The following is a 72,089-nucleotide window of genomic DNA, read 5'->3' on the forward strand; positions in this document are numbered from 1 at the left end:
TCCATGCAAGTATCACAAAGACAACTAACATACATACTACTATACTTAGCTAATGAGCATACAGTGTGCCAGGAGCCACCTCCTGGTCTTTCATACATATTGCCTAGGGCTAACCCCCGGGTCTTCCTGTCATACATAATAACATACAGGGTGCCAGGAGCTACCTCCTGATCTTTCATACATAGTGACTAGGGCTAACCCCCGGGTCTTCCTATCATACATATTAACATACTGGGTGCCAGGAGCTACCTCATGGTCTATCATACATAGTGCCTAGGGCTAACTCCCGGGTCTTCCTACCATACATAAACTAAATGGGCCGGCATTGTGGCCGTAGACCCTTACACACAGTGAGGAGACTCACCTCGCACTGCTGGCGACTAGTTGAACACTTCTGACTGCTAACCGGCAACTCCTGAACTGTTGACCCTTCGTCTCCCCGAACTGTTAACCCTTCGTCTCCCCGAACTATCCATACCCAAAATAACTCATAGGTCACCATTCCCTTAAAGGTCAAACTTGGTCCAAGTCAAAGTCAACGATCAGTGGTCAAAGTCAACGCTCCGAATTGACTCGACTCACCGAGTTGGTCCGCCAACTCGTCGAGTCCCTATCCTTTCAAAATGCTTCAATCCCGATTCTACTCGTCGAGTCTAGCAAGAACTCGACAATTTCTCCTTCAATCATAGCATCAGGACCATCTTCAACTGAATCACCGAGTTCGTTCTTGAACTCGTCGAGTCCATCTTCATCCGTATGAATGTGTCCAATCTACGACTCGCCGAGTTCTCCTTGAACTCGTCGAGTCCGTCTTCATGGGGTTGGGACATTGCCTTGAACTCGACGAGTTTGTTTATACACTAGCCGAGTTCCATGATCTTCAAGTCCATAATGAACCCAAACGGCTGAGTCCTCCTCCAACTCAACTCATACCGCAACATAAGGGTTTTGGGCAAGAAAACGGTCTGACTCGCCGAGTACCTCTAAGCCCAATTCTATTCAGACGATTCCAGTGGGTCTTAAAGCATCCAAAACCTAGATTTGGACCCAATCACCTCATAAACATGCAAAGCTCCTGCCTTTTACCTCCACCCATGGCCGTTTGAGCTAAAAAGGCGAAAAGAACACTTCTTATGCTTGCATGGGGACTCTAATGGCATAAAGCTTTCACCTTTATGCCATAACATCCCTTAATGGTGATAGATCTGAAAACACAAGCCCTTGGGACGTCCATTCCTTGTCATGCTAGGGTTCTTGGACCAAAAACCCCCAAAAGTGTCAAAGAAGAGATCTATATTCCTAGTGATCAAGGTTTAAGCTTTCTTACCAGAAAATGGAGAAGGATGCAAGAGGTTTCTGGATCTATTAGTCTCTTCTTGTATCCCCAAGGCTTCACCTTCTTCTTCAAGCTCCAAACACTCAAGAATGCTCACAAATGGCTCACAAACTCATGGAAGGCGCTAGGGTTTCGTTCTGAACTTGAGAGGGTAGTAAGGAGGCTGAGGGAGTGTTATAATGTTCTTTAAATAGGGTACAAGACCCGAATTTAGGGTTTCCCAAACCCTGACCAACTCGCCGAGTCGGTCTACCGACTCGTCGAGTAGGTCACTAAACCCGCGACCCCAAACGTGCTCCTACTCGTCGAGTTCCTTCCTGGACTCGACGAGTAGACCTCTTGACTTGGGGGTTTTTCCTTCCTTTCTTGTCCTTCTGAATCTGGGGTGTTACATAAAGTTTCTAGTTGTTTAGTTTATTTTAGTTTAATTGGAATTCGTGACAATTTCAAGCATTAGTTTTCCATTTGACTATTCTAACACAATGTTTAACCACGAACACCTCGTGGATTCGACCTTTACTTACCCTAACTATCTAGTGGTTTTTGAGGTTATTTTTTATTGGGACAATGACCTCGATCAAATTAGAAATGTATTTAAGAATATATGACATGCGAACTAGATATGGTTCTATATATGATAAAAAGGTATATGTCTATTTTCGCATGATAACAATAATAGAAATATCATTATGGAAATAGAAAAAAGTATATTAATACTTAAAACACTCTACGCTAAATATATATACACTAAGATAAGTTAGTGTTATCTAGACATAGTTGGTATTAGAGGTTTGGTAGCTATGCCCGTTAATAATATAAGAGTATTAATTCAATTAAGTTTGATATCGGGTAGTCTCATTTAGGACGTGTGTGTTTAAGTTAGGTACGAAGAGTAGAATTATGTTCCTTGACACTTTTAGGTGTTGATGTACGATAGCTTCGTACTAGAGTACAATATAGTGTTCCCCATGGGATGACCAGAGATGGTGGGTCCTGATCATACAACTGTAATAGTATGTCTGCATATTCTTGGATAACCAGAAATGGTAGGTCCTGATTAAAAAACTATAATGGTATGTCTGCATATTCTTGGATAACCAGAAATGGTAGGTCCCGATCAGACAACGGTAATGGTATGTCTGCATATTATAAACGGTTCATCAGACAGGATAATCCCTCCAGATAATCGTAGACTAGGATCTGAGAGGATCGATTGGGTGCGAGTAGGATTAAGTGTGAGGGTATGTAGATATCTAAATCGGATGCACATCTATGTTGTTTGGTAATAATTGGTTTTTACAATATTATTGAAATATATATATATATATATATATATATATATATATATATATATATATATATATATATATATATATAATAACATTGTGGGATTGAAATCCCTATGTATCTTACCAGGTTTCCCAACCTCACTCACTCAACTTCTTTGTATCACATGTAGCGGTATAAATGTGCATGCATGATGAGAGATTCAAGGAAATGTAGACCGTTAATTTAATGAGATATTATAAGTCACATCGATTGATCCCACCGATGGTGAAGTCGAATTTTTAAATGTCATGATTGAGAACTGTTATATGCACCAGAAATCCGAAAATCACAACAGATATCAGAAAAATCACACCAAATATCAGAAATAACACACCATATATTATAAATTCACACCAGATATCAGAAAGTTTTAATTGAAAATTTTGGGTTGAAATTTGGGATTTTACACAATTCATGTTCTATGTTAACATTTTCATATGTAATTTAGATCGATTGCTTCTCTAATATCAACAGGGTAACAAATTAGGGTTTTGCAAATCCGATGGCTTTTTTGGCTGTTATGATTTAGGAAACATAAATTACGGTTCGACTGTGTGGATTATTGTTTTTAGTAAATTTGAGTGACTAGTTTATTGAGTAATTTCTTCCTGGGCAAAAACGATGGATTGTTCTATGCGATTTGCTCATTTCGATTTGATTAATTTGCATTTTAGTAGTAATCTAGAATTATTTATGATTACTAGGAAATGTCTGGGTTGTAATGTTGGTTTTCAGTTTGAAGTAGATTGTGATTGAGGAGTGTTTTGTTGAAGAAAGGTAGAGATAAGCGAATGATTTGAAGGATACGAGTGACAGTACTGTGAGCTTTCGGAAAATTTATCCAAAAATGTAATACAACTAGTTCTATTCTTGATTGAGGTATTTCTTTTTAGCTTTCACTGCATTTAGTTTCCCAATTCAATTTTTTGGGTTGTTATTGTGTTCTATTATGATTATATCAACAAATGATTTGATTTTTTACTTGTGATATCATGATATGAAGAGCAAAAAAGCAAAGAGATCTTTGAATAACTATATTAGCTTAGATGAAGCAGATGTTCTGGTAAACAACTAGCCTTTTATCTTCTTTTTTTTCCTGCAATTCTGATTTGTAACTTACGCATGGAAAACTGTACCAGATAAGAAAAATAGATCTTACAACAAGTACTCAAATGAAATGATATTGGGAAATCTAATCAAACATCTCAGATGAACTTTGTTTTTGGAAAGTGCTTCTTTATGTTAGTGTGAATTTGAAGATTTTTTTTTCCGAAAATGGCTAATCATTTGCTTACTAGTTATGAACTTATTTAGGTTTGGCTCTTGTAACAAGGAATAAGCACTCCTTTGGAAGAATGGAAGATACTTTTTGCAGGCGAAACTGTAACGCCCGTGTTTCTAGACTAGGCATTAATATTGACATAATAGTCTAGGTTAACCTTTGTAACTCATTTTGAAGAAATGAAAAGGAATTATGTGAATATTATGTGAATTATGTGTTTTATGCTTAATTATTACGATTTAATTAATTAAGAATAAAAATGAGCGTCGAAAATAAATATTAGATAAAGCCGATATCTATTAAGAAAGTTGTAGTGGTCGTGACAAGGATTACAGATATATAAAGAAACCGAAATCCGAGTTATAACGAAGAAGTTATGACCTGTCGAAGTTTCGCGACAAAACCGACACGGTGCCGAATGACGTAAAAAGTGATTTTTTGATAAACTACTTTTTAGCCTTAGTGATCTAAACGAAAGTCGTAGTGTTTGTTAAACCGAGAGTATGTATAAAAAGAACGTCCAAATCTGACTTCGTATGAGGAAGTTATGATTTTTCTAAGTTTCAGCTTAGCAGTAGACAGCTAAAAACTCGAATTTTAGATCGAGTGATTTTTAGCCGACACAACCTAAAGGAGAATCGAAGGTCTCGTCAATAGTAGTACAACGGTAAAAAGACAGACGAAAACGGACGTCGGATGAAGAAGTTATGATTTTTTAACGGATTTCCTGTCCCGGTCTGTTAAAAATAATAATATAAAAATTAAATTCAAAATTAGCCGACGAAGTCTAAACGAACGTTGTAGAGCGTAATTTTACCTACGCGTGCATATAAAGAACGTCAAAAACGGAGCCCGTATGCGAAAGATATGGATTTTAGAAGTTTTTGCACAAAAATCGAGAAAATTCGCATAGTCAGGCTTCGGCCACGTCACCTTCGCTCTATGCGCGCCACGTGTCCGAAATTGATGAGTCATCCGAAGCCGTGGCGCATCCGAGGAGCGACGCGTGTGCAGCTTCGTCCGAGCTTAGATCTCCCTGCCGCATATCCAACCTTCGCACCAACTGTCCCCCTTCCCTCTTGCTTCAGATCCGAACCTCGGACCTAGACCTCGGTCCAATCAGAAGCAGCCACATGGACCCGCGCACGTGCGAGCCATCAGCCTTCCCTTCGGATCTGCTGACACCTGGTCGCTTCTTATCCATCCGATCAGAAGCCTCGCCCCTATAAATAGAAGGGTGCGAGACCTCCCGAGTATATTTTAGAAAAGTGTCAATTTTCACCCCTTAAACAATATTTCTTTCATTCCAACTTCCCCCAAAGCCCCGGTATTATACCAAACACCCGAAACACGTCCCGAAGTGCCCGAGAAGCCCGAGAAATTTATCTTTTCGGTTTTGAAGCCCAACCTTCGCAGAGCCTGGTTTCTCAATAAAACTCCCGGTTTTATTAGAAACGATCGTTTTAGGAAACGAAGTGCTGCCCGATTATCATTAAATCAGGTGAGTGTGTAGTCACCTTCATCTTACACCTAGATATGAAGTATTTTTTATAAAATACGTGCTATGTGTAATTATATTAATTGTTTAATTGAGGTGACTGTTGAATAGATGTTTTATACAAGTTTTAAACTGTATATGTATTTTATCTACAAATATGTTGGGTAAAACATGGGTAGACGAAATAGCCGATGTGTGTTAAAATGATGAGAGGCCTCAATGTTATTGTGATCCAGTCATCTAGCGGAGTATGGATGACGACCACAGACTTTCTAGACAGTCCAGTGGAACGCTGGCAGACTCGCAACCTGTAGGTGTTAATGAGCTTGGGTGTTCATTTGTTGTACTCCATCCCCCACATGGTTGCCTTATTTGACATAAATTGTTGGGAAACCCCCAAAGCAGTGTTGTCGCCCCGATGAAAATCCTTAGACTAGGTCCCTTGTGATAGATGTTTTAGGGACGTAAAGTGAGGATAACGGGAATGGGTAATCGGGTTATTGTTGTTTGATGAAATTAATAAATTTATTTATTGTGGGTTGAAAACCCTATATGCTCACCAAGCTCCCAAGCCTGACCCACTCAGCTTTTTATCATACAAGTAGTGGACCCCAAGCATAGTCGGATGATGATGAGAGATTTTTGGATTATAGGCCAGTAGTTGTAAATAACTGTTGTAAGGCTTATAATGTCTTGTTTATGCTTTTGATCTGTATCGGAACATGACATCCCGAGGTTTTGATATAAAAGGAAAATATATACTTTCTTAAAGAAATGTTTTGATAAATTTTTATTATGTTTTGTTTTGGGGACCAATTCCGCAACATCTTTTAAAAGGATTTCCCTGACTTTATTTTAAAAGCATAAATTAAATCGGTCTTTTCTGGCCGAGAAATTAGGGAATGTCACAAAAACAACAACGAAGTAACCAATGGGTGAAGATCCAACTGTAGATTCATGGATATCCACAGTAAGTTCACCTAATTGCCAAACTTTTGTCTTCTAAGAGAGACGAAGAACTCTTCAGATACTTGTTAGGTGGTATTCGACTAGAAGTGTGTAGTGATTCACATGTAAATCACAAGTGAATCGGATATGAATTACATGTGATTCACATGTTATTCACATATGAATCACATGTAATTCACATGTAAATCACACTGAATCACATATGAATTACATGTGATCCACATATAAATCAAAAGTGAATTACATATGGATTACATGTGATTAACATGTAAGTTACATGTAATTCACATATGAATCACATGTGATTCACATATGAATCACATGTGATTCACATGCAAATTAAATTTTGCCAATGGGTTTTGGAATAAGGGGAAACCCCTTGGCAAATTTTAATTTGCATGTGAATCATATGTGATTCATATGTGAATCACATGTGAGTCATATATGATTAATTACATGTGATTCACATGTAAATCACAAGTAAATCACATATGAATTTCCTCTATATGTACACATGCATTTTGTGTGAATGTTCTTCATTATTATTATTTTTTTAATTTTCTTCTGAATTTCACATTTGAATATTAAAAGATACAATCACATGTGAATATCACATTATATAATCACATGTGAATCTTACATGATATAATCACATGTGAATCTTACATGATATATACATATGTATTTTCGTGAGTTTTCTTGCATTAATTAATTTTTTTAATCATCTTGTAGTTTTTTGGAAGAATTTGCGGAAAATATTGAAGATATGAAAAGTGATATATTGAAGAAAATATGGAAATCACGACACGCAGACATGAAAACGCTTTGAAATTTTGTAACATTTTTTGTTTTTTATATTTTATTTTATTTGAATAAAATACCTGTACTATTGTGTTTTTATATTAGTACATAAAAAAATGTGTTTTTTTTAATATTAATTACGAATATTAGTATAATAAATATGAATATACGCACTTGAAAAAATATGCATATATGCATCTAAAACGTTGATTTTTTTGGTTATAAAAAATATATTTTTCTTTTAAATATTCTGATTTGTTTTTTTAATTTACTGATTTTTATAACATTATTGTTTATTAAAAAATTGCAGTTTAAAAAAATATATGTTTTTTTTTCAATTTTTTTTATAAAATTTCATGTTTTCTAAAAAAAAATCAAAAAATCTACAATTTTTTTAAAAAATCAAAAATTATTATTTGTTGAAAAAGAAATATGAAATTTTGATTTATTATGTTAATTTTTATACATTTTTATTAATATTTCCAATAACATAAAAAATTAAACATTAAACGAGATTGATAAGATGACGATCATGTCCTTAAAGAGTTAATTTTTATCTAACATTTCACAATCATTCTCAGGTTCTCGGGAAACTATAAGTTGTCAACGGATTTCAACCTATATATATATATATATATATATATATATATATATATATATATATATATATATATATATATATATATATATATATAGATGAGTTCAATTGAGAAAAAAAAAGTTGAGAATGGGGGAATCATTCTCAGCCACACATTTATTTTGCCGCAAAACATTTAGGCGTACCGTCGGAAATGGATAACGGATAAACATGTGTTTTCCAACCAAATATGCTTCTTTAAACTATGCTAATCATTACCTTAATATACACAAAAACATACTTTTTTTTGTTTTTATTTTATTTTTAGAAAACCATTTTTATCGAAAAATTATTTTAAATATATCAAAATTCATAATTTTTTATTCTTTATAAATAGACATCTATATTGATATAGTTTTAAGATAAAATAATTTTTTTTTTTTTTTAGAGTTTTAGCTCTCGTTATTCATAAGTGAATAAAAATCTATCAGATTTTTATTACAGTACATTCGTTATTCACTTATGAATAAAACGTATGCTTAACTTTTTTTATAATTTAATTATCATTCATATATGAATATGATACGTAATAAAGTTTTCTTATTTAAAATATATTTTTTACATCATCTTTCGTCATATATTATATTTATATATGAATAAAACGTGTATTGGTTGTCTTCATATTTTATATTTATATATTAATAAAACATTTATCAGATTTTTTTGTTACAGTTAATTTGTTATTCATATATGATTAAGTAGTATAAATGATACTTAAATTGTAAAAAAAATTAATTATATATTTTTATTCATAAGTGAATAAAAAAATCTGATAAATTTTTATTTACTTATAAATAACGATAGCTGAAAATATAAAAAAAATAAATTTTTTATTTTATCTTAAAAGTATATCAATATGGATGTCTATTTGTAGAGAATAAAATATCATTAATTTTGGTATATTTAAAATCATTTTTCGATAAAAATAGCTTCTTAAAAATTAAAAAAAAAAGAAAAAAACTATGTTTTTATATATATTAAGGTAATGATTAGCATAATTTAAGGATACATGATTTGTTGTAAACACATATGTATTCCTTATCCATTTCCGCTGGTACAACGGAAGCTTTTGCTGCAAAAATAAATGAGTGACTGAGAATGATTCTCCGATTCTCAACCTTTTTTATTTTCTCAATTGAACTAACATATATATATATATATATATATATATATATATATATATATATATATATATATATATATATATATATTCTAATAAATAAAACCTAAAAATGACACGTGTCAATTTTTTAGTATGTCTATTTGACACGTATCATTTTTCTATGATTCTTATTATTTCCTTTTTTGGGTAACAAATCAAATTCAATTTAAATTTTGAAAATACAAAATCATATCCTAATAACATTATTATGTTTATTTTGCTTAACAAAATAATTCATAATTACTTACAATCGACAATATCTTGGTTTTTTTTATATTTATTATTTTTTTATCTATATAGAAATTTTAAATATACCGACCGTGGTTTCCATGGGTTATAACCTAGTATATATATATATATATATATATATATATATATATATATATATATATATATATATATATATATATATATATATATGAGAAATTAAATTGCCTCCTACTTTTTATGCTACTAATATTATGACATGTGTCATCATTTCAACAATCAATTTAATTTGATTTGCTATATTCCTAATATATTATTAATGAGATAGTTAAAAAAATATGGAATGGTGACACTTGTAATAATATTAGTGGGTAGGAATATTTGTAGGCATAAAAATGTAAGAAGCAATTTAATTTTTTTTTCTCTCTCTCTATATATATATGATCAAGTAATTGTCGAAGAAGGAACATAAGAGACCAACATGTTGGTTATTAAGTCGGCCACAAGTGGTCATTATGTTCATTCTTCGACCGTTACTTGATCATTACATTAAAATACTTTTGTTTACCATTTCAAATTTATAATAAAATTCAAGGTAAAACCCGTTAAATTTTCCTTATGAGGTCAATATTTATATTTTTCGTGGAATATTATATTAGATTGAGACATTATATTTTAATCAAGTTCTATTTAGAAAGCGTTTTAATATATCTTTTAAAATTGATTATATAGTAGTCATTTTCTTGGCATTTAGAAAATAAAGATAACGAATGGACCTTTTTGTGGTTCGAGCTCGATAAACATCTTTTTTTTTTATTATTTTTTTTGTGTGAATTGACGTATGGTGTTCTTTGTGTGTGGAATCCGTCAAAGAAAGTGTTTGGGATTGCTTATTTAAAACAACTTATGTTTATTTGTAAAATTGATTATTAATTTATGCAGAGTCAAAACCGAGTTTTAGAAAAAAAATGTTTGGATTAGTTTATCTGGTATCAAATCGAAATAATTTGATAAGTTATTTTTAGTATTTTATAAACTCTTATTTTAGGGTCAATAATAAAACAACTTATCTGTTTAAATAAGTCAATAAGTGAAAAATGATTTATCATAAACTCCAAATTTAAGTTAATAAATGTTTATGAATTTTTTTTTATCCAAACACTAAAAACTCTTTATTACCTATATCAAAACAAAATAAATCGGTAAACACTTCAAATAAACAACCCCACACACCCCCAAGTTTGTAAAAGAAAAAAAAACACGTTATGTCTTAGTTCTTATGATATTTTTGTGACTATTGTTATGTCTTAATTCTTATGATATTTTTGTGACTATTGATGATGTTTAGGTTCTTTCTAATACCTAATTCATAATCATTATCATTTATGTACTGAAAATATTTAAGAGAACAGAAAAATTCTTTGAAGCCATTTTCTATTTACAAATCAATCATATAAAAAGAGAAAATGATTTAAAAATTATATATTAGTCTTTTTTATAGTGAAAGTGGACTAGAGTCTTGAGAAATGACAAACTCATGAATCATATGCTATAAAAAAAATGGAGCAAGAGTTCAATTTTATGGAGAACTAAATAAACCATTCTGGTAATTTCTTCTTTAGGCAATGATGAAATATTTTTAAGGATAAATTGCAAGAAAGTTATTATATTATTATAAAATTTTGATTTTGATACTGAATTATTTTTTTTATCGATTATGTCATTATATTTACATTTTTATTGCAATATCAACCAAATGACTGATTCCTCTGTTCTCCCGGTAACTATATTTCCTAAATTGCAATAAATTCACTATATTACCATAAAATTTTGATTTTAATACCGGGTTTTTTTCTCAATTATGTCACTGTTTTTACAAATTTTATCAACCAAATGACCGGTTCAATGAAAACCCTATATTTGAAACTTAATCCTGCCACATATGATCCGACCTGGCTTCCGCATCATAATATTGCCATGTAATTTATTTGGTAACTTGCTAGATTGATAGTAATCGATCACTTGGAGAAGCATTAATAATACTTGAAGGTGTAGAGGAACAACAAGTTCAACAACGTTGATGTTAGTATACCCTGGTGATATGAACTCCAGAAAAATGCTAATTATCCTCGGGTGAGTCACATACGTAGGTCTTTTCTTGCCAGGTATGTGGGATACAAATTGATCAAACACGATTTAAGAGAAACCCATAAGTTTATTCTTGACCATAACGTTCAAGATCTTGAGTTCAAACAAATTTAATTGGTCAAGACATCCAGTTTTATTCCATAGGCATCTACCGATACACCAGTGAGAAACTTCGAGCCAGGGGAAGACGTTGTCTGAGAACAAAAGTATAACCATCTCGATTTCCTTGAAGAGAAAGATCATACCCTAACCTGGCAAGCACAAACTTGCACTTCTTTTTAGATGGAGAAGCAGAAAACACAACATAATTTGGAAGACGAGGTATTGCAAGGTTTGGGGGAGAGAGCTCATATTTGACGATGATACTAAACATACTCTTTTGGAACTGTGTCGTACACCTTTCTCCTAACGAACTCTTGGTTGAAACCCCTAAAGTCTGACTTGAGACCTCCCGTAGGGGTGCCCAGGTGTTACCTGGTGAGCCGTGAGCCATAAAAGGTAATATATTTATGACTTATTATATAATTGGAACCACAAAAAGTGATGTCGTGAGTAATAATTATTTTCCCATAGTTACTTTTAAGAATAGATCTTGTGTCAAATAAAAAATTATTTGAAATTATATGTATCATGATTCTTGAACGTTAAAAGTAAATATAAGAATGTAAATGTGTAGGTATTATATGTTAAATTTTAATACATCAAGTCTTGTTAAACATGATAATGTTGTGCATGCCATGGAAGATTGGATGTCCCTACACCACATTGTAAATCTTAAAGCACATAATTTAAGCTGATGTAATCACATTCCTCGTCTTCCAAATTATATAATCGTCAAAGATGAGCTCTCTTCCCCAAACCTTGCAAGAGTTAAAAGGGAAAGATCATACAATCAGTCTGGCAAGTGTCAAATCTGTTCCATTCGTGTTGATGAGGTTGTTGAAAGTAATCACATACCTCATCTTCTAAATTATGCTACATTTTCTGCTTCTTCATCTGAAAAGAAGTGCAAGTGTGTGCTTGCCAGATTAGGGTATGATCTTTCCCTTCAAGGAACTCGAGATGGTTCTACTTTTGTTCTTAGACAAAGTCTTCCCCTGACTGCAAGTGTGTGCTTGCCAGATCAGGTTACAATTTTTTTATTTCATCAATGACTATTCTTTTAGCAAAGGCAAGACTGTAAATTGTTGCATTTGTGGCTTCTTGTAAAAATCTATCATGAGAATGTTGTCCTACAATATGGATTTTTAGTAGATATTGTTTGATTAACTTAGGGTATTGAGTTAAATCATTTATTTTTAAAGATTTGCTTCATAATTGCAGGTGTAGTGATCAAGATAGCAAATATAAAATATAGTGAGATTTGTAAGCCTGGATTTGGCTTCTCCGATATCTCTCTTTTGTTCATTGGCTTTATCTTCTATAAGATCTATACCACGAAACTTCATGTAGATAGCATCAAGCATGTCTTGGAATATTGTCATTAGATCATGACTAATCCAGTTTTGTATTTTTAATAAACTTTTGGACTATTCCTAAAATTTTATGGTAAAAAACAAAAGGATAGAGGTTTTTGTTGCATATTTTTCTTTGTTTGTTTGTATACTTAGACTAATTTCTAAAGCCCATCTATCGATAACTTCTTTTTTGTTTGTCTCAATATTTTCTATGTAGAGATTATTTGTTCCAAGTTGGTTTGGGTTTCTAGTGTGAAGATCAGGAACGGAAAGGGATTTAAAACTGGGTTCTTCAGTTTTAGGTCTCTTTTTTGATCCTTGAAAAGAGGATTATCCATGATGACTATTGTATTGTGTTTCATTACGATTAATTCTGAAGTTAGGTTCTTCATCACATAGAATTAATTCTTCTTCTGAAATAGGTGTAGAAACATCATCATCAAAAGATTCTACTATTATATTAATTGGTTCTTCAACTCTGAAAAGTTGTTTAAGTTCTTCTGACAAAGAAATCTCTAAGTTTGCTATATCATTGCCTTCAGTTTCAACAAGATCTAGTAGTCTAAGAGCTTGATCAAGAATTGAAACATTTGATTCGTTGATTATTAATTCGTCATTCTCATGGTTGTCCCAAAATAATTTTTCTACTTTGGATAAGTAGTCAATCATGTTGATTTAAAATAGTCCTTGGGACATGGCATAGAATTGGGATTCTTTGATGAACCTAGTTCTTCATTTCCTACGTTATAATTAGGTTATGTATTTACCAGTAAATGACCTTATATCTTCAATTTTAGGATTTAAAACTGTAAAGGGTTTATTAGTAATGACTTCTTTTTGAAGCTCTTTTTGAGATTCATTAATAATTTTAGCAGCAATGGTTTCTAATTGGCTCGTAGTAACTAAGCCTTGGTTAATCCTTTGATGAAATTTTTCTGAAAGATTTTCAATTTTTTTACTTAATTGATTAATTGATTCTTTGAGGTCAAATATATATGTTGTCATCCCACAAGTTGCTTCATTTGATTTTGCAATTTTTTTAATCTAACGTTAAAATCCTTGATTATGCATGTAAGAACTGCTTTATCGGCAACTTCTTTTAGCATGTTATTGGATTTTTTAAAATAATTTCTAACTGTTTAGAGTTATTTTCTACCAAGTTATTTATTTTTCAATCAGTTTGTTTTGATTTTCTATTCGAGTAAAGAAAATTTCAAACTGATTGTTATTAACTTCTCCTCCATTTTGAAGGGCAAAACTCAATTCTTTCTTAGATTGATTGAAAGGTTTTTTTATTTTTTGAAATATCTTTAGATATGTCTTTTTGGATCCTAAAATAATGATTTATTTTGAGTGTTTTAGCCAACTTCTTGTGAAAATTTGATTTATGTTGTTACAAAGGTTGGTTAGAGTTTGAATACCTACTTTTTATGAAGAAGAAAAAGTGTATTCTTTTTTCTAGGTAGGATCATTAAGAGTTGGTTCAAGGGAGTTCATGTTTCACCTATATAAATTTAATGCTATACCTTTTTTGTAAATATGAGGAAGATCTATTTTATTCATTTATTACCTCACTTAGTCGATAGTTTGATTTAAATTATCAACCCTCGAAGACATCCTTATTATGTTTTTTAGTATCTCTCTAAGAGTTGGTTCAAGGGAGTTAGATATTTCACATATATAAAGAGAATCTATTGCGATTCTCGGTGGTAGCTTTTCTCCTAAAGCCTTTTTTCTGACGATGTTTAAAGCTCAAGAGCTGTCTTGAGGATCTATGTCTCAAAATTGTTTATCTTTGACATGTCCTATTTCTGAGAATACATCCTCAAGTACGATATATCCTTCTTTCTTGTAGTCTATGCTATGATGACTATTTGTCAAAAAAAATCCTATGAGATAGGTTATTATGAAGGGTTTATCTTCTGGATTCATGAGATCATTTCTTTCAAAGTGATGAATAAAAGATAAAACCTTATTTAAGTTGGCTGATTTTAAGTCTAGGGAAATTTTAGGATAGACTGAAAACATAAATTTTTGGTAAGCTAAATTTCCTTTAGCTGCACCAAGGTTGCAATCTTGTCAGTGATTAATTATATCATTTATTAAAGCCATTTTTATGGGAGAATTAATTCTTTCTTGAAGTTGAGATTTGATCAATGTTTTTACTACTCCAATGTGGATCATTCTAATTTTTGATCTTATTTCTTAGGAATTTCTTTTAGGTTATTGTTTATCTGTTCTTTGGTTAAGAGTGGTAAATAGATAGATCTTATAATATCTTTTATGTCGGCAGACATTTCTTTTGTACTAACGAAGTAAAAGATTTCGTTTTTACTTGTTAATGTGTTTAAAATATTAAATTTTGAGGGAACATTTCTGAAGATGTTTTCTTTCTTTATTTTAAGATTTGTTTTCTTAATTTTTTTATAGAAGTTTTTGATTAATCATTAAACTTCCTTGAAAACCATCTTCATTTTCAATAAAGCTTAACATAGTATCTGAAGTAGTTTCTTCAGTTTCTTGAGATTCATCTCTACCTTTATATTTTTTGTTGCTAAATCCATTAAAAAGGCTCTTATACCAGATGGTTGCGGACAGTTTGTTTTAACAAAGTCAAGTTAAGAGTTTGGTTTTTAGAGTTGTTAAACAACTTTGTCTAGATAAAAGACTCTTTTTAAATGATTTTGTACATGAATATGTGCAAATTTTCTGCTTTTAGCATTTACTTGCCTTCTAAAGTCACCTCGTAAAGGCGTTTTTATAATTAAATCTATCAAAGAAATTTTATCATTAATTAAATTTAAATTTATGCAAATGTGTTCAGTTGCACTTGTAACTCATATGTGATTCACTTGTGATTTACATGTAAATTACATGTGATTTACATGTGAATCACATGTAATTCATATGTGAATCACTTATGATTTACTTGTGAATTACATGTGATTCATATGAAATTACATATGAATCATATGTAACTCATATGTGATTCATTTTTTATTTACATGTGATTTACATGTGAATCACATGTAATTCATGTGTGAATCACTTGTGATGTACTTGTGAATTACATGTGATTCATATGTAAATTACATATGAAGCAACTGTAACTCATATGTGATTCACTTGTGATTTACATGTGAATTTAAGGCGGTAAATAGGTAAACTAAAGATTGGAAAATTGTTATGATTGGAATACTATAAATGTAGATATGGAAATTCAAGATTGGAATTGGAATTGAAATCGGAATGTGAAATTTTGGTTGGGCGGAATATTATTCAATACTAAAAATGAAATCTTTATTTATATTTAAATATTTTTTATTTATTGTAAATGCATAAACAAAGTATTTTTATTTTTATTTATTTCTGTATATGTAATGAGAGCAGAAAAAAGAAAAAATGAAAATATTGTGTACCTTTGATGGAAGCAATCATGGCCATGAAAGTCTATTCCACATTGGTGGAATCTTTTGAACTGGTTTCAGGAAAGGAATTCCAAGTTCAATTCACTGGAAACAAAGAACAAAAAAATTGAATTTAAAAAATTACTTTTTCTTTATGTAATTCAAGTGCTCAAAGGTTGTTATGCTATAAACAAAAAGAATTCAAGTTAATCATTATACGTAATGATGAAGTGGTAAATCTTTATGTTCTAACAAATACCTGAGAAAAGATCATTTGAGATGATAATATGAATATATGATCGTCATCTAAAACATATGATATAAAAATATGGAGTTTTATAATGAAAATGACTGATTCTAAAATCTTGACCTCAAACAAACATGTATATTCTATTTTATGTGGATGAAAAAGGGTTATTTATCCTAAAAAATCATAAAGCACCCAAACATAATGAAGATACTGCCATATATGCCATCTATAGATCTATAAAAACTAATATCTTAATTTCAACAAAGGTATACGCCTTTGAATCCATTCTAAATTTCATTGCAAGGTTACATTTAATTCATATATAAACATTAAAATCGAACATATTTTCTACCAACTTCAAATATTATATTCAAAATTAATGTATGTTTCATTAAATTTTAAGAGAATTGCCAAATGCCAATTTACCACGTTATTTTACTTATCAGAAAAACACGAATGAATTAACTAGATGAAATCATGTTTTCCTAAATAAACAAGCATTAAAGTTTTTACAAAAATAATCAAATAACTGTAGCAATAGAATTCAATTCCGATGACGGATAGTTGAACATGAAATTACAGTGATTATTTGCAATTTATCAATATTCAGTGTCATTTCATTGTATTTTTGAACATTTTATGCTTATTACAGTGATTATTTGCAAGGTTCATCTGTGATGTGGTTTTAATGTGTAAATATTTACCTGATGAACAATACTAGAAAAACATGTTGTCAAAAGCATGTTATCCCCATTTCAGAAAGGAAAAGCGTTCATCATTGTGTTGAAATTCAAGGTACATGTTTGCTTGAACAACATTTGCACTTCGTGAAACATCAACTTGACCTGAATGGTCAATCACAAGGTCTACTGGCACCTGGAAAATATGAAGATTTGAAAGAATTAAAAACTGTTGATGCTTTAAAAAAAATATGTGAAGTGGATAATTAGAATATTACTTACCAATGGGTTGATCTTATTGGAGTCACCATTGAGTCTGTTCATAGCATATCATATACAAGCAAGGTTAACTACAACTAGAACTCCAGTAAAATCCTAAGAAAATATCATGGATTATTATAAATGAACAAAGGAATGCAAAGTTGTATACTTGTATTAAGCCAATATATCTTGATATTAAAGCAAAGCAACTAAATCTGGTTCAGGAATTTCATCGAGCAACTTGCGTGCACTTTAGAAAACCTGACGCTTTGAATACAAATTGACTATATTTTCACCAGATGGGTCTATGTTAAAGAGAACAACAATATTCATAAGGCCACACATGAAGGAAAAGAGCACTAGAATTTTATATTTCTACGAAAATGTTCTTCCTAATAAGAAACCTTCTAAACTCTAAGTAATTTCAATATCACGTACTGTATTGAATCCGATAACTAACTCAGTATACAAACAAGCATATAATAAGCATATAGATTGTCAACTTAATTTTGGTAATGCAAAAAAGAAAAAGTGAAATCTGATCTAAAAAACCGAAGAAATACAGAAAAATAAAAACCTCTGTTTAGGCAACTTCTGGTGGAGGAAAATTGAGACCGAGATCGAGAGTTAGGGATCAAATTTCAAATTTTCCTCCAAAATTTAACATGTGACATGTATTAATTAGGAGACATAATAAATGTCATATGTCACTCTATTATGTCTCCTAATTAATGCATATTTTATTTTTCTTTTGCCATATGTCACTCTATTATGTCTCCTAATTAATACATGCCACATGTTAACCTATTGATTATCCATTTCAAATTTCAAATTTTAAATTTCTCACACTAATTAATGCATATTTTATTTTTCTTTTGCCATATGTCATTCTATTATGTTTCCTAATTAATACATGCCACATGTTAACCTATTGATTATCCATTTCAAATTAATCTCTTAATTAATAATTTATTTAAAATAAGTGATTAATAATTTTGAGTTTTTTTATTATTAAAGTTTAATTAATTTTGTAATCGTGGTTTTTACGGGTTATAAACTAGTATATATATATATATATATATATATATATATATATATATATATATATATATATATATCATACTATACTATAAAGGAATCATTTTTCCTTTCACAACATCAATTTGAAACTCCCAACTCTTCATATATCCATATAATTTACTTATTTTATTAACTTAAATATGTTGTTAGTTAGAAACATTATCATAAATGAAAGACTTCTTCAATTATCAATATGATACACCAAATTTGTTGACTTCAATATAGTGTTAAATACATAACTTAAATTAATATATTAAATAAATTTAAAAATATAGTGTAAAAATTAAAACCTAAACTAAAATATCAAATGAAGTTTTAAAAATTCAATGTACATTTTTTAAAATAGTTAAAAGGAAAATATTAAATACGATAAATATAAAAATCTTAAATCTAAATGTTGAATTAACTAAAAGATATCCAAAAACTATTTTTATAATAACTACAACTAAATTTAGTTTTTTTAGATTAATTTGTAATAATAATTAAAAATAAAATAAAGTTGTAAATTAAATTATGTTACATTACAAACAGTGGTTGATAATTTAAATAATTCAGGAAGCATTTTTCATTTTACCACATCATTTTGAAACTCCTAACTCTTCATATTTTCATATAATATATTTAATTTATTAACTTAAATATGTTGTTAATTCTAAACATTATCCTAAATTAAAGGCTTATTGAATTATCAATATGGTATACTAAATTTGTTTACTTCAATATATTGTTAAATACATAACCTAGATTTAAATAATAAACAAACTTAAAAATATAGTGTAAAGTTTAAAAACTAGAGTAATAAAAATCCGACATATGTTTTTTAAAATAGTTGAAAGGAAATTACTATATACGATAAATATAATAACAAAAATTCAATTAAGTTGTTTTTAAATTAATTTATAATAATAATAATAATAATAATAATAATAATAATAATAGTTAAAAATAACATGAAATTATAATACATCATCAAAAAAATTTAAAATTTAAAAAACTATAACAATAGTTAATTAAAATGGTGAGTTCTATAACTTTTTTTTTGGAAAGAGAACTTCCTTAACTAGGGTTTCATGCCCGAATAATCCCTTGATGCAAATATAAGGTTATACATCATGCCCTGGAGTAGTGCGATAATTTAAATATGGGTAAATAATTTATCTATCATATCTTTCACATGTCTTACTAAGTCACCACAACTAATTTTATACATATGTAAAGCATGAGCAGAAACCATTAAATGATTTGATTTTAATAAGTGTTATATTATTTATTCTGCAAATTAGTTATAACTTTGCATCAACTAAATGTAATTATTATTATTATTTTATAGTTAATAAAAATAACATCAATATTTTCAATAACATATAATTACAAAAAATTTAATCATATAATTTTATTCCGTGCAACGCGCGGATATCCGTCTAGTATATATATATATATATATATATATATATATATATATATATATATATATATATATATATATATATATATATATATATATATATAGGAAAAGTGAATATACCCTTAAGGGTATATAAGCTTAGGTACCCAAACTCACCATAATACGTCGTTTTGTTTGATATATTCATTATAATGTTCTTAAATTTCAATCTCTAACTTGATTTACTTTCAAGATTTTCAAAATTTCACTATTATCTTTCTCTTACATAACATCTTTTTGCCGAACACCTGCTAGGCTATATATATTGTAGTTGAAAATATAAATTATATAAGAGGAAGATAAATGTGAAATTTATAAAAATCTTGGAGTAATCAAGTTAGAAGTTGAATTATAAGAATATTGGACAATTATATGATACAAAACGACATAGCATGTGAGTTTGGGTACCTAAGCTTCAATTTTCCCTATATATCAATGTTCTAAATAACATAAGGCGTGACTTGGCGGCAATGTCAAGCTTCAAGCTTTTACGAGCCTTGGCGAGCCACGTTGTTTGTAAGGCGTGACTTAAGACGGAAATTTTGTATATAATTAATATTTTTATATATATTTTCAACTATTATTCTATTTTATACACATATATGAGTTAAGACGACGTTTTGGTAAAGCATAGCGGCAGACACAAGCCTTGGAGCAATGTCGCGCCATGGCGGAGCCATGACGAGCTTTTTAGAACCTTGATATATATATATATATATATATATATATATATATATATATATATATATATATATATATATATATATATATATATATATATATATATATATATAGGGAAAAGTTCAATAGAGAACCATTATTAATCAAGGAACCAAGGAATCAATCCAAAGTGTCGGAATTTAAAACGATCAACGGCAAAAGGAAGGGTTGTAAACTTTTATAATGGACGCACATGTACTAGATTATAACAAAACCAACTTCCTTTTTTTCATTAAAAATTTTTTAGGCCAAGTTTTTTATCGAAAAATAAAACCGAATATACCGTTGTTCACGATTTTTCGTCCTCTTTCCATAGAGATCCATGATGATATATAAAAAACGATCTTTTTTTTTTCGAAAAAAACCCACTTATACCAAAAATATTAATTTTTTGTACTCTATTAATAAACATCAACACCAATTAAAAAAAAAAAACCTCGAACAGTGTAGATTCACACTGTGAATCTAAACTGTAAATATTTCAATTTTTAACATTCACAATATGAAAAATCTCGAACAGTTCAGATTCACATTGTGAATCTGAATTACTATAATGCACACTGTGAATCTGAAAAGGTTCACAAAAAAAAAAAACCTCGATCAATGTAGATTCACACTGTGAATCTAAACTGTAAATATTTCAAATTTTAACATTCACAATGTGAAAAAGCTCCGATCAGTTCAGATTCACACTGTGAATCTGACTTACTATTATGCACACTGTGAATCTGAACAGGTTCACAATATGAATCTCAACAGGTTTACAGTATGAATCTGAACTGAAATATCGTTTTTTTTAACATGAATATGAATCTATGTTTAAAAAGTACAAAAAATATGAATTTTGATATATTTATTAATTTTTTTCTATAAAAAATAGATCTTAATTTTTTAATCAAAGAAAATGAAGTAAATTTTTTTCGAAAAAAAAAAGTTCGTTTTTTATATATCATCATGGATCTCTATGGAAAGAGGACGAAAAATCGTGAACAACGGTATATTCAGTTTTTTTTTTGATAAAAAACATGGCCTAAAAAAAATTTTAAATGAAAAAAAGTGGTAAGTTTTTTTGTAAGGGTGGATTTTTTTGTATAATCCGGTGTGTGTGCGTCCAATGTAAAAGTGTACATCTATTTCCTTGGCCGTTGATCGTTATTATTGATGGGTTTTAGGTACAACAAATAAACTAGAAAACAATTCCTAAGTTCACATGCAACCTACTTTGGATCTATGTTTTAACTATTGAACATACAACTTTGAATTGCAAAACAAGAACCCTAGAGGAGAGAGGCTAATTTCGAAATTAACAAACTAGGGTTTAGGGTTTACATACCTTTCAATTGTTATAGCAAACAATTGATATTCCCTTGATCTTGATCTTGATCTTCTTGGAAGCTTTAGCACCACAAGTGTAATGCCTCTAATGGAATCACACCCAAACTAGCAAGAAGGAAAGTAGAAGAGAGAGGGGAGAGGGAGTATGCAAAATCTCGGCCTTAGGGTTTCTTCAAAAGAAAGAGAGTGACCAAAAACATGAACCAGGAGGCTCCTTATATAGCTGAGGGATCTAGGGTTTAAGGGAAACCCTAGTTATCCTTTGCTTAGGGCCTAAGCAAACCCAAGGGCCTTATCCAAGCCCCTATGGACGAAATTATTAGGGTTTCCCCTAAAGATTTCGTCCACCCTCTTCCAAGGGGGTTCTAGAGCCTTCCACTCAACTATTAGATAATTACAAACTAGTCCCTGCACCCCAAAATCAATTCTGATTAATTTCTGGCTAACAATTAATTAAACATAATGATTTCTAATTAATATATTAATCCATTAACATATTAATAAATCATATATATATATATATGTTAATTTATTAATCTTATAAATTAATATCTCTCCTTTCATAATTTCCTTGTCCAGTTGCTAGGTTGAGGGCAACCCAAAAGGACTGTGCTGCTATCAATTCAAGTACATACCAATTATAGTTATGGGCTTAGACACCTAATCCAACAGTCTCCCACTTGGATAAGTCTGTAACTATAATTGCTAGTATGCCTTCTAAATTTGACCAGCAAATTATAGCTTCCAAAAGCTGCTGCCGAACTCTGACCCAGTCAGTTACGTGTCCTAAGATAAGTGATCATATAATCCTTCGTTCTGCTGGATATCCCTAGACATAAGACATGGAATGTAATCAATCTCTATGTCCAGAATCTATGTTTCCCGATTCCTGATTTGTGATGATGTAGGACTTCTAATTGAACACATCAATTTAGTCCTGGCTGGGCCCAGCACATAAGTCAACACCAAATCATCGAGGGGCCCACAGATATCGCTTTTCCTGTTAGGGCAAAAGGAACGAATAAACGTTGACTCATATGCTTGTATCTTTTACTCATCAAATTATACATGACAATACGTTTTATAACACCAAGTTACTGATGCGGTTTCGTATCACCAATGTATTACCGACTTTGTAAATTACAACTCATATATCTTCGTTTCAAGATTATAAGATATTATCGTCTCAGTATTACTCGTGATGAATTCCATGAAGTGATACTCTGAGCGAGGGTTTATCCAATACTCAAATCTCAATTTCTGAGTACTCATGAACATTGCAGCAATTCTATTGCCATGTCTATCCTTAGACAATCTGCAATCCAATTCATGACAGTCTTAATTCACTACTTACTTCCAAGAGTACGAGCGACTGTGGAGTTTGAATAATCTCATTATTCAGGAAGTAAAACATGCAAAAATGAAACACAATAATAAACAATTGACAAAAGGTAGTAGCCAAACTTATAAATAATACTTTATTATTTAATCACCAAAAGTCAATTACATTTACTTTGTTACAAGTTTCAAAAACAAATCTAACTACTAAAACTAATATCATCTTTCAGTCCTATGCTCCGAGCATGCTGAATATGCTTAGCCCTACTCAGACCCTTTGTGAGGGGATCTGCTGGGTTATCTTCAGATGACACCCTCTTTACTATAAGATGGCCTTCTTCAACTCTATGTCTAATGAAATGGTACTTTCTGTCGATATGTCTGGTCTTACCATGATCTCTCGGTTCCTTTGTCAAGGCAACCGCTCCTTCATTATCGCAGAAGAGTTCCATAGGCTCCTGGATGGTTGGAACAACTCCGAGATCCCCGATGAAGTTCCTCAACCAAGCTGCTTCTTTCGACGCTTCACTTGCTGCAATGTACTCTGATTCACAAGTAGAATCAGCCACCGTATTTTGCTTGGAACTCTTCCAAGTAACTGCTCCTCCATTCAGTAAAAATACCCAGCCCGACTGAGAACGGAAGTTATCTCTATCCGTCTGAAAGCTGGCATCACTGTAACCATCTACTCTCAAAGTATCACTGCCACCAAGCACAAGAACCCAGTCCTTTGTCCTTTGCAAATACTTGAGTATATTCTTAACTGCTATCCAATGAGCTCTACCTGGGTTTCCCTAATAGCGACTGACCATGCTCAAAGCAAATGCCACATCAGGGCGAGTACATGTCATAGCGTACATGATCGATCCGACAGCGGAAGCATAAGGTACACGACTCATGTCATCTATTTCAACATTTGTACTCGGGCATTGAGTCTTACTCAATTTGATACTACTCTGGATAGGTAGCTCTCCCTTCTTGGAATTTTCCATACTAAACCTCTTTAGTACCTTATCCAAGTATGTGCTCTGACTAAGTCCAATTAGTCTCTTCTTTCTATCTCTCAATATTCTAATCCCAAGAATATAGGCAGCTTCTCCAAGGTCTTTCATGGCAAAACACTTTCCAAGCCAAGACTTAACTTCTTTCAAGGTTGGAACGTCGTTACCAATGAGTAATATGTCATCGACATACAACACCAGAAAAGTTACTATACTCCCACTAGCCTTGATATACACACAAAACTCATCTTCACTTCTAGAGAAACCAAACTCTTTGACTTTCTCATGGAAGCAAAGATTCCAACTGCGAGATGCTTGTTTCAATCCATAAATGGATTTCTCAAGCTTGCACACTCTATTGGGAAACTTTGCATCAACAAAACCCTCTGGCTGACTCATGTAAACATCTTCAGCCAACTTCCTATTAAGGAAAGCAGTTTTGACATCCATCTGCCAGATTTCATAATCATGAAAGGCAGCTATGGCGAGCAATATCCTAATAGATTTAATCTTAGCCACTGGAGAGAAGGTCTCATCATAGTCAACCCCTGGGGTTTGAGTGAAACCTTTTGCAACCAGTCGAGCCTTGAATGTGTGCACATTTCCATCCATGTCTGTCTTCTTCTTGAAGATCCATTTGCACCCAACTGTCTTACGACCTGGTACACTGTCAACCAAATTCCAAACTTGGTTGTCATACATGGACTTAATCTCGCTGTCCATTGCCTCTTTCCACTTGGAAGCCTCTGGGCCTGCCATTGCTTCCTTATAAGTGACTGGTTCATCTAAGTTTACCAGTGTTCTGTCACTTATGAATGTGTCACCATCTGAAGTAATATGAAAACCATATAACTCAGGTGGCACACTCACCCTAGTGGATCTTCTAAGAGGTAATGAGTTATCGATTGGTTCAACAGGAACTGTTTCCTCTGGTTGAGTGCTAGTGTCATCTAAGGTTCCTTCATTGGCTGAATCTCGAATTTCTTCAAGGTCAATAGTGTTCCCACTGTCCTCTTTGAATATGAGCTCTCTTTCAAGAAAGACTCCTCTTCGTGCTACAAAGACCACGTTCTCACTAGGCCTGTAGAACAAATATCCAAAAGACTGCTTTGGGTAACCAATGAAAACACATTTCTCACTTCTAGCTGCTAGCTTGTCGTGAGTCTCTCGTCTTACGAAAGCTTCACAACCCCAGACTTTAATATGTGCTAACGAGGGAACTTTCCCTGTCCACATTTCGTGAGGTGTTTTGGCAACCTTCTTTGTAGGGACAAGATTAAGGATGTGGGCGGCTGTCTCTAAGGCATACCCCCAGAAGTGAATAGGAAGTGAAGCCCGACTCATCATAGAACGAACCATGTCTAACAAGGTTCGATTGCGCCTCTCAGCTACACCATTTAACTGTGGTGTCCTAGGAGGAGTCAATTGTGAGACTATCCCACATTCTTTCAGATAGTCGTTAAACTCGATACTAAGATACTCCCCGCCTCTATCGGATCTAAGTATCTTTATCTTTCTGCCCAATTGATTTTCGACTTCATGCTTAAACTCTTTGAACTTTTCAAAAGTTTCTGACTTATGCTTGATCAATTAGATACATCCATATCTGCTATAATCGTCAGTGAAAGTCACATAGAATCGATTAGCATCTCTTGTAGTTGATCTGAAGGGCCCACACACATCCGTGTGTATGAGATCCAACATACCTTCACCTCTTTCACAAGACCCTGTGAATGGTGATTTTGTCATCTTTCCCAAAAGACAAGATTCACACATGTCATCTGACTTTAGGTCAAATGATTCCAACACTCCATCCTTTTGGAGTTGGGCTATGCGTTTCTTGTTGATGTGTCCAAGACGACAATGCCACAAGCATGCCTTGTCTACACTATTAGACAAGTCAATATTAAGTACACTATTTCCTAGGCTATCAACACAAGTCACTGTTTCATACACACCATTACAAGGTAAAGCTTCAAACATAAAAACACCATTCTTATAAACAGAAATTGAACCATTCAAATCATTAAAAGAATATGTAAAACCTTGTCTGAACAATGCATGAAATGAAATAATGTTTCTCGTCATCTCAGACGAATAGCAACAATTTATTAAATCTAATCTAACATCATTACTAAGCAGAAGCTGATAAACTCCGATCTTGGTTACTGGTGAAGACTTTCTGTTTCCCATGATCATGTTTATCCTTCCTCGCTCTATCTCCTCACTTTCCTTTAGACCCTGCAAATCAGAACAGATATGAAAACCACATCCTGTATCAAGGACCCATGAACGAGAAGATAATGAGTTATTAGCAGAAATAGTGTAAATACCTGCCGAAGATGGCTTCACTTTGCCATCCTTGATATCTTGCAGATATTGTGGGCAAGATCTCTTCCAATGCCCCTTTTGGTTGCAGTAAAAGCAAACTGCCTCTTTTGGATCAGAAACATGGGGAGTGGAACCATTGGGCTTAGCCTTTGGGCCATTACTAGATGACCCAGCTTGAGCCTTGCTCTTCCAGTTTTGTTTGGGAGGACCTTTCCTCTTTTTCCCCTTTCCCTGTCCAATAGCCAAAACAGGGGCACTCATAGGTGTGGAGGGTATACTTTTACCCTTCATCCCTGCCTCAGCTGTCTGCAACAAGTTGTGCAATTGGGCCAAGGTCTGCTCTGTATTGTTCAAATGGTAAGTTAGAATAAACTGACCATAACATTCAGGAAGTGAGTTCAAAACCATGTCAATGGCCAATTCCTCATCAAAGTGAATATTGAGCTTGACCAAACGCTCTATGTAGCGTTGCATTCTTTGCACATGTGACACAACTGACTCCCCATCTTTCATCTTGCAAGCCATGAGTGACTTGACTACTTCGAACTTTTCTTGACGAGCTCGCTTATGGTACTTTTCCATAAGGTCCTTGTTCATCTCGAAAGGCCAGTAGTCCTCATAGTACCTCTGCAGTTCTGGGGACATAGTTGCCACCATGATGCATGCCACTTTGGTAGCATCATCGTAATGTTTCTTGTAGGCAGCAAGATCTTCAGGAGTAGCTTCATTCTCATCAAGCTCTTTGAGCTCCTTTTCAAGAACATATTCTTTGTTCTCGAAACGAAGAGCCATCTTGATGTTGCGCATCCAATCGTTATAGTTTGAGCCATCCATAACGACTTTGGAGCATATATTGAGCAAGGAGAAGTTCTGGTTGGAGGAGGACGAAGTAGAAGTGTTTCCAGGAGTAGACATCTGAAAAGAAAGAAAGTTTTAGTTAGATTTCAAGGTACCTTAATAGAATAACCCAAAGATATAATATCAAGGTTAGGATCCAACTATGAAGATTCACAACTCAGAAATGGGATGCCGAGATCCAAGTGCAAATTTCATAAAGGTAGGCGAATGACGATTCACCAATTCCACCATTAGACGAAACAAACGAAGTGAAATTCCTAATTCTTTTGAGATACATTGAAACTATTCAATGGCATGTTTTATTCTCAGATTATGCTCTTCTATTTGTGACTGGGATGCCGAGGATCACAAACAAGATGTGAATAACCATGCAAATGTGCTTGGTAACCTCATTGTCTTTATCATTAACTATTGATGTGCTGGTAAACCACACACGCTCCATCAAAATGACAATTATGAGATACCCATTGCTACTCTTTATTAGTGCCTTTTAGTGTGCTGGTTAACCACACACGCTCCACTAACGACCAATAAAGCATAATGTGCAATTTCATGGATTAGCATACTTTTCACATTTTTCCTAAAGTAACTAGAGTTGGGATTTTGAAAATAATGTTCTAGTACTTTCTTTAATATCATTATACTTTTAATGAGAAGTAGTTGTCCTATCAAATCCGTTCTGCTAACGACCCTCCACTAATCAAGGAAGCGGTGGGTGAGAGTGGACACCCATTCAACTACCATTTTATAGGCAGTTTCCTTATACCCCCCTTATAGATTAGCTTCGTGAATGAGACATACTAGCGATTTGACTGACCATATTCTTATACATATAATATTAAACCTTTAATTATAATATATATATAAGGTGTGTTTTAAAACTTTTTAAAACTTCAAGGGTTTATATAAATTTCGAAATTTAAGCTGTTAAATTCAAATTTAAATAAACCAATTCACTAGATTTAATATTTATCTATTAATTAACTATTAATCAAATTATTAAATCTTGTAAGGATTATCTAATTTAAATTAATCAATTAATTTAATCCTAATCCTTATCCCTCTAATTTCGAAAAATAGGGTAAGGATAATTATCCAATTAATCTAATTAAGTAACAATTATCCAAAAAACAAGAAACCCTAGTTATCCTCTAGCATATTTCGAAATTTACAAGGGAGGAGGCTAGGGTTTTCAAAACCCTAACCCTAATTTCGATTAGGGTTCTTTGGAGGCTAGGGTTTTCGAAAAAACCCTTTGATCCAAAACCCTAGAAATCGAAAATTTGGCCTTTAGGGTTTAATAGCTATAAACCCTAATTTGCAATTCAACAATTGTAGCAATTCAATTTAAAACAACAATGTCTCTGATACCACTGATGGGTTTTAGGTACAACAAATAAACTAGAAAACAATTCCTAAGTTCACATGCAACCTACTTTGGATCTATGTTTTAACTATTGAACATACAACTTTGAATTGCAAAACAAGAACCCTAGAGGAGAGAGGCTAATTTCGAAATTAACAAACTAGGGTTTAGGGTTTACATACCTTTCAATTGTTATAGCAAACAATTGATATTCCCTTGATCTTGATCTTGATCTTCTTGGAAGCTTTAGCACCACAAGTGTAATGCCTCTAATGGAATCACACCCAAACTAGCAAGAAGGAAAGTAGAAGAGAGAGGGGAGAGGGAGTATGCAAAATCTCGGCCTTAGGGTTTCTTCAAAAGAAAGAGAGTGACCAAAAACATGAACCAGGAGGCTCCTTATATAGCTGAGGGATCTAGGGTTTAAGGGAAACCCTAGTTATCCTTTGCTTAGGGCCTAAGCAAACCCAAGGGCCTTATCCAAGCCCCTATGGACGAAATTATTAGGGTTTCCCCTAAAGATTTCGTCCACCCTCTTCCAAGGGGGTTCTAGAGTCTTCCACTCAACTATTAGATAATTGCAAACTAGTCCCTGCACCTTATAATTAATTCTTTTAACCCCAAAATCAATTCTGATTAATTTCTGGCTAACAATTAATTAAACATAATGATTTCTAATTAATATATTAATCCATTAACATATTAATAAATCATATATATATATATATATATATATATATATATATATATATATATATATATATGTTAATTTATTAATCTTATAAATTAATATCTCTCCTTTCATAATTTCCTTGTCCAGTTGCTAGGTTGAGGGCAACCCAAAAGGACTGTGCTGCTATCAATTCAAGTACATACCAATTATAGTTATGGGCTTAGACACCTAATCCAACAATTATTTCCGACACTCACGATTGGTTCCTTGGTTAATTATGGTTCTCTATTGAACCTCACCCATATATATATATATATATATATATATATATATATATATATATATATATATATATATCCTTATTCTAATAAATGAATAGTTTTAATCTCCTTTTTCCAAGTGTCACTAGAATACAACTCCTCATTAATATTATGTCATGTGTCATTTAGATATATTAGACAACTAATTTCAAAATTTAAATTTATATTTTCTAATTATATGTTAAATTTGAAGTTATAATAACTTTAAAAATCCTCTTTCAAAAAAAAAAAAACTTTAAAATTTTGATATATCTGTTAATTAATAATTTCTTTAAAATGATTTATTTAAAATAATTGATTAATAATTTTAAATTTTTATTATGAAAGTTTGATTAATTTTATAGCCTGTGGTTCCCACAGGTTATAAACTAGTATGTATATATATATATATATACATATATATATATATATATATATATATATATATATATATATATATATAGACAAAATTGCAAAAATGGTCCCTCTGGTATGCATTTTTTTGGAGTTTTAGTCCAAACCACGACGTTTTTGGATTGGTGGTCCTTTTGAGCTAGTTTCCTTGCACTTTTGGTCCCCCAGAAAACTGAAAAGACTAAAATGCCCTTCTGATACATTTTTTATGGTTTTTGCTATTAAATATAAAGTTTTATTAATAACAATTATGAGGCCCACCTCTCTCTCTCTCTCTCTATCTCCCAGTTTTATTTCTTCATTTTCTTTTTCATTTTTATGGTAAAAACACCACCAGAGGTGGATGCATTTCCGGTGACCATCAAGAACAACAACTCCACCAGCGAGCCAATGGGCTGCCATCCCCACCACTAACACCTCCCTCGCCACCAACTGCCTCCTCCGCTAATGCTTCCTTCTTCTCGGATCAACAGAGGATCGAAGACCTCCATCCTCTTTTACGTTTTGCTGCCGATCACAACATAAAGGTAATGAAGGCTCCGGGGATAGCCTTCTATCGGCACCCTTCCTCGTGACTGTGTAACTACCACATATGAACCACCACAAGACCAAGTTTCTTTGCTGCCCTTGTGTTTCTTTTCTGCTTTTGTTCAATTTCTTTCTTCTCCGATCAGACAAGGACCAGACAAACCCACTCCCAACCCTCTTCCTCATTACCTTTCTGCGGACGATCACCACCCACAAACATCCCCCTCAATCTGTTGTTGCTTCCAATCGGGTCCCTCTTCTCGATCAGACAAAGGCAGAGGACCGAAGTTCTTATTGCTCCTTCGTGTGTTGCTGGCCGATTGGATCAGAAGAAGAAAGAAGACGCTGAAGAGGAAAAGGGTTTTTGGGTTTGATGTTTGACAGCCTCGTGGTTTTGTAGGATGCTGCTCCATCTCCGGTGGAGCTTCTTGACAACAATCAAGAAGAGGACGAAGTGAGGAATTGAAGAGGTTGGTCAATTGCAAAGAGGGAAAAGACATCTCTGGTTCCGGTTTGCAATTGATTTGGAACGAAAGGAACTTGATTGAAATAAGGGAAGAAGGAATGGAACGCAACATTCGGGGTGGATCGATCGTTATTCACAGGAAGAAAGGGAGGGCTGCCATGGTGGTATGCTAGTTAGGGTGGAAACAGCAGCTTCAGCTATTTGCTGCTGCTTCTTTTTTTGTTAGTAGACGAGAAACAAGAGAGAGAGAGAGAGAGAGAGAGGTGGACATGTGGGCCCAATTTTATATTTAATAATAATAATAATTTTAAAAAGTGAAAGGAAAATGAAAATTAAATTCATTAAGGGTATATTAGTCTTTTTAGTTTGGACAGGGACCAAAAGTGCAAGGAAACTAGCTCAAAAGGACCACCAATCCAAAAAAGTCGTGGTTTGGACTAAAACCCCAAAAAATTGAATACCACAGGGACCATTTTTGCAATTTTGTCATATATATATATATATATATATATATATATATATATATATATATATATATATATATATATATATATATATATATATATAGAGGAAGGATCATTTAAGAACTCATAGTTTTCCGAGAACCCGAGAACTAAAGGTGGAGCGTTAGATCAAAAAAACTGAAGGTTGTGATTAAAGATGGCATTTTTGTAAATAAGTTGAAAAACCAAGCAACGGGGGCATCGAAATTGAATAGCATTAAGGGCATTTTAGGGTTAAAAAATTGACTCCATAAACACGTCTCCTGATCTCTATTCCCTAACAGATCTCACACGCTTGCTCTTTCTCACGCACACAGATACATACGTCTTCATCTTTTCAGATGCAGATCAACAGTTGATTCAATTTTCATGGCCGTTGTTCATCAATCGGTGAGTGCTTCCTCGCATTGTTTCGTTGTCGCTTCAATGGAGGATAACGACCACAAAGACAAATGACCCTAACCCATTCGCCATCGCAGCGCTACCACCAAATCGGAAGTCGTAGGAAGACAGGAAGACTGATCTGAGCCCTAACGTATCGAAATTGTAGGTTTGAGTCTCTTTTCTCTTCTCTCAGCGTATAGAATACTAGATCTGTAAGCATATTCTCCTAGTTTCATCGATTTTGATAGTTCATAGACAAAACCTTCTTACAAAGCTTTGTTCAACTCAGATGCTAATATGAATCCGACTTCCTCTTTCTCTGTAACCAATCTTCTCACTTACGATTAATCGTTCGGTGGTGGATCGACGAATTACTCTTCGTCACGTCATACTGAAAATGATCTCCAGCAGAGCTGGAAGATGGCGCCATTGTCGCCTCCATCAGATAATGGAACATGATAGGTTCTCAAAATCTCATATAATCGATCAATTTCTAGTGTTTAATCATCAATCTATTTGTGCTGAATTTCTCTTCTTCATATGATATTTCATTCATACATGACAGAGGATAATAGTGTTTTAAATCTCATATAATCAACCAAATTATACTATTTTGGTTTTTGTTCATTGTTTTTTAATCAATTTACTAAATTGTCGTTACCATTTGCAATATAGAGTGTTGTGTTGATTGATTATGATTTATGAAACCATAGATATCAAATGAAGTGAAAGTTACATTTGCTTCATATGATTGCAAAATATGAACCTTCTGAAAGTATGTTGATGCAGTCTTCCTTTTGTTTTTTTAGCTTTTTGAAGTTCCTATTCCTAAGGCAACTAAAGGTAAACTTCTATTAAAATTGTAGGCAACTAGCCTAAATCCATTCGATTGGAAGATACAAAAAGGCATGTTACGCCCCTTTTTACCACTCAAATTCCCTTGGATACCAGGTATGTATGTATGTAGTAAAATCAATCATGTTATAATTGTTTTTGCAAATTACACAAACACCTTATCTCAGAACATATGATTTCAAAATCTAAAAATGTGTATGTCTTTGTTACAACAGCTACTGATGTAGCAGGAGAAGTATTAGATGTTGGTAAGTTTTTATTCTAAATTTATATTTTATTATCAAGCAAATATCATTGTATTCAAAGTATCTTGTTATTTCCCATTTAGGTTTGTACATGAGCCTACAGTGAAAAACAATCAAAGTTAGCAACACAAAAGGTACACAAATATTATTATTATAATCTTTTTATTTTAAAAAAATGCAAAATCTTTACAAACATTCTAATATTTACATTATTTTTTGGACATAAACTAATTATATAGTGCACTAATAGTCATCATCTGCTTCTTTAGTATTCTATTTTGGAATTTGTGTTTTGGAATTCAACAAATCTCATATCGTTATAGAAAAGAAATCACATGTAACTCACATATGGATCACATGTGATTCACATGTAAATCACAAGTGAATCACATATGAATTACATGTGATTCACATGTAAATAACATGTAATTTACATATGGATAACATGTGATTCACATGTAAATCACAAGTGATTCACATGTGAATCACAAGTGATTCACATTTGATTTACATATAAATCACAAGTGATTCACATATGAATCATATGTAATTCACATATAAAATCACATGTAAATTACAAGTGAATCCCATATGAGTTACATATGAATCACAAGTGATTCACATATGAATTTCATGTGATTCACATATAGATCACAAGTGAATCACATAAGAATTACATGTGATTCACATGTAAATAATATGTAATTCACATATGAATTACATGTGATTCATATGTAAATCATATGTAATTCACATATAAATCACATATGAATCTTACAAGATATAGACAAATGTATATTTGTGACTGTTCTTGCACTAATCAAAATTTTTTAATTTTCTTGTAGATTTTGAAGAATTTATGGAAAATATTGAAGAAGTGAAAAGTGATAAATTGTAGAAAATATGGAAATATTGACACGAAGAAGTTAAAACTCTTTGAAATTTTGTAGCATTTTTTATTTTTTATATTTTATTTTGTAACAAACAAAATACTTGTACTATTGTGTTTATAGATTGGTAAATAAAAATGAGCTTTTTTATGATTTACTTATGAATATTATAATATAAAAAATATGAATATATGCATTTGAAAAAATATGCATATATACACCTAATTTTTTTTTTAAATGCAGGTTTTTTAATGCAGTTTTTTTAAATATAACTTTCTTTAAAAACTCGCAGTTTTTTTTATTAAAAAATACAGTTTTTTTTAAAAATAATTACAGTTTTTTTTGAAAAAAATGTCGTTTTCTTTAAAAAAAATTGCAGTTTTTTTGAAAAAAAAATGCAGTTTTTTTTTTAAAATTGCAGTTTTTAAAAAAAATATTTTTTTCATTTTTTTTTTCAAAAATACATGTTTTCTATAAAAAATTAAAAAATCTGCATTTAAAAAAATGAAAAATACTATTTTTAAAAAAATCTGAAAATTTGATTTATGATGTAAATTTTTAGACATTTATATTAATATATTAAATAACACAAAAAATTAAACATTAAATGAGATTGGTAAGATGACGATCATGTCCTTAACGAGTTATTTTTGATCCAACGCTCCATTATTAGTTCTCGGGTTCTCGGGAAACTTTAAGATCTCAACCGATCTCAACCCTATATATATATATATATATATATATATATATATATATATATATATATATATATATATATATATATATATATATATATATATTTTGAGAGAGAGAGAGAGAGAGAGAAAAGGAGGAGGAAAGGAATGAGAACCAGACGAGGAATTTGTTATACGGAGATCGATAACTTGTGCTACCATAAGAGAAAAACAGATGGCAATTTCGCCGGAGCACCGATGATAACGAACAGAAAAAGGCTCAAGTCTTCGTCCGGATTACCGGTGGTAGTTCATTCCAGTCAGTGTGATTTCTTGGACACGCTTCCCGACGATATCGTTTTATGCATCCTTTCCAAGCTTGGCTCTACCGCTGGTTGTGCTGCAGATTTCTTCGGCGTTTTATCAACGTATGATCTGAAATGTGAAAAAAAATCATACCGTTGTTTTTGAATTTGATTTTATAACTGATTGTGGCCAATTGTATGTATGTTTAACAGATGCAAGAGATTAAACGGATTAGGGCTTCATTCACTTGTATTGTCGAAGCTTTCAACAAATTGTTTTGCCGTTAAAGCTAAAAATTGGTCGGAATCTTCTCACCGATTTCTTAAAGGGTGTTCCGATGCCGGTAATGCAGAAGCTTCTTACACACTCGGCATGGTGAGTTTAAATTCTTCTAAGATAAAGAAAGGAAAGTGGACATTTATTACAAGTGTTAACCGGAAGTTTCTGAATTTTTTCTTGTTACAGATTACTTTCTACTGTTTGCAAAATCGGGGTAGCGGAGCGTCGTTCATGGCCAAAGCCGCGATTCGGTCACACGCACCGGCACTGTACTCACTTGCTGTGATTCAGTTCAACGGCAGCGGAGGATCAAAGAACGATAAGGACTTGCGAGCCGGAGTTGCTCTATGTGCTCGTTCGGCGTTTCTCGGCCACATCGACGCTCTCCGGGAACTCGGACATTGCCTGCAAGACGGTTATGGGGTGAGCAAGAATGTCGCCGAAGGAAGGCGATTATTGATTCAAGCAAACACCCGTGAGCTAGCCGCCGTGTTCTCAACCACTCCGTCGTTGTTTTCTGGCAAACGCCAGAAATGGAACCTAGTAGGCTCGGGGTGCCCGTTACTAAGTGATTTCGGATGTAATGTTCCGGCTCCTGAATCTCACCCTGCGAACCGTTTTCTCGGCGAATGGTTCTCAGAGAAGCCACCGACTCCGGAGCTGAGGTTATGCTCGCACGGCGGTTGCGGTCGGCCGGAGACGAGGAAGCACGAGTTTAGACGGTGTTCGGTGTGTGGAGATGTGAACTACTGCTCTCGCGCGTGTCAAGCACTCGACTGGAAATTGCGTCATAAGACGACGTGTAGAGAAGCTGTAGATGTAAATGGTGGCGAAATTAACGGCAACATGAATGAAAATAATATCATTGAGATGGTTGTTGAGAGTTGAGAGACCGACCGGCGATGATAGATACCGTAATTTTGACTGTAACGGTTCTTCACTCTAGAATATGAAAACGTGTGCCGGAATTTATTATTCCGGCAAGTTAAATGTTATATAATTATATCTTAGCTGCTAATAATTAGAATATTTTTGTTTGAAATAAATAATTACAGCAAAAGTAATAATTTGACAGGTAATAAAGTAACTAGTAAATTTGGTGAAAAAAAAAAAATCTAACATTGTTAAAACAAAAAACAATAATAAATATAATATTAAATTCTATGAACTTTTATGGTAATAAATATTTAGATTGTTATGGTTGTGTTGTTTAAAATATTTGTTTGAGATAAATTATGCGTTACTAAAATGAAATAGGAATGATACTGAATTAATTCGATCATCAAATCCAGCCAAATAAAACCATATGTGGAAAGCACTAAATATTTTATTTCGTCCATTTGACACATTTGACAAGCCCTTTCTAATCCTGATCAGATATGTTAATGTTACATGTCTTTTCTTAAATAGTTTGAAAATAGCACCTTAAGGTACCTATGAATATGCAACTTTTCTTATGTTTCCCATTAACATGGTATAATAAATCACAATAATTTTTTAATGAATTTTGATGTTTATTGACCTGTCAAAACACTCGGTGGTGTCCTTTTAATCATTTCGGGGTTTGTTTAATTTTTTGGGGATTGTAAATATGTAAATTTTATTTAAAGAGGGGGTTGAAGGGAGCCACTATATTAAAAGATGGAGATAAATAGTAATCTTGATTCTTGACACAAATAAAAGACACTATTTGTGGGTACGATTGCACTTTTTTCTTTTTCTTTTCATTATTATTTTCTTTTTTTAAAAGATAAAGAAAAATCAAATCAAAAGGCACAATAAGAATGTAATATGCATATATGTGATGATGGTCTAATTTCCACCCATTTATAGCCACATATATTCTGAGTTAAGGATAATGCAACCTCATCTGATACGGCTAAGGATATTATTTGTAACACTTGAAATATAGGAAATAACATCTTCAAAACTCCAATATAAATATTGGAATCTAACTGATACTTATCAAAATATATTTTCAATGTTCATTATTACAACAAACCATGTTTAAACGGGTGTTATCAATCCTACCCAGCAACTAGAGGATACATACCACTTTTTTGTTGGGTTTTGACGGTGAAAAGGGAAAATTATGGTTTTTAAGAATCTTACAATGACTTCACACCTAAATTATAAACTTTCACTTGCCGAATGTTACCATTTAATTGGTCATTCGATCTACATCTTTCATGTTCTAATTAAGCTTTTAACAACATTGATTTGTTGATGTGGGGTGTATTCTTCGGCTGCTTGTAAGTCAAATATATAATGCCTTATGATCTGGAGGCCTCGCTAAACATGATTTGATATGACATGGGAGAATGTTATATATTTAAACATTCATTGCAATAGTAGTAAAATTAATGTCAGTGGAAGATATACTGTATTTTTGTATCCTATCCAAAGAGGTGGATGTGGGACAAAGCCGATTGTTCGTTTGTACACAAGAGGTGAAGGTCATCATCATACGCATCGTTACAATACATTACAATCCAGTCTCACTCCATCCAATCCTATCGACGTGTAACAAATATAACCTATAAGTACAAAACACATATCCTGGGGAACAATTTGTACATCACGTCAATATAAATTAAATTTTATTTCGTTTTGCATAACAAATCCATGTGATAAAGAACTAACTACCCATTTATTGTAATTATTAGAGATTGAACAATCATCAGGTCATCCAAAGTAGATGTATGTCAAATCTATAGTTAGTATGTGTGAAAATAAGTAATTCAGACATATCAGGTGGATGGAATTACATTTCTATTGTTCATCTCGTATTTAATTTAAAGGGTAAATAGCATAAAAAACACTCGGTTTACACCAAAATTCTAATTTGACACTGTGTTTTTTTTTTGTCTCAAATTTGACACTGTGTTTTCCAATTTGTTATAATTCTGACCACTTGACCGGTCAACCAGGTTACATGCTGACGTGGCATGATGATGTGTCGGTTTTGATGACGTGGCATGCTGACATGATATGCTGACGTGTCAAAATTGAAAATTTTTTTTCCACAAAAAACACTAAGTTTTCATTTTTTTTCGATTTTGACACTAAATTTAATTTTTTCTTTCAATTTTGACACTATGTTTTTTTGTTCCAAATCGAACATCATTTATCAAATTTTGTTCAATGTGTTTAATGTAATTAGATTTTTTTTATTACAAATTACTTTATAACTGTCATAACATCTATACACAATATAAAAAGCTACCTTTAGTGACGAAAAAAATAACGTCGCAATTGATGCCTAACATCGTCTCTAATACCTTCAGCGACGACAAGTTGTCGCAAAAGGTATGCTGCTATTAACACGTAGCTAATACTCAAAAATCATCGCAATTAGTGTCGTCTCTAATAGCCGGCGTCGCTAAAAGCCCGTGTCGGCGCTATTAGTGTCGTCTCTATTAATTTTTTGGCACTGGTTGGAGTTTTTTTTTCCTACCAAGCTTCCCGGAGGCAGGCATCGTTGCAATTGGTGTCGATCGTCGCAAAAGCTTTCGCTGCTGATTCTTTTATTATTATTATTATAATATATATATATATATATATATATATATATATACACAATTTAAATATGATATTAGTTTATATATTATAAACTGCAGAATTTACAAAAAATACAGAAATCATAATCTACATTACATAAAAACATCAAATAACATAAAACAGTACATACCACATTACATAAAATATCAAATTTACCACATTACATAAACGATTTAATAAACAAGAAATACTAGTTAATCACATCCATAAATTATCTAATAATTCCAAAATAACACACTACTACAAAAAAGCTTATAGAACCCGGTTATTTCAATTAGATAACCCGGTTTTGAACCGGGTCCTAAAGCCAGCGAGACCTATGTGAAAAAAGGAATAAAACCCAGTTTTAAAACCGGCTCCTATCTAACACAAAAGAACCCGGTTTTTCATAAAACCGGGACATATAAGAGGAACATAACGCTCAATATTTGGTCATATATGAAGATTAGGACGCGGTCCAACCATACAACCGGGTGATAAAGGATCTCACAGTCGTAATCATTCACCACATCTAACCACCGACGCCGCCTCATGTTCAGATTCGGCTGATCCATGAGGTACCTCAAACTCTTGTGGTCCGTGTAGATAGTACACCAGACTCCGTAGAGGTAATGCCGCCAAATCTTGAGGGCGAGCACCACCGCCCCCAATTCCAAATCATGCGTCGGGTAGTTAGCCTCGTGAGGCTTCAACTGTCTTGAGGCATAAGCTATCACATGCCCCCGCTGCATCAATACTGCTCCCATACCTGTGATCGAAGCGTCACAGTAGACTACAAAGTCATCTACTCCCTCTGGCACGGTGAGAATCGGCGCCTCGCACAGTCGCTGCCTGAGCGTCTCAAAGGCTGTCTGCTGCTCAGGACCCCAACAAAGCACCACCGACTTTTTGGTCAGTCAGGTCAGCGGAACTGCTATCTTGGAGAAATCCTGGATGAATTTCCTGTAGTACCGTCCCAATCCCAGGATGCTCCGAATCTCGGATGGAGACCTCGGGACCTCCCACTACATCACGGCCTCAATCTTGGCCGGATCTACTAATATACCCTTCTGGTTGACAAGGTGCCCCAGAAACTGTACCTCGCGCAACCAGAACTCACACTTGGAGAACTTTGCGAAAATTCTCTCCCTCCTCAAGGTCTCGAGCACCTCCCTCAGGTGTTCCTCATGCTGCTCCTCAGTCTTGGAATAAACCAAGATATCATCAATGAATACTATCACAGACCGATCCAGCATCGGTCTGTACACGCGGTTCATGAGATCCATGAATGCGGCTGGAGCATTAGTGAGCCCAAACGGCATCACCACAAACTCATAATGACCATAGCGGGTCCTAAAAGCGGTCTTCTGCACATCATCATCTCTGACACGCATTTGGTGATACCCGAACCGCAGATCAATCTTGGAAAACCAAGATGCTCCCTGAAGCTGGTCGAACAAATCGTCTATCCTCGGGAGTGGGTAACGGTTCTTCACCGTTACCTTATTCAGCTCCCGGTAATCAATGCACATACGGTGCGACCCGTCCTTCTTCTTCACAAACAGGATCAGGGCTCCCCATGGTGAACTGCTTGGCCTGATAAAAGCCTTGTCTAGCAGCTCCTGCAGCCGCGTAGACAACTCCTGCATCTCGGGAGGAGCCAAACAATATGGTGCCTTGGCTATCGGAGCTGCACCAGGGACCAGGTCAATCCGGAACTCAACCTGTCTCTCCGGAGGTATCCTAGGAAAATCCTCCGGGAATACGTCCGGATACTCTCGCACCAATGGAACATCGTCGACTGTCGTCTTACCCTTACCCCGGGTATCCATAACATACGCGACATATCCTAGACAGCGCAAAATGTGACGTCTCGCTCTCGCTGCAGAACATAAAACTGGTCCGCGCTGTGGCCTCTCGCCCTGAATCACTAACTCTCCTCCACTGAGAGTGCGAACTCTAACCGACTGCTGCTCACAATCTATCACTGCCCCATTGGGGCTCAACCAGTCCATACCTACTATAACTTTGTTCCCTTGAAGGGGAATAGGAACCAAATCCAGTGAGAACTGCTCATCAAATAATCGCAAAGTACATCCTCTATGAACTCTCATGACCCTAACGGTCCTGTCATCAGCTATCTCGACGTCGAGTGGACAATCCAGCTCCCCTGGATCTCTGCTAAATCGCTTGCTAAGCGCGAGCGACACAAATGATCGGGTAGCCCCCAAATCAAATAATACCATAGCTGAGATGCCGTTCACTAAGAACGACCCCGTCACCACGTCAGGAGCTGCTCGTGCCTCCTCTGCAGTAAGCTGAAAAGCCCTGCTCCGCGCCGTAGGCGCCTCAGCCCGGCCCTGACGGCCATCTGTAATCCTCAAGGTGGCAGGAGAAGGTGCTGCCACCTTCCCAGCTGCTGCTAAGCTCGGGCACTGGGACCGCTTGTGTCCCCTCTGATTGCACTGAAAGAAAATCAGGTCTGATGCTGGTGTGGTGGTGGTAGTAGCTGTACAATCTCGGCTCATGTGACCTGTTCGGCCGCACTTGTAGCAGCCCGAACTCCTTGACTTGCACGCCCCCTCGTGCATCCTGCCGTATTTGCCACAACGACCGTAGCTCTGCTGGCTCCGAGATCTATGATCTGATACCTTGGGCCTCTTGCCCGAACCTCCTGACTGAACTCCCTCTGACTTCTTCTTCCTCTCCATCTCTAAATCCAACTCCCTCTCTCGAGCCCTCGCTATCATATCCTCCAGCGTCTTACAGCTGGATCGGCTCACAAACTGGCGGATATCACTCCGCAACATCTCGTGATATAGGGGCCTTTTTCATCTCCTCGTCCGCCACATACTGCGGAACAAGAAGGGCCCTCTCCCTAAACTTGGCGGTAATCTCCGCCACAGTCTCCGTCGTCTACTGAAGGTCCTGAAACTCCCTAGCAAGCTGCTGCACCTCAATAACAAGTGCGAACTCGGCTCTGAACCTGGTCGTGAAATCACTCCAGGTCATGGCATCAAATACAGTGTCATCTCCAATGGCTCTCCCGACCTCCTCCCACCAATCTCGTGCCCTATCCTTCAGAAGACAGGATGTTAATCTGACCTTGTCCCCCTCGGGACATTTGCTGGTACGGAACGCGTGGGCGACATCTGCCAACCATCTGGTACTCGCAATGGGGTCCCGAGCCCCATGGTAGTCGGGAGCTCCACAAGCTCTGAACTCCCTGAAGGTCAATGTGCGTGTTCCCATCATGGCCGCTATCTCAGTACGGAACATGCTCAGCTTCTCGTCCAGAAGCTCTAAGATACCCTCCTTGACCGACCCAAAAATCACAGGAGTCTGGTCTAGTATGCTGCGTGTGACCTCCAAGGAGATAAACTCCCTGGTCTGCTCATCTAACTGCCCGGCTCCAAAGCCTGAGCCCGATCCCTCTCCTGCACCTGAGCTACCCACTGCTGGTCTAGAGCGCAAAACCACCATTCTGAAACACATCATAATAAACATCAGAATACTAATATAACTGGAGGGATCATATACACTACTAGTTCACTGGTCTTATCTCAGCTTTCCTTGATTCGAGTATGGATCCTCTGCTTTCAGTAGTACGGACCCATACTACCTTCCACATCTATCCGTACTTTCCTCAAGAACTACCTCGACTCCACCAAGTCCCTTCTACTACTACTACTGCTGATCTCATACTAACTCTTCCTAGGCTTTCCCTAGGGTAATCACCAACCCACTCTTCGCCATCAGCTGCATAAGAAGTCCCTGCTTTCTTTCACTAACTAGCTCGCGAATACTATTACATAGTACTCATACTAGATAATTCTTCGAATGAGAGGTCCTACTCTACAACGGTTGGACTCAGACAAGAGTTGTGAAACAGAGCTAGACTTAACCTTCTGAAATTATTTAGTCCTTACAATACGCAACGTAACATATTCGTTTACTACTTAGTGAGAGATAACCGAGACTCCTAAAAGCACAAAGCAAGCAGCATTCGAGCATCGAGTACACATAATCAAACATATACTACTCTGGCTATTATACTGACTAATCTGTACTAGCATGCAGTTCTCATAAAGCTGAACACATATAACAGGCACATAAGGCATCCTTCCTAGATCCTTAGTCCTAATCTAGCATGTTGTTCTAATAAAGTTGATAATCGTAACATAGCATAAACTAGTATGGGTAATTTGGGAGTACTTACTTGAGCTCGGCTGATTGCATGCACTACACCCTTTTCTCTTTTCCAAGTTTCTTTCTTTATACGTTTTTTCTAAAATTGTTTTATTTTCTCAAAATCCTTTTATAAATATTGTTATTCTTTTGAAAACGTTATACCACTTCCTTAGTTTGAGTTCAGACACACCCGAAATTGTGCACGAATCCCTCAAACCAAGGCTCTGATACCAACTTGAAACAACCCAAAAATACTAACCAAAATTTGGTTTTCAAAATCATTTAGCAAACATAAATATCATCGCCATAGTATAAAATCATAAAACATGTATCTCAAAAACTCATAAAATCTATCAACATGTCACAATCTCATATAACATATCAGAGTAAACTCCCAGGCTAAGAAAACTGTGGTGTGTGCCATGCTATCATCCCGAGCCCTTTCCCTTGCTAGCTAAAGTACCTGAAACCAAAACTAAAACTGTAAGCACGAAGCTTAGTGAGCTCTCCCAAACTACCACATACCATACACATAACATATAACAATCACATAACTCTGGGTCTACTCCCAAATGCATCGGGATGAATTCCGACATCGGACTCCTGCCCGACATCGGGCTCACCCCGGCATCGGGCTTGCCCCGACATCGGGCTTACCCCGACACATACACAACATAGAATATATCATAAACATATAATCTGCATCGGGATTCCCCCGGCATCGGACCGAAGCCCGGAACACATAATCATAACATATAACTAGCATACATCGGGCTTACCCCGGAACACATAACACCTAACACATAAACATGCATGAATCACAAAGACATCAGACATACATAACTACTTCTCGGGACCGCCCCGGCATCAGACCGAGGTCCGGAACATATAAACTGCATCGGGCTAATCCCGACATCGGGCTTACCCCGACATACTCTACAACTTAAACGAGGCCGACATTGTGGCCGTAGACCCGTTCCTACTGGAAGGAAACTCACCTCGCGTAACTGGCTGCTGAAACACTGAGCGGAAAATATCTGGTTGCTGCTCCGGCGACTCTCCGACTATAATTTCCACAATGACACTTAGTCAGAAATTGATAACTATACTTAGGGTAAAATGACCATTTTACCCCTGGCTAAAGTCCACATCCTGGTCAAAGTCAACTTCCCAGTTGACCGGACTCGCCGAGTTGGCCCGTCAATTCGCCGAGTCCCAATCCTCTCATCTACCCCCAACCCGACTCTACTCGTCGAGTTTAGCAAGAACTCGACGAGTTCTCCTTCAATCATAACATCGGGACAATCTTCATCTGACTCGCCGAGTTCCTCCTGAGCTCGTCGGGTTTATCTTCATCATAAGAACGTGTCTAGTCTGTGACTCGCCGAGTTGTATGAACAACTCGTAGAGTCCGTCTTCATGAGTTGGGAGATGGCCTTGGACTCGCCGAGTACGTTCCTGCACTCGCCGAGTCCCATGGTTTCCAGATCCATGGTTATGTCTATTTCGTTGAGTCCTTTCTCTGGACTCATCTAAATCCCTTCTAAACTCAACTGGGTTCATTTGAATCATAACAGTTTTGGGAACCAACCCACGACTCGCCGAGTCCCAAGAACGACTCGCCGAGTCTATGCATGTCCAAGTCTATAACTTGATTTATGATGTGCAAAACTCATTCAAAAGGTAGATCTAGGCTCCTAAGATCGGTATGACACGTAAAGTCATGAACTTTACGTTCATGCATGGGACTTTTATGCTTAAAGGACCCAAAAATGGGGTTTATTTCATACTTGGGGTTCTCATGGCCATAAAGATGGCACCTTTATGCCATGAGGACCCTCCAAGGTTCCAGATCTGAGGGTGAATCGACTTGGGACATCCAAGTCCCAAGGATCAAGCTTCTTGGACCCAAAACTTCATAAAAATGGCAACAAGAAGATCTAAGAAACTACAAGTCAAGTATGAAGCTTGATTACCAGAAAGTGAAGAGAAACTGATGTTGTTCTTGGATCTACTCTTTCTCCCTTGAATCTTCTACCTTCCAACTCTTGCACTAGCTTCAAAATACACCAAACAACTCTCAAAATCACCAAGGAAGCTCAAGATCACTTATGGAGGATTAGGGTTTCAGGATTAATGCTCTGGAGGTGATGGAGGCTGGACAAGAAGCCCATAATGTTGCTTAAATAGGGTGCAAACCCTAAATATTAGGGTTTCCCCAGACTGGCCTACTCGTCGAGTCAAGGCGCGGACTCGCCGAGTAGATCACTTAAACCCGCGTCCAATCCTGGCATCTACTCGACGAGTTAGGGCTACTACTCGTCGAGTAGCTCTTTATAAAATGACATTTAATGAATTAAATACGTACCAGGAACGGGGCGTTACAAATTTATCCCACACAACACTAGCAAACTTAGTTCTAACACAACAAAAATTTTAAGTTTTCTAGAATTTTCTAATTTAGACCATTTTTCAAGTCTTTATATTTCCATTTTTTAAATCTACCATATATATTTTTTCTAGCATGCAAATTTTCTTTTATTTGATCCCATACCCCATACTTAAATTATACAATGCTCTCATTGTACAAAAAGAATTAAAAGCTTATAAAATAAAAGAGAGAGAAAAGGAACAAACTCGCCTTGTTTATGTAGTCGCGAGATAGGACGACTGTCGTGGGTTTGTTGTTGATACTAGCTTGAATTTGTCTACTGGAACACTCCTGGAACTGAACATCCTTGCTGAAATTGGTGGACTCTTGTCATAAAGGTGTGCAGAAAACTAATCTTCATAGCTCGAAAATTTGACTGGGGCGTTGCCACGTTGTGGCAAGTTGTTGGCCACAACGTGGTCTCTGTAAAAACTAGAACTTGCGAGAAAATCATTGTTACAACGTGTACTAAGAATTAGCGCGCCACGGTCTTCATGTCGGGAAAATCAGTCGTGTTGTAATAGTAAATCACATCTCGAATGTATACCCCACACTTATTTGTGTTACCGTCTCTTCCTTTTCTTCTCGTAATACTCCACCCCACTCTTGTATTTTTTGCATCATCAATTTCTCAGCTGAAAGTTTCTTGAAACAAAAATAAGAATCATGAAAAACACTTTTATTCAAAATAAAACTACAATTAAAAATTAAAAATAAAAACTAAAACGAGAAGAAAATGCAAACTAATTTAAGAGTCAGGTTGCTTCCCTATAAGCGCTTCTTTTTGTGCGAGTCTTGAGTTAGAATCCTAATTTAATAAACTATTAATCCGCTCATTGCCAATCCATCCGTTGCATTTAATATTCTTTTTGGACTGATTCGTAAAATTGGACTCTTTGCTTTTGCAATTGGCCAAACGATCTTGAATCCATATAATCCAAGAATCTTGACAAGGGTTGGAACCGGTTGGACACTTATCAGAAATGGATCGCACTTCCGAACTTTCTCCAAAGTTGGAATCGTCATTCCATGCTTCGAAACACAAACTGGAAAAATAAGGGTCTACGTTGTGGTAATGGTCACACCACGATGTGGTTCCTGCAATTTAGCTTATTGTTGTTCTTTATATGAGTCTTCTGCTAGCAATCTTTCCAACACATCCAAATCTTTTTCTGGATTAAATACCTCCTCTTCTAGCTCTAGTTAATGTAACTCAGTTTGTTCTGGTTCGTCAGGAAGGATGTGATCTAACCATATTCCAAACCTCAATCTTTGTTTGAGTTATATCCCCTCATCTCCTCGTTCTAGTTCTTGTACCACTTCCTCAAAGATCTTCGAGATTTGGAAATACATAATATAAAAAAATAAATAGAAAAATTAAACTAAAAACAAAATTTAATAAAAAAAAAATCCGAACTAAAGGCAAACCGTTCCCCGACAACGTCGCCAAAAACTTGATGTGCAACAAATATACCTATCAACATTTAAATTTATAAACCTAACTACTTATCTACTAATGCACCTATAGGCAGTGTACCTAGTCAGTTTATAGTATAGTAAAGTAAGTTGAGTATCGAACACAGGGAACAAGATTTTGCTAATAATATAATTACTAAAATTAACCTAAAAACAATAACTAAAATTGGGGTTTTATCTAATTTTTCAAGTTCAGATTAACTTAAACTATTCAATTAACTAAAAACTAAGAAAACAACTTAACTAAGAACAATTGAAATCAAGATTATGAAGACACTTTCGTTTAGCTTTGAATCCCCCTTTTTCCTATGGATAGTTTCTGAACATGGATTTATTCAGTTGGTTACCAATATAAATATAATTAGTAGTCTGGATCTGATCTCCTAATATTTTCACCAATTCATGAAATACTATGCAATGATCATACACAAACAAACACATAATTGATTATTAAGGATAATTGGGCTATGTAAGATGTATGTAAGGTAATTATCTATGATCAAGATAATTAAATAAACACAATTATGATCAAATTATGTTCTCTAACACAGCTAAAGTTGTTACCCTTATTACCTAATCTAAGATTTGGCCAATCCTAGCTCTAGCAATTTAATGATCACAAACTACTAGGTAATCAAGTTCATGCAATTCAAATGGTCTTAATCTACACTTAACTTGAAGCAAAGCAACAAAGATTAAAACTTTAACATGCTAGATAATGGTAATCAAACACAAGCTTTAACCACCTTCGGAAAATCCATTAAAATCAAGAAACTAACACATAGTATTAGGGTTCATCTACACTATACGAAAGCCTAATGATTTAGCTAATCATGATACAAAATAAACACAAAAATACATAAGATATAGACACGATTAAGCTAATGCAAACCAAATGTAATGTGTAATCTTAAAACTCTTAATCTTCAATCGAATTCTTCTCCAATGTTCGAATCTTGCAGGTTTCTGGCTTCTGATTTCGACTATCTCTTTGGAATATTCAATCCAACCTCCTAAGTCGAATATATCAAAAGATATTTATAATTTCCTTATACCGCATCTCACGTCGTGAGCTTTAGGGTCTCACATCGTGAGATCAATACAAATCCGTGTTTGACAAGGAAACTTTCATCCCGCGTTGTTATCATTTGGAATCTTCATTCTTACGACGTGAATATATAGTGTTCACATTGTGAGATCTATTCCGATGCCCCAATTTCGAAAGCTTCCATTCGCAACTGATCGCCGACTATAGCCCTTCGTAGCCAACCCACTTTCACATCTGATCCTTTCACTACGATCTTACATTCGCATCGCATCTTCCTGTCACAATGAAACTTGGCTTTCACATTCTATCACCTTGCTACGTGAAGAGTGTTTGAATCGAGTTTAGAGAATAAAATCAATAACAGAAAGCATTAAGAACACAATCGTAAATAATATCTGTTTGGCTCGTTGATTTGACTGAATGAGTACATAAGTACAAGAGAGAGAGAGAGAGAGAGAGAGAGTAAGAACAAAAGTGCCGAAAATCTATCTATGTACTTCTATACTAACCCTATTTATAGGGTAATACAGACGCTCAATAAGTATGCAAGGACTAGACGTTACACTACAACACAACAAATGCCTTGCAAAATACATATACTACGAAGTACCAGACTTCGCACCTATATAGACCAGAATAACTTTCGACCTCTCACTAAACATTTCGCCCTCAACAATCTCCCCCTTAGTGAGAAGAGTCAAAATCACGTCATCAACTTCATGATCTAGACAAGTACTCTGCGAATCTCCATATACCAAAGAATAGTCTTCTGAATTTCAGCCTTGTCTTCTACAGTATCTTTTTGCAATTATTGATTCGTATAAGCAGGCTTGTATATGGACATTCGTGTACCTCTCAACATCATCCACTTGGAAAAAAACTTTGTCATTCTCTGGTTCTTGTTGTTACAAAGAAACACTACCCCCTAGAGGCTTATGAATAATTTCTCCATCTTCATATTTGGCAATATTAATCTTCCCCTTTAACAAAGACTGAGGAACTTTTGAAGTCTTATTGATGGCCATGGCAAGCTCAAAATCGGTGATTGTGAGGCAATCATAATAACTATCAATGAAGACTTTGATATGAGCAAATCCGATGCGAAAATCGTCCTTATTGGTCTTTGGTAGTTTCATTACATCCACGTTACTTAGAATCAATGTCACTATGACCAAGTCGTTAAGGTTCATCAATGGGATGTCGGCAACTAAAAACTAACAGACTACATTGTTCTCCCTTACTACAACATATCGAAAATTTTGAAGAATCCCTTCAAACAAGTTTTCCCTAGTGATTGACATCACTTTAATGATCTTCACAGCAGACCAAATCTCCTCTTTGCTTTTTCCTAAGACTGCATGATATCTCATTTTTAGTCTTTTATATTCCTCCTTGTCTTTGAATCGATCAACCAACTTGTACTGAGAGGAAATATAGGTCATGTGATTGATAGGAAAATCGAGTTGATTGAAATCAGAGTTTTCAACATCATAAATTTTCTTAGAAACCTTGCGAAAATCATCCATATTCTCTAGTGAAACAACTTTCTCAATAGTTTCATAGCACCAGTGTTTGTTGGGATCACCCTTGTTCAAACTCGGTGGATCATTCTATCTTTGTCTTTCGATCTCCATTACTAATTTCTTCTTTTTTTTCTTCTTCATATAGAGTTACCACAAGACCCTTCACTTTATCTCTAATCTTAATATTCTCCACTTCTTTGGTTATTTCAGATTTAAGCTCTGCCACCTTGAGATTAACAGATTCTTCCAACTGCTTAATCTGCTCAACAAAAATTGCATGACGCTGTTTTACCACGTCACGAAGCTTTTTAATCTCATATTCAAAATTGTTGGCATGAAGCTTTGATCGTTCAACATGTTGTTGCTCAATATTCTCCATCACAGTTTTAAGATGATTCTCCTGAGATTTAAGCATGTACTCCACTTCAATCCCAGAAACAAAGTTTCTACCTCTAGTGTCAGCTTGAATCCGTAATAGAGATTTAAGTTTGTTGTTGAGAATCTTAAACTGTTTAGCGGACATAAGCATATTATCAGGAATGTTGTCCTCTTCTGGATCAAACTGTAAATTTTCAAACGAAACCATAATTTCATCATCATTTGGTTCTTCATCATGTATTAATCTCTTTGGCTCTATGGATTACGAAGAGAAGAGAGTAGTAATGGGTTCATGCATGATGGTGGAGTATGTTGGTGAGATTGTGGAAGTAGAAAATGATGAAGGGTAAGAGAATATAATGGTGGTAAAGAAGTTGAGGTGTCGATAAGTGTGGTTTCAATGGTAAATAAAAGAATTAGTGATGTAGAAATAGTTGATGTTTGAGGATGGGAAGTACCAACGGCTTCATTATTTATCACCCTTTCACCCATGGTGACATTTGTGTTCGCATCAGATGCAGGAATAGGGATGCATGAGGTGCGAACCTCCTCTGTAGTGGACTTGGTTTGCGAAACCTCGTGTGGTAAAATTATTGTCTTCACATGGATGGAAGTAGATGGAGGATCACTCAAATTGGTGGTTGTATCCGTATTAGATACGTGTACATTGCCACCAGGACTTCCAGTCTCCTCGAAAGTTAACTTAACTGGAGAATCCCTTTGACGTGAACCAAAGCCAATATCATCAATGCGAATATCAGAGCGTTCGCTATCACTGCCATGCTCTGATTCGACAAAAACTTTATCAAGTGAGTCTTCTAGTTGTATCTGTTTCTTCTGAAGCTTTTTAACCATTTCTTGTGCTTAACGTTTCTTGGAGGCTGGTGAAACAGGAAAAAAAAATTTCCGAATGAGCACACCTCTTCTGTTATGTTGAGGTTTGCGAATCTTCTTTATCCCATTTGTTGAAGACACATGCTTAGGTGAAGCAATGTTATCAACTGGAACTTCTTCAAAAATTGGCCTTTCAGGAGAATAACAAGGTTTGTGAGTAGGCTTCTTTATTCTTTTGAGAATGCCCGTCTTCAAAGGAATGACCTCCTTTGAAACTTCCTTCTCCACATTCTCTTGAACAGGTTTTGTAACTTCCTTTTCCACATTCGCTTGAATAGGTTTTGGTTGTTCAGTATTCTTCTTTTTATTTTATGCCTTACCAGCCTTTGACGAACCCTCAACCCCCTTTGGCAAAAGAACTCCAACTGTGACATTCGTTTTGACAGATGCCAAATATTGAACTAGAATTGGGTTTTCAGGAGCAATTCTTCTTAACATTGTGTCTGGAATGCGAGCAATACTTGGAAAAAGAATTGGTTCATCAATAACCACTTTAGGAACCTGCAAAGTCAAAAACTCCGCCTTCTCATCTTCTGATGGAACCAAAATCCCTGCCTTTTCATACACATCCTTAAGGATTAAACTCCAATATCTTGCACCAGAAACACTATTCGACACATTGGTGTGAGAAATTGATGTACCAAACTCTTCCCAAAGTTGAGTAACATAATCAACATTTAAATCATAATAAATACCAAAAATCATAGCATAGACCTCCAATTTCGCTCTATCTAACCTTGAACTACGGTCTGTCAGGCATCGTAGTATAATACCAAAAAGAAAATTCCACACATAGGGAAGAACTGACTTGCGAAATTGACTTATCCTAGTAAGAGGAGGTTGATGACCCATCTCATTAAACATAAAAACAACCTGTTCATTCATAACTTCATAGAATGGACCTGAGTGTGGTAGCTTCATAATCTGAGCAAACTGTCGCTTGGTTAGCTTTTGCAGTTTGTTGTTATTCAGTTGGAAAGTGAGAACCTTCGTCGTTTTGTTGAAGACTGTTGTTGAACCAACAAGTGATAACCAGGTCATTTGAACAACAAACGATGACGAGAATACAGTTGAAAGAACAAAGTGATTTAGGGCTACAATTAGCATCTGCAACTGTTCAGGATATTGACTAACTTCTGGTTGTAAACGAATATTTGAGATTTGAATCTTCATCAAGGGTTGAGAAATCTCTTCTTCGTTGGTGTTGTTGGAAGGATCAACATTAGCACCAGGAGCCGCCATTGTTAGGTTTGCAAAAGTTGTTTGAAGACGATTACCTTGGGAGAAAGTTAGGGAAAGTTTCAAAATAGAGCATAAAGACTTCAAATGACACCACCAATGTCCTTTAATAGTCCACAGTTAATTTGAATTTTAACCGGTAACCAATCAGATTCTGCCACGTGTTGCATTGGTTATAGGACTGGTTACCGTAGAAGTCTCCACGTCAGACAAAGTAATCATCACGATTTCCTAAAATCCTGTGAAATTTTGAACCGTCACGTCCGCCGAACTTCTCGTTGTTCCCAATAGGATAAGAACCGTCATATGTTTTGCACTGTAGATCAAGTACAACAGGCCTTTGCATTGAGGTTAGGCTTATTTGCTTTTGGGATTGTAAAGCAAAATCATATGCCAGACTTTGCGAAATCTAGGTTTCGAGTTGGTAGTACCCAAAACCTAAAGGATTCCAGTGTAAATGTGTGCCAAAGAATAAGTGAGAATCAAATTAAAAAATGTGTGAATAGTGATATCAAATATCATTTGATATGAAAGCAATAAGATCCCGAGAAAATATCACTTCATTCGACATCAAGAGAAATGACGAACTGCTTGGTTGGTTTCTCATGAAGTACAATAGAATAATCATCAATGAGCATCAAAGTGCCTGTTTTTCTGTAAGTTTCGCAGGTAGGCACAACTTTGCTCAATACCACAACTTAACATATGTGTGAGTTGATTGAACAAAATTACTTGGATGACCAGTGTAGTGAAGAACAAGTAAGCCTCGATAATGTGTGAAGTGACAAGAGGTTAAGAAGATATTCAGACGGAAACCGTATTCCAAAAAAATTTAAGAGCTGGATCTTGTTGGGCAAAAATGTCTTGGTTATAGATCATTTTGTCAAGATCACGCCTGACGAAAGGAATATGATTTTGAATATCGAAAAATGGTACTGAAACGAATATTTTGTTATAATCTTGAACAAAAAGTTCACCGTCAATTCCTTAGAAGTTGGGATTGTTGGGTTTCACCATCATCATGGAAAAATGAATCAGGATCATAAACACAGATTGGTGCAATATCTGCATTATGATTGGTTGCTACCAGAGATGTCAAGGATATGCAGTGATGTGTGTGATCGTGAAAAAATGTTGGTAAAAAATATTGGTTAAAGAAACTCATTGTACCTCTACGAAAGATATGTACATTGCAGAAATCTCTTTACTCAGAATGAGAAGAGAAAGGTGGCTCTTTGACTAATGCGAATATAGCTTGATTGGGAAGGAACACTCATAGTGAGAGATCCATTAAGGCTTTAAACACATAAAGTTTTTGAGGCTTGAGGTCAACATACAACATCATGCTTCTAGGACTCCTAACTAGACATGAGTGCGAAATCATACTTGTCCCCCTTTTTATTGTGATCGTTGAGCATTCGCCACCAAAGCATGTTGTTACAATGAGCCACAAATGCTTAAAAACAATATGAAATAAAAACAAGAAAATATTTTAGGATTTTTGTTTTCTAAAAGTAAAGACAAAAATAAGAAAATCTTTTGAGTTTTTGATTTTGAAATTTAAAGACAAAACATAATAAAATCTTTTAGGATTTTTTTATTGGAAAACTAAAAACAATAACAAAGTAATAAAGTGTTACCAGTGATATTCGATGTAAGAAGTAGCAACTTCCAAAGACATTGTACATCGAACGAATTTTCTCCCCTTAATATGAAGTGACGTCAGAATGATTCAGAAGAAATGCGAATGCGAACGTATGCGACACTGGACCGAGAACAGTAAACTATGAACTCTTCAACAACATTCCAACTACTTCGACATCTTTACACTCATGACGAACCTGGAACAGAGCTTGCTTCAATCATTCCTAAACCATTTAAAATTCTTAAAAATGATTTATCATCTAAAAGTTTTGTGAATATGCCTGCAAGTTTATCCGTTGTTTTGATAAAATGAACTTCTATGTTACCATCTTCAACATGATCCTTGATAAAATGATAGCGTAGAGCTATGTGTTTAGTCTTTGAATGTTGGACCGGATTATGGAATATGCGAATAACTCTTTGTGAGTCACAATATAAAGGGATCTTCTTCATATTGATTGCATAATCACGAAGTTGGCTTTGAATCTAGATTACATGAGAAATGCAAGCTGCAACAGCCACATACTCTGCTTATGCTATAGAAATTGAAACACATGTTTGTTTCTTTGATTGCTAGCTTACAAGCTTTCCATCCAACAACTGACATCCACCTGTTGTGCTTTTGCGATCTAGTTGGCTTCCACCTAAGTCTGCGTCTGAAAAAGCTTGAACAAAGAATCTTGTATGTGAAGGATACTAGAGTCCCACGATACTGTTCCCTTAAGATAGTGAAAGATGTTCTTCACAATAGTAAGATGGGGTTCACTTGGGTTTGATTGATACCTGACACAGTTACACACATCAAGCATGATATAAGGTCGACTCGCAGTTAAGTATAAAAGCGAACCTATCATGATGCGATATGTAGTGAGATCTACTGCTGGCTTGTCCAACGAAGGATTCAAGCGTGTTCCCACTGCCATCGGTACTTTCAGTTTTGTGCTATTCATCATTCCAAATCTATCTAGCAGGTTGCGTGTGTATTTTTCTTGATTGATGAACATGCCTTCCCTGCTCTGACTAATATGTAAACCCAGAAATTTATTTATTTTTCCCATCATGCTCATTTCGAACTTACTTTTCATTATCTCTTCAAATTCCTTTGACAATAAAGGATCACTTGAACCAAAAATTATATCATCGACATAAATTTGAACAAGCATTAGGTGATGTAACAACCCGTTATTTCGAATCAATGTAATAGTATAGATCAAATTGTAGTTCTTTTTAAAAATAATAAAGAGAAATTTTTGTATACTATGTGCATTTACATAATCGACCCTCAAAAATGAAATGTTAAATAAACTTGTTTGGGATGAATATAGTGGTAGAGATCGTGTCAAGGATTCCAAAAATATAAAGAACGCCCAAATCCGAGTTATAACGAAGAAGTTATGACTTATGGAAAATCCGCGACAAAACCGATAAAACACTGTTTAACGTAAAAAGTGTGTTTTCAATAAAATACTTTTTAGCCTTAACTATCCAAATGAAATTTATAGTATACGTTAAACCGAGAGTGTCCATAAAAAGAACGTCTAAATCTGACTTCGTATGAAGAAGTTATGATTTTTCTAAGTTTCGACACAACAGTACACAGCCCGAAACTCGAAATTTAGATCGAGCAACTTTTGGCCAAAACAATCTAAATGAGAATCGGAGACCTTATCAAAAGAAATCCAACGATAAAAAGACAGACGAAAACGGACGTCGGATAAAGAAGTTATGAATTTTTAACAGACTTTTTTTGTCCCGGCCTGTTAAAAATATAACTATAAAAATAAAGTCATAATTAGCCGACAGAGTCTAAATGAAAGTTGTAGAGAATGGTCTCACCTACGCGTGGATATAAAGAACGTCAAAAACGGAGTTCGTATGCTAAAAATATGAATTTTTGAAGTTTGGAAAAAGGAAGTACGCCCAACGTACTCGGAAGCTAGGCCTCAGATTGACCACGTCGCCTCTTTTCTCGTATGCGACACGTATCTCTCTCAATCAACACGTCCGAAGCAGGTAGCCATTACGCCCAACATACGAAAAGATTACGCCCAACGTAATGGGACTATCCTCGACGCGTGCCTCGTAGCCTCACCACGTCCGAAGATCGGATACGACTCAAACTAGTACGCCCCGCGTACAAGACGTACGCCCAACTTACTGAGGTTTTTAGTAGTACGCCCAATGTACATGAGTATTACGCCCAGCGTACCGAGGGCCAAACCCCTCCTATAAATAGGATGCGAGACCTCCGGGTTTTGTTTAGAATTTTCAAACCCTCTCTCCACTTGAACACTCCTTTAAGCCTTTCTAAACCCTCCGAAGTCCCGAGAACCTCCTTACCACCTGAAGCAAGTCCCAAAGCCCCAAAGTCCTCAATTTTAAGCTGAAACTCTGCCCGCGTGAAGCCGACTTTTCATCAAAAACTCTCAGTTTCATCATGTTGAGAGAAAAACTTAGAGACACACTTGAACAAACGTTAGAACAAGTGTATTGCGAATAGTTAATCTCGAAGGATCTAAAAGCTCAATAATAATATTAATAAGTTAGAATTAGATAGTTAGAGAGTTAGTTGCGGAAAGTAAAGAAATAGAAATGACAACAATTGTTATATCAAGTATACACATAAGTTGATTCATAACAAGGAATGCATTCAAACCGAGTTAATAAGGAAGATCAAACTTAGTGATTAAGTCACGAAAGACTTGCTCAGAAGAGAGGTTATAATCAGTTGTATTCTAGTAATATTTGAGAGTAAGAAGTGGTGCGTAGTAAGAGAGATAGAAAGAATAACTTGAGAAGTATATTTAGAATAGATAGATGCGTAAGTTATCCGTCTTAGATACAAGAGAATGAGCTCTATTTATAGAGACTCAAGAAGTACACTAGATTACATCTCTAAGAGTAGCCATGCAAGGCATACTGGACAATAGAGAGTATCATAATAAAGACAAGTAAAGTAATATAGTTAAGTGACTGCGGTAGGTAGACTCCGGATTCGGTTGATGATGAAGGAGCTTGACTGCGGGTGCTGGATGGCTGTGGTAGCTGAAGGTCAAGAGGGTCACTTTTTATGATTCAACAATTTCCCCCTAAGTGACCTCTTTAACTTTTGTTCAGCTATCAAGTTTGAGGAACTTGATCAGGATCCACCAAAACTTCCTGATGTTTTCTAGCCAGGTAATTCTCCTTAAGATCTCGAACTTGACTTCTGCGGTAGTGTGCTTCGATCTTTCAACTGCGGTTCGGCAGATGTCAAGTTGCTTCTTGGTGAGGCGATGCATGGCAGTCATAGGAATGAAATATTTGACATTATCTATCTTCCTTTTGAAAATGACTCCAAGTTCAGGAAAGTTGGTTGCGCCTAAGGATCTTTCTTGATAGCCTTCGGTAGGCATTGGTGCAGGCTCGAGAGGTGGCAGATCAAATTTCTTGGCAATGATAGGATAGATATCTGCATCGATCTTGGCAAAATCACAGACCGTTTCCTTCAGAAAAGTATTGGCCTTTTCAAGCGCAATCTTCATTTTCGGGTGCTTTTCTGACTTGTTTTGGAACACCTTGGCAATAAGAAAGATTTCTTCCGGATTCATACAGGGAAAGTGTGCCTGGGTGCGGATATAGTCATGCTCCCTTCTAGTGAGGGTATACTGGATGTAGTCAGCCTTCATGAACTTTCGGATTTTGTAGTTCTTGACTGCGGATGGTCTATCGTTAGACCATATATTTTCAATGGAAGAGGCATGTTTAGCATGAAAAAGACTAAGTCTCTCAAATTCCATTGGCAGTCTTTTGTGGTCAGGAAGGCTGCGGTCGAATTGCTCAAATACTGTGAAGTATTTGGCATTTGGAGAAATTAGGATATCCCAGTATCCATCAGTAGGGGGTTCAACATTGGTGAGGTGGGGTCTGTAATCTTCATCCAGCAGTCTGCGGTGAGGATTGATCCAAAAGTTTATCAAGGATTCGTCCATCATAGTATCAAAACCGCATTCTCTCCATATAAGATCTGCAAGTTTGGCTGCCTTCCAATCGTGTTTCTTTTGGGTGGTGGCAGGAGAGTCAGTTGAGCTTGGAGATGACATGTACTCAGCCAGGTTTTTGAAGTGAGGGGGAGTTTCGGGCTTTTCAGGAGTGACCTTCTCTTGCGGTGGAGTGTTATGAGGTGGAGTATGATAAGATGGTTGCGGTGAAGGCTGCGGTGTAGGAATTTTTTCTGTGATGATGGGGGGGCTCTGATGTTGTGAGATGGAGTGATCAGAGTGATGGACTTCTTCTTCACTTCTCCCTCTTGAGGAATTCAACGGAGGAGCTTCCTCAAGCCACTTTTTAAGGCCATCAACCTTGGCAAAAACCTCTTGAAATTGAGCTTTGAGGTCTTCGACTAACTGTTGATTATTGGGAATGGAGGAGCTGAAGAGTAGCCTGTGTATTTCCTTGGTGAGCTGGAGGATCTCGGGACCATGGAAGTTGGAGGAAAGGGAGCGTTGCAGTCTATTGATTGTTGCTTGAAGAACTGAGATAGTGGACTCATACGCAGTGTGAGTCTCAGCTATCAGTTTCTGAGACTGAGTGGCTTGATCCGCAATGGCTGCTTGGAGATCCGTTTTGATTGCGGTCACTTCAGTGATGAGGCGTTCCGCAGCAGCCATAAAATCCTTGTGATCTGCTTTGCGGTTGTTGTCAAGGGACCGGATCCCCATTTCCACTTTGAGAGAAATTCTCTCAGCAGCCAAGCGTTCCCTTGTTTCCAAGCGTTCTATACGTTCGATCAGTGACTGCGGCCCGGGAGAGTCTTCTGGTTGCGGTTGAGTGGGCTGGACCGCAGCTAAGATCTGATCGACTTTGGCTTGTAAGCTCAGAAATTCTTTCCTGGTGACAACATTCTTCTTTTTTTTCTTCTTTTCTTTGGGTTTAGAAGTCGAATGGTGAGAGCCACTGGATTCCTCTTCCTCATCGAACATCATGAGGTCATCATCAGAAGGACTGGGCTTGTTAACCTCCTGGATGTCTTCATCATCAAGACCGAAGGTGGGAGCAGAACTGACTTCTATTGCGGTTCCTTCGTCTTGTGATTCGTGAACTGTTGGAGTTGGAGTAGGAGTTGGAGTCACTCTGGAGGTACCTGCACCTTCACCTGCTGCCTGAGCTTTAAGGAATGTTTCAGCCATCTCGGTCATCCAGTCCTGAACCTTTTGAATGGTGGCTACGATATTGGCATTATTGATTGCGTCTGCCCAATACCGTGCCACTGACTGGATATCTTGCTCCTTTTGTTGTTGTTGCTTGAGCTGTTGTTCCTTGCGGGCTTGAAATGCCCTCCTGAAAGCAGCGTATTTCTTGATTTCTGACTCAGTTACCGGAGTGTACTGTAACCATGAGTCATTGGATTCATCGCCGTCAAAACCTTGGAAACGCACCGAAGTGTCCTTCGGGTTCACGGATCCTTGCACGTTTGTGCTCACCGTGCCTAAACCACCTGCTGCGGATGTAAGCAGAGTAGGATTTCCTGAGCTTCCTTGGTCTCCTTGACCCGTGGTCAAGTTTGGCCTCGGCTCAGTTCTGGCATGGGCGGAAGAAGTGCCCTGCGGTTGGGAAGGTGTTTGAAGTGTTTGGGTGACGTTCAAAAGGATGGAGTGCAACTCCTCAGGTGAAAAGAAATGCAGTCGGGAAGCCCTGGAGACCTTAGGGCGAGCACCAGTGTCATCCTCTTGGGAGTGAACTGGGGGGGAGTCTCCACGATGTCGTGAATCAGACTCACTTTCTGAGTCTGATTGGAAAATGATAGCTGTGTTGAATGGGTCTACGGCCACCCCACGGACTACCGGAGCCTTTTGAGAGGCTTCAGTATCGGTCCGGTCACGCATTTGGCCAGAGGTATCGGTTTTTCTTTTCTTAAGGATAGCAATTGGTTGCCTATCCTCATCAGAGTCACTATCAGGTGTGGTTGCGGTAGGTTTGGTTTTACGTTTCTTAGTGGGTGCGGTTTGTTTGGGAGCATCCTTCTTGGGTGTTCTTTGTTTCTTCTTGGTGGCCAATTGCTTTCTTCTTTGAGAAAGATTTGAGAGAGTAGTGGCAGAAGGGACTGCAGTACCTTCAGGGTTAGTGGTTGCGGATGGGTCTTGGAGAGGCGGGGTAGGAGGGTATGGGGCAATACCTTCCGTAGCCTCAATGTGATCTGAGACATCAGCAGTCTCAAGACCAAGTGTGGAAAGAATGTGGGTAGGGAGTCTTCGAATTGGTCCAAAAACAGTTTGATCAGAAGAAGGATTGTACCTTTTGAGATCCTTGGTAACAAAGAAATCGATGTCACTGCCCATGTCGATTCCAGCATCCGCATGAAGATCTGAAATGCAGAGTGACTAGAACCTTGCAAAGGTGAGCTCGGTTGGGTTCTCCCTTGGGTTCTCCTTGGGAATATATTGAATAAAGTCGTCCCATAAGATCTGCCCGTAGTTTACATCGTGTCCTGTGAATATACTCCATAACAGCTCTAGAAGCTTTAGTCCCATATTGTCTGTGCCTCCGGTTCTGCCAGATAGACTGCGGATGATGAAGTGGCAGGCAAATTGTCAGACCGCAGGCAATTGGTTTTTCTTGAATTCACCAATTCCTTTTATCTTTTTCTGATAGCCCATTTGGTAAAGGGCTGAAGTAACGTCCGCCATGGATGGGGAGAAGATCTTGATGGAGGGATGAACAAGAAGGTTAATGGCAGAAAGAAATTTTTCTTTGGACAGAATGACCAAAGAATCATTAACCAGGTTAAGGTGAACTTCTTGAGGGTTTTCGATTGGGCGATAAGCTGAGAATGCACATTTAAAGATGGTTGAGATTGGGACAATATCTGTGAAAGCATCAAAGGGGCCAAACAGGGGATGATTCTTCAGAAACTTAATCATCAGCTTGGTTAGAGCATTATAGGATGGATGATCTTCGAACACTGCTCTGAAGTTGCTTGAAGCAATAGTGGGAGAGTCTGAACCAGTAGGATTTACTGATCCAGATGCCTTGGATTGTTTCTTTGAAATACCAGATTTCACCATTGTTGAGGGTTGAGAGAAAGAGTAAAGAAACAGAGTTCTTGAAGGATTTGAGAGGGAAGGTTCAATGTTCAGAAAGCGTAAAGTGATTTTGGGGAAGAAGACGGGTTTATAAAGGGATGAGATTTTTACCCTAGGTAAAAAAAAGGATAAGGTAAAACGTCGATTGGAGGGAATCTTTTGAATCGGAGATTAAATCTCAGCCACATAAAATCAAACGGTTTAAAAAAGATTTTTGAGATTTGCCAAAAGAGGGTTTCCATTTAATGAATGGTCAGAAGGACATCATCACGTCAGGTGATCGTGGGGTGAGGGGAAAGGAAGTTGTAACGGATGGGACGTTCTGGGTAAGCGGAAAAGACAAATTAAGGATGTGATTATGGAAAAATGTTCTTTTTGTCATCATACCTAAAAATAGGTCTGACACAAGGCTTATTCAGAAAGAGAATGAGACAGTTTCTCAAGGGAATGTTTTTTTTATTTAATGTTTTATTTAATGAAGGATCATTAAATAGCACACAAAAGATTCAAGGGTTGATGAAACAGTTGAGAAATTATCAATGTGATTGCGGATGGAAACTTCATTGCGGATAACCAGGTTTCATTGCGGATGAACAAATGTCATTGCAGATGGATAGATTTATGACTGCAGTAGAAGAAACTGAGAAGAGCACTTGTACAAAAGTTAGTAATAACAAACAATAAGGACCCATGAAAAATAAGTATGATATATGGTTGCGGTACCTAGACTGCGGTACCAGAACCATCTATCATAAGTAACTTTCAGTTAGAACCGCAACGGAGACCAAGGATGGTCTGCAGTATCTAACAATTCAAAAAGAATTGCGAGTCTGGATTCATCATTCCTAACATTTGCAGGAAGGTGTTAAGTTTTGTGGAGTCGAGCACTTTTGTGAACACATCAGCAATCTCTTCATGAGAATGAATAAAGATGAGTTCAATGTTACCTTTCAAGATGTGGTCTGTGATGAAGTGATATCGTAGTTCAATATGCTTAGTCTTGGAGTGCTGAATTGGATTGTGAGAAATAGCAATAGCACTTTCAGAGTCACAATAGATCGGTATCCACATCATTCTATATCCGTAGTCCAATAATTGAGTTTTCATCCAAAAGACTTGAGAACAACAGCTGGCTGCGGCCACATACTCAGCTTCTGCGGTAGACAGAGATACATAGCTTTGTTTCCTTGATGACCAGCTGATGAGTCTTTCACCCAGAAATAGACATCCACCTGAAGTGCTTTTTCTATCTAGTTTGCATCCGGCATGATCCGCATCTGTGAATGCTTGAAGGCTGAAATCGTTGCCTGCAGGGCACCATAGACCAAGAGATTTGCTTCCTTTTAGGTACCGTAGTATCTGTTTGGCTGCGGTCATATGTGACACTTTTGGGTCAGCCTGATACCTTGCACATACACCAGTTGCAAAGACAATGTCTGGCCTGCTTGCGGTGAGGTACATCAAAGAGCCTATGATACCTCTATAAGTCTTGTGATCCACAGATTCACCTGAGGGATCAGCAGAGATCTTATAACTGAAGGCCATGGGGACCTTAGCCGAAGAACAGTTGTCCATAGAATATTTCTTTAACAATTCAGTGGTGTATTTCTCTTAATGAATGAATATCCCTTGCGGAACTTGTTTCACTTGAAGTCCCAGAAAGAAGTTAATCTCTCTATTCATGCTCATTTTGAACTTGTTGGTCATGAGCTTAGCAAATTCATCCACCATTCCTTGATCAGTCGATCCGAAGATGATATCATCCACATATATTTGTACAAGCATAAGGTGGTTACTATTTGATTTTCTAAATAACGTGGGGTCAATCACTCCTCTCTTGTACCCGGATGAGACAAGGAATTCAGAAAGAGTCTCATACCATGCTCTTGGGGCTTGCTTCAGACCGTAGACTGCTTTTTCAAGCTTGTAGCAGTGGTCTGGGAATTCAACATTTTCAAAACCTGGAGGTTGCTGAAGATAAACCTCTTCTTTTAATTCCCCATTGAGAAATGCACTCTTAACGTCCATTGGGTGTACCTTAACGTTCTTGTGGGCTGCGTATGCTAGGAAGATCCGGATAGCTTCCATGCGTGTTACCGGAGCATACGTTTCATCGTAGTCTATGCCTTCAAGTTGACTATACCCATTTGCAACTAGTCTTGCCTTGTTTCTGACTACCGCACCAGATTCATCCAGCTTGTTTTTGAACACCCATCTAGTGCCAACAATAGAGTGACCACGTGGCTTCGGAACGAGCTGCCAAACTTTGTTTCTTTGAAATTCTTCTAGCTCTTCTTGCATTGCAGCTATCCAGTCAGGTTCAAGCAATGCTTCTTTGATTGTTCTGGGCTCTACCGAGGACATAAATGTTACGTAGTGGCAGTGATCAGATAGGTCCTTGGAAGATCGAGTCTGGATACCTGCGGATGGGTTGCCAATGATTTGACCTGGTGGGTGGTCCTTCGTCCATACGTGCAGACGGGGCTGCAGATGATCAGCAGCTGCGGTAGAGGGAATATCTTGAATATCAGGAGAGTCTGCGGTTGGAGATGGCAGTTCCCCCTGGACTTGAGAACATCCTGCCGAGTCATCTTGGTTTGGAACGAGAATGGAGTTTTCTTGAACAGTTGGGAGAGGTTCCCCCTTGACTGCTGATGGGAGTTCCTCTGGAACCTGAGAAGGTTCCCCCTGGACTGCGGATGGGAGAGTGATAATCCTTGGATCGGTTCTCGTGTCAATTTTCTCTATGAGTTCATCATCCGAATCCGAAGATACGTTTGATGGTAATGATTCTCTCCGGATAGGAACTTGAGCAACATCAAGTACTGGAACCTCGACGGTTGTTGCTAGATCCGGAGTAGAGCTTTCCCTCTCAACCGGAGAGGTGGAAATATTGAGAGAAGCGACTTCGGATAGAGATGGTCCAGAAACATCAGCGTGTTGTTGTTGAGCTGTGGGTGCCACAAGAACTTCGGATAGTTTCGCCGTTTCAACAGGATCGAAAAGATCGTCATAATTGACTTCAACTAGATTTAAAGGACCTGAAGAGGCAGGAATATCGCTTTCCATGATTACGATGGTTTCAGTGGATGGAGGGGCGTTGCGGATGTGAGAATCATCAAATTTCACATCGAAGCTTTCAATGATCAGCCTTGTTCGTCTGATGAGCACTCAATAAGCAACCTTGTTAGTGGAATAACCAAGGAAGATGCCTTCATCAGACTTTGGTGCAAACTTGTTAAGCTGATCTCGGTTGTTGATCACGAAACATCTACACCCAAAGATATGAAAGAAGCATACATTTGGCTTGCGGTTGTTAAGGCCCTCATATGGTGTTTTGTTGAGGCGTTTGCACACAATACTTCGGTTTTGAAAAAAGCATGCGGTTGCTACAACTTCAGCCCAGAAGTAGAGAGGAAGGTGTGCGAAGTTGAGCATAGATCTGGCTGCTTCTACTAGTGTGCGGTTCCTTCTTTCTACTACTCCATTTTGTTGCGGTGTGTAGGGATCTGAGAAGTTATGAGAGATGCCCGTGGACACCAAGAAACTATTGAGAAGATGATTAGTGAACTCGGTTCCATTATCACTGCGGATACGTCTGACTGGAAGCTTGATTTGAAGTTCGATCTCTTTGATGAAGTTGATGAAAATCTGCGGTGTTTCTGATTTGAGTCCGAGGAAGAAGACCCATGTGAAGCGTGTAAAGTCATCTACTATAACCAGTATGTACTTCTTGTGATGGAGACTGGCTACGGTTGATGGACCGCAGAGATCAATGTGCAATAGCTCCAGTGGTTCAGAAATTGAAGAATCCATTACCTGAGGGTGACTTGCTTTGGACTGTTACCACATTCACAAGCCGGACAGAGAGTATCGTTGCTGAATTTGAGAATAGGGAGACCTCTGACTAGTTCTCCTGTGACCAAGTTGTTGATGTACTTGAAGTTGAGATGAGCTAGCTTGTGGTGCCATAGCCAGCTGACTTCGGATACGGCTTTGGATAGGAAGCACAACTGCGGTCTACCAATGATCAGAGAGACATCCAAAGGATTCATGGTACCTTCGGATCGGGATTTGATCAGACACGTGTTCCTATCACTTGTCATTACGTAGTAGAATTGATCATCAAATTCAACTCGATGTCCTGCTTTACATAGTTGGCCAACACTGATGAGATTGTGTTTAAGGCTTTCTACATAAGCAACCTTCTGAATAGAAAAGTTCCCCGTAGTGAGAACACCGTAACCTCGGATGATTCCATTCGCATTGTTGCCGAATGTAACATTTCCACCATTGCATATTGGCCTGAAATCCCGAAGGTATTCTAACCTTCCGGTCATGTGCAAGGAGCAGGCACTGTCAATTAACCATTCTTCTTCTTGTTCCTCCTTGCACAAAGCCTGAGAATTACACGGTTAGTTTAGGCATCCAAACTAGTTTGGAGCCTGGGGCAATTGGTGAATTTTTGAAAGATGCATGGACCGAGGTTGCAGGGACGGGTCTCTTGTCAACTTTTATTCCTAGTCCTGGGTGTTTGTGCAGATTTGGAGTGTTGTGAGTTTTTGAAAAAGTACTACGTTTCTGACTCTGACTAGATTTGACATAGGATGAATCTTTTTGGCAACTACACTGACATTTGCAAAAGGATTTTTTGTCATTGGATCTGACATTATGCTTGGTCAGCGGTCCATAGGATGAATTGGACTTGTTACCGGTCCGCGGTTGAAAAGATCTGACATGAGTGTTGTTTGGTTTCTGAAAAGTTTGTTTTGAACAAGGTTTAGCACGTGCAAATCTTTGAGTCCTTTTTGGTGGATTTGGTAGGATACCCTTCCATTTGTTGAAATTTTGACGTGACTTTAAAAGTGTTGGAGTGGGTAAAATACCTTTCCATTTAGGATCATTTGAGGAGTAGACCTGAAAACCATTGTTTCAAAAAGACTGAACACCCTTTTGGGTTGTGTCAGAAAAAGTAGGAATGACTTTCGAAGCTGGACTATCCTTGTTTGTTTTCTTGAAAGGAGAGTTTTTTGAAAAGTAGTGTGAGAAAACAAATTTTTCTGGACTCTTGGACTTTGGAAATCTGACATGTTTCTTGTTTTTCGAAAAAGTTTGTCTAGTTGTGCCTCGAGATCTAATTTTTTCTTTAAAGGCCTTTTTGGCCAAAGATTTTGGTGAACCGCAGTCATTGTTGTTCAACTGCAGTTTCTTGGAATTTTTAGAATGATTTTGAAAACGTGGGCTTGAGTCATCCGAACTTGAAGATTCTGGGGTTTGTGAGCATTGACCCACTTCAAAGTTCTCTATAGGTAATTCATGATGAATCGCCTGAAGGGTCACGGTTCCTTTTACTGAGGACTGCGGTAGTGAAGATTTGACTACTGCAGAGTAAGTCTTAGTTGGTACTTCAGTGGGACATTTATGGGACTTTTGACTACAGTGTGAGACACTGCGGTCTGAGGACAGAGATGGAAAGTCTTTCGAGACTTCGGGGCCCTCAATGACAATTTCTTCATCAACCACAGATGAGGTTTGAGAATTTGGGTAAATGGTGCCACAGATAGGAATTTGATCACATGTGTGACCCGAAACCTCAGGCACAATTTCCTCAATGACACAATTATTGCTTAGACAATGTAGTCTACCGAAGTGAGTTTTGATATCTTCGGGAAAAGTCTTGTCATTGACTGGGAAATGAAATTCTCGGTCTGGAGGGACATACAGTCTGTCTTTATTGAACCGGGGTGAGGAATCCATTGCGGTAGGATATCCATTCGACCAACCCCAATTGTATGTATTGTCCACGGTTCCATTGTTTACCAAATTTTCAATAGCTTCACTTTCATTAAACAAATTTTCAATTAAGAGATTTAAGCGTACAATTTCACTCTAAGCTAAATCTCTCTGGTTCAAAGCTATCTCTAATTGGGTTTCACTCAACATTCTTGCATCTTTTTCTAACTCTAGGTCCTTCTCTAACATAGCCATTTTGAGTCTTTTGTTATCCAGTCGTCCTCTCACGTGGAACATCTCTTGGGACGCAATGTTCTTCTCATCTAAGGCTTTGTTATAGTCTGTAAGGACGGCATCACAAGTGTCATTAAGATCATCTATGTAGGGCTGACAGTCATGCATGCTATAATTTAGTGTTTGGATCATAAGTTTTACCTGTTCGACGATGCTTAGAGTTCCATCCTTTGCCATGTAGCAGTAGTTCTTTTCCAGCTCTGTAGACCCATCATCATCCGCAGTTGCCACCATGCAGATTTTCCCTTTTCCTTTGACACTGCTGATGGCTTCATCTTCGTCTCCGGATGACCAAACTTGATGGTCTCTTTTGACATGGGCTACGTATGCCCTTGCCTTTTCCTTATCTTCCAACTCTTGAGCCATTCTAACGTAGAATGCTTTGTCTTTTACTACATTGGCCTTAAAATCTCTTGCAAAGTGATTCTCTTTGTTGCATTTGTGACAAATTACAACATCAGTCTTGTCTTCTGAGGGAGTACCGGAGTCAGTGGTTTGAGGAGACTGCGGTACCTCCTTTGGTTGATTAATTTGAGATTGCGGTGGTGGATGAGAACTTTTGGAATATCGAGAATGGTTATTCTGGGAACCGAAGTTACGGTTGAATGGAGGTTTGTTGAACTGTTGATTCTTGCGGAAGGAAGGAGGTGGTAGACGGTTGAACTGTTGACTAACCAGAGCAATAGCCTTCTGAAATTCTTCATCATCATCATACTCTGAGTCAGCTTCGTATAACTGCGGTGGAGTGTCATACGAGGGAGAGTAGAGTGACTGCGGTGGGGCTTGTGCTATGAGAGCAAGTGGTCATCCGAAGTCAGCACAGTCTTTGAGTACGGTGGATTCTTGTGCTTGCAGCTCTCCATAGAGCTTGTAGAGTGACAAAGAGTGAATCTTTCTATCGCCCTGGACTATCATCTTAGCCGTAGTCCAATGTCTTCCCAAACCATTAAGAAACTGAAGATTTGTTTCATGGTTACTGCGGATGGTGCTCGCATTGGATAACTTGGTGACTATCAGGTTGAACCTTTTGAAGGAGTCTTCCAAACTTTCGCCAGTATGAGCTTTGAAGTTGTTGAACTCATTGAGTGCGGTAGTAAGTTTCTTGTCTTGTGCTTGTTCTGAGCCTTCGTATAAATTCTTGAGAACTTCCCAGATCTCTTTTGCTGATTTGCAATTTATGATAATATCGAAGTTGTCAGGAGCAACTCCACAGGAGATTTCATAAAAAGCAACAACATCATTTTCCATTTTATCGAGATCATCCTTGGTGGGACGGTTCATGACTGTTTGACCTCCTCCTAGTCTGGTTGTAGCGCCGTCAGTCTGGACTGGTGTAAGGACTGGGACATGTGGTCCTTCTTCTACGGATCGCCAGACATCTCTACCAAGTCTCCTTATGTATTTTTCCATTCTTTGTGACCAGTGATGATATTCATTTGCTACCAGTATTGGGGCTCGGTTAGAACCACCAACACTGTTGGAAACATTCAGAGATAACGATTATGCCATTTTTTTTTTTTAAGAAATGAGCTTCAGTGGTATAGAAGGCCCTTTGAAAATCAGAGTTCCGTTTTCAAAAAGCAACCACTATGGCTCTGATACCAATTGTTGAGAGAAAAACTTAGAGACACACTTGAACAAACGATAGAACAAGTGTATTGCGGAATAGTTAATCTCAAAGGATCTAAAAGCTCAACAATAATATTAATAAGTTAGAATTAGATAGTTAGAGAGTTAGTTGCGGAAAGTAAAGAAATAGAAATGACAACAATTGTTATATCAAGTATACACATAAGTTGATTCATAACAAGGAATGCATTCAAACCGAGTTAATAAGGAAGATCAAACTTAGTGATTAAATCACGAAAGACTTGCTCAGAAGAGAGGTTATAATCAGTTGTATTCTAGTAATATTTGAGAGTAAGAAGTGGTGCGTAGTAAGAGAGATAGAAAGAATAACTTGAGAAGTGTATTCAGAATAGATAGATGCGTAAGTTATCCGTCTTAGATACAAGAGAATGAGCTCTATTTATAGAGACTCAAGAAGTACACTAGATTACATCTCTAAGAGTAGCCATGCAAGGCATACTGGACAATAGAGAGTATCATAATAAAGACAAGTAAAGTAATCTAGTTAAGTGACTGCGGTAGGTAGACTCCGGATTCGGTTGCTGATGAAGGAGCTTGACTGCGGGTGCTGGATGGTTGCGGTAGCTGAAGAGGTTGCGGTAGCTGAAGTTCAAGAGGGTCACTTTTTATGATTCAACAAATCAAGAAAACTCCTTTCTAAGAAACGAAACGCTGCCCAAATCGTCACCTATCAAGTGAGTTTATACCCCTATATTTTCACTATTTTTATAATGTTTTAGGGTGGTGGGGGGGGGGGGGGGGGAATACAAGGAAATTTTCTATAAATAACAAAATTTATTTAAATTAATTTATGATTGTTATTTTTTACTAAAATAAACATACTATTTTACCAGTTCAGGATTTCATATAAAAAAACATATAAACTATAATAGGTATAGTTTATGAGTCATGCATACTTATCAATGCAGTTGATGGAACTTACATATTTCTTTTCATATTCAGGATAACTTACGTAAACAACCATATAAATTATAATAAATATAATTTATGAGATATTTTTATTATTCTACACGTAACTATCAATATAGCATTTGTGAGATACGCTTCAAGTACTTATTTAAGTATAAAACAAAAGTCCTGAAAATTATAACCAGAGTCTCCTTGAGGGAGAGCGTGACACTTGTGTATAGATCTATACGGGTCTGACAATCCCGCATCAGAGCTGCTTGCAACAGCTAGGTCGGTAGACCTGTGGTGACAATTGTCGTACCATATTTCGATGCCTAAAGAACGTCGTGTTTCAGGCGAGGCTTAGGTCATCAAGCATGGTTATGATTACTCACAATTTGGTATTGAATAGTGCGTTTAGTGTAAGAATAAGTAAACAACTTCAAATAGTTTTATATAAATGAAACTATAATTGGTAAATCTAGATATTTACAATTTCACAAACTTTCGTACAAGTATAAATACAGAATGTTAATCTAGTACAGAGAAAACATACTTTTCATAGTATTATGGGAATTTAAAACTATATCGTAATATTTCAGAACAAAAATACATATACAACGGAAAATATAGGATTTTCTGGGGAAAATATACTTGCATTTTTTTTAAGGAATAAATAACAGATTTCTATTACAAACATGCTTATGAACTCACTAACTTAGTTGTTGACACTCTTTTCAAAACTACTTCTATTTTCAGGAAATCGATAAACAGGTACCCACAGCTTTTGAGGAAGACAAAGTTTTATATAATTATGTCTTTTAATTATACTTTTTGGTGTCAAATGTACAACGATTTGAACACGAATGTAATGTTATATTATATCAATGTAATGAATGTTGTACTTTGATTACTATTGTGCATTGTTGTGATACTATACATGAAGTCATCCACCCCCGAATGTTTCCACCATACCGGTTTGGGGGTGTGACAGATTGGTATCAGAGCATTGTTTATAGTGAACTTAGTATATCAATTCATAAAAGATATACAACTATAAATGCAATGGGGCCGGAGTGCTCTGACTACAAGTATACTTTTAAAATATAAGTATTTTATAAGAAGTATACTAACACTCACACCTATAGAAATATTATCACAGTAATAACTATATAAAAGTATTTGGATGTTGGACACTACAGTTAAACCTGGACAGTTATGTAATCATATCTGGGATAAATATAACCTGATCAACTATATTTATTTGAGATATGATCAACATGTGTTTGGGAGTAATAGTAGTGTTGTGACAAGTTTAAACTTACCAAACTCTACTCATACATAAGAACTCTAGAACATAACACAAATTTAAAATACTATAGGAGTATTTTGTAAAACAACATTATTTCTATGCATCTTACCTTTAATTCCTCGTATAGACTTTATGGCAGGATATCCTCCGCCTGGAGATCCCTACTTCCCTAATCAAGGCAATAATGGTTGGGTAGAAGATGATCATGAAGAGGATCCCAAGGAGGATAGTTCAGATGGCACAGACTCGGAACTAGAGGTATATAATCCACCACAAGGAGTACAACGCCCAACAGCCAGACAACATTTTCGTGGTCCGACCCCAGCATGGGGTGAAGAACTACACAGGTGGAGCCACCAACAAGGACAACGCCCTCCATTTGGTATGAACACAGATTTCTATGACATCAGTAATGGAGGATCGGCTGATAGGTCCCTCCCTGTTATAGTGCGTCGTATTTCTCGTCAGGTTGATCAATCCCGGATATCGATCAACCGAATTCTAGAAGTCACTGCTGCCTCCCAACAAAACGCCGCAAATATTCATCGTCTAGACGGAGATCACGATGAAACCAGACACCACACAGACATGCTCCATGTAGGAATGATTGTTGCTCAGATCGAAATGAGAGCACTCCAAGAGCGTCAGACTACACTGAAGAGGCGTTTGAGGGAATCAGAACCCCATGTGGCAGAGCCCAGTACTAAGAGCCGTACCCGTCGCAAGTAGTGTTTACACTACTTCTATTTTAATTAGGATATCGAATGTATATACTACTTTTTACTATAAGTAAAACTCCACCCTACGATTAAGTGAATACACTACTCGTAGGTAGTAATGCTGTCTAATTTCCCTTTTTGTTGATGTAATATAGACCTATATCTAGGTCAAATTTCCCAACTTCATGCATAAAACAATATATCAATAAAAATATTAAGCATTTTATTTCATTAAGGAGTTATTATAATTTTCATAAACATCTTGCTTCATAAGTTAAAGATATGTTTTATTCGATTTCACCTGACCCATTATATTGTACTTATCACCATTTTCTTAAAACATTATAGATAAAAGATGCCTCCAAGAAAGTCCAACAGAAAGAACAACAATCCACCAAATCCACCACCGCCGCCACCTCCACAATATGATGCTACTGTCTTTCAAGCAGCAGTAGCTGCCGTGTAAGTCCACAAATCCGGATCCAACCAGTGATCAAACACACAAACAAGCAGTAATCAGTAAGAATAAGAAGGAGTAGAAGCAAAGAATGATCCAACAATGCACACGTCTATTAGGCCGCAAACGTCAGGTACACTTGGACACATACACACACACGACTACTGTTCATCTGACACATTTGACACTATATATAGG

At 36.2% G+C, this 72,089-nt stretch overlaps 1 protein-coding gene across 1 annotated transcript; it reads left to right on the forward strand.

The window, feature by feature from the left end:
• Positions 1 to 34,965: 34,965 nt before the first annotated feature.
• On the forward strand, positions 34,966 to 36,434 carry LOC145169210 (F-box protein At1g67340-like). Its single transcript, XM_079087778.1, has 3 exons — positions 34,966 to 35,256; positions 35,347 to 35,509; positions 35,600 to 36,434. Exons 1-3 carry the CDS (start codon positions 34,997 to 34,999, stop codon positions 36,299 to 36,301), a joined length of 1,125 nt encoding a protein of 374 aa, XP_078943904.1. The 5' UTR covers positions 34,966 to 34,996; the 3' UTR covers positions 36,302 to 36,434.
• The last annotated feature ends 35,655 nt before the right edge of the window (positions 36,435 to 72,089 follow it).

Source organism: Lactuca virosa, chromosome 4, assembly GCF_052849685.1.
Source record: "Lactuca virosa cultivar CGN04683 chromosome 4, Lactuca_virosa_CGN04683_v6, whole genome shotgun sequence".
Taxonomy (NCBI): domain Eukaryota; kingdom Viridiplantae; phylum Streptophyta; class Magnoliopsida; order Asterales; family Asteraceae; genus Lactuca; species Lactuca virosa.

Coding starts and splice junctions, on each gene's coding strand:
- LOC145169210 (XM_079087778.1), top strand. CDS start 34,997: ATGAGAACCAGACGAGGAATTTGTTATACGGAGATCGATAACTTGTGC. Junction 35,257..35,346: donor TTCTTCGGCGTTTTATCAAC/GTATGATCTGAA, acceptor TATGTTTAACAG/ATGCAAGAGATTAAACGGAT. Junction 35,510..35,599: donor CTTCTTACACACTCGGCATG/GTGAGTTTAAAT, acceptor TTCTTGTTACAG/ATTACTTTCTACTGTTTGCA.